Source organism: Coptis chinensis, chromosome 8 (genome assembly GCF_015680905.1).
Source record: "Coptis chinensis isolate HL-2020 chromosome 8, ASM1568090v1, whole genome shotgun sequence".
NCBI classification, from domain to species: Eukaryota; Viridiplantae; Streptophyta; class Magnoliopsida; order Ranunculales; family Ranunculaceae; genus Coptis; species Coptis chinensis.
Genome location: NC_141463.1, coordinates 14554543 through 14615254, shown reverse-complemented (window position 1 = coordinate 14615254; position 60712 = coordinate 14554543). Strand labels below are relative to the sequence as shown.

Here is a 60712-nt window from a genome sequence, read left to right as displayed (position 1 = left end):
GTCACAAGCAAGAAGCTACTGTGACACTAATGTCTTGGACTGTTCTCCACTTTTCAATGATGTTATCAATGGAAGATCGAGCTCCTGCTTGCAACTTTGTGTTGAATGGTCATGCGTATCACATGGGATATGATATTACCTATCAGACGATATATATCCTGAATATGCAACATTGATCCAAAGCATATCCCAACAAGTTGGGAATAAACGAAAATATTTTGTAAAAAAGCAAGAGGCTATTTGAAAGGATGTTGAGTAAGCTTTCGGGGTGCTTCAATCTCGTTAGGCAATTATCAGAAATCCAGTGCGCTTATGGAGTAAAGAAGGCCTGGCTTTGATCATGAAAACTTGCATTATCTTGCATAATATGATCATTGAATATCAACGTGAAATATGAGGTTTGTTATGGACTCACGTGACTACACTAGTCTCAATCAACTTGAGGGCTTTGGGCAAAACCGAGAGCTTGTTTTGGGTCGAATCTTATCACGTATGCAGCAAATTCACAACAGGGCAACACATGAACAATTAAAGAGACCTTATTGAGCATTTATGGCAGAGGAGGGGTGACATTTCTAATGATGATGATGAAGGACGATATTTGATTGTAGAGGGAATAATATCTGCATATTTTAACTGCCAATTATCTTGCTCCTCTGAAGCGATCCCTCAATTGTTCCTCTGAAGTGAACTTATGCTCCACCTCAGCAAGTACACAATAACCAAGATAAAAATTTTGACTTTATGATAAAGATTTTGTAGTTCTTAGTACCGCTTATGATATTAGGCTTAGCCTTTGTTGTCCGACGACACATCACCAAAAAAGAGGATTAGCGAAAGGGTTGTCAGAAGATGCACAAGTAAATCAATAGCTTGTGTTGTCATAGTTGCTCCAAAACAATATATTAGTCGCTTATTACATATTCCAAATCCTCCATCATGTTGTATGTCTAGTATAATTTCAATCTATTAAGTATTTTGCTTAGAGTCCATTGGAGTCGATGTGTTTCTATTAGCTTCAACAAATATTTATGTATCCTTGAACACACTAATTAATAATTATGTTTGATAATGAAAAATACCTCGAACAATTCATGCCTTAATTAAAATGTTTTACTTTTAGCAGGAAGGATAACTTTAAGTAACTATTTGGGTTTTTTACTGTGATTTTATGCAGGTCACATGGATTGACATTTATATGAAGATAATTTCAAAATTTGTTTTGAATTAGCTTATAGCAGTTAGCATAGAACATTGGGCTTTGGCATAGTGAAGCTATCCTGTAAGACATAATGGTAAAGAAACACAAGTAAGCTGTTGCAGTGTTGCTTCAGTTCATCAAAACCAAAGGTCGACAGGAAAGGAAACAAACATAGAAATGCATAGGCTGCTGTGGCCATAGGCGTAGTGGCGGTGAAATGAGTGATTGTGAAGCAAGTGGTGAAGGTTCAGAAGGTGGTGGAGAAAGTTCAAAATATATCCGTTGGGATTTTGCAAAACAAAAAAAATGAATCGTTGGAGAGAAGTGAGGTCACTGCACGTTTTTTGGTCACGGCGAACAGACTTGGACTTCGGGTCCTCCAAAAACATGGTTTTAGACTTTGGTCCTAACAATAGTTGGTTTATTAGGGTTTGGTCCAGAAAAGCTTGAATATTAGGGTTTAGTCCTAGTTTTGGTTGTTGACTGTCAGTCAACTACATTGACTATAGTCAATTTGCTTGTATTTTTGAAATGACAATAATAGCCCTCGTGTACAACATCATGTGAATATATAAGTTAGACTTTGATACAATAAATAAGCTAGGTCATCTTCTATGACTTGGTCCCTACTGTTATTTGACAAATTAGAGTTTAGTCCTACCTGTCAACCATTAGAATTTCCTTCTAAGTGAGATTTGCAAAGGATGAATGGTTTGTTTGATTTCTCGTTTGTATGATTTTCGAATTGCAAAGGATGATTGGTTTATCTTATACAAAACATCACCAACGGATCTATTTGAATATTCTGTTTTATCTTTACTTCGCTTATGCTTAGTCAAGTGGTGCCTCTGTTTGCTCATCCCCCCTTGTGCCCATTGGGCCTACTTGGATAGTGAGTTACGTCAGTGTAGTCAAGGTATGGAAGTAGTTGTGCTAAACTTGCAACAAAGAGATGAAACAAACAGAAGCTAAAGTAACGGATATGAAGACAAAGATACTTGACTTAGCCTAAGGTTAAGGAGCGAAAGGAGAAGAGAGGCACGAAAGTGTGTAGTTTCATTATGTTCTAGCCGAAGACTTTCTAGGTTTCGTGCTTTCCAGTCAGTAGGTGAGGATGAGGATAGCTCGATCAATCAGTTCAATAGCCAGAGGACGAACGAAGGAGATTTGGTGGAAACATTTTGTTATGGTGGAAAATGGGGAGTGAAAACACCAATGAAGCAGAGAACGACCGCATGAATCGGAATCCACTAAATTAACTTATTAAGACAGACGACCGAGCAAGAAAGGCTCCGCGTTCTCCAAGTGGTTGATCTTAGCATGCTAGACTTTGATTGACAAGCAGTAGAACTAAACTCTAATTTGTCAAATAACAGTAGGGACCAAGTCCTAGAAGATGGCTTTATTTTTTGTATCAAAGTCTAACTTATATATTCACGTGATGTTGCACGTGAAGGGTATTATTGTCATTTCAAAAATACAATCAGATTGACCACAGTCAACTCAGTTGACTGACAGTCAACAACTAGAACTAGAACTAAACCCTAATATTCAAGCTTTTCTGGACCAAACCCTAATAAACTCACTATTGTTAGGACCAAATAAAGTCTAAATAACCCTAAAAACATCGATAAAAATGGAGAGAGATATCCTCATATCCAGGATTATAAGTTAGGGGCCCATTTAGGGGCAGGGCCGGCCCTGAGATTTGAGAGGCCCTAAGCGAGCTCTCAAAGCGTGGCCTTAAGCTTTAACAAAAGAAAGAAAGAAAAAAAATTATATAGGCAAATTTCTTTTTTTGTTATTTATTTTGAAAGTAGGGGAAATGAAATCTAACCCCACCAAGTCACGAACTAATTACATCAAGTAAAAGTATCATCGAAAATTTCCTCGTCTCACAGTTTTAGCTGTAAAATCAATTATTACATTTGCATAGTCAAGCTCCTTTGCCAAAGTTTTTTCAATAGATAGCATAGCTAATCCATTTAATCTATCTTGCGACATGGTCGATCGAAGGTAAGACTTAATCATCTTCAAGTTTGAAAAACTCCTCTCCTTGAGAAGCAACCTATAATCTGTATAGTTAATAATATTCTAAAGCAATCCACGCATTTGGAAAGCAACTAGCCCTTAAGTTCAAATGGTTTAGCACTTCAATTGCCTTCTTTGCGTCATCTAGTAAAACTTCTTTCAAAAGTTGCAATTCCAAAAATAACTCTGTCCCGTCAATATCAAAAATGTTGTCATGTTTCAGAAACTCTGCTAAGTTACCACAAGAAGCCTTTAAACTATCTCTGTCTATAAACTTCAACTTCTCCAAATTAAACAAGAACCCAAAATGTTTCTCATATACTTGAAACTGTTCAAACCTACTCTTAAGAGAAGAAACTAACAGCTTGGTCAACAATAAAAATGAAATAGTTGGCTCTAAATGATTCTTCAGCTGACAGTGGCACCTATTTATCCATGTTTTCATCAAATTGTCTCTTTCTACGAATGATATGTTTTTCACAAAAAATAGGCTCAATTTGCATAGCACTTGCAACTTCTTTAACTTCTATCATTGCTTCTTCAAATCCGATTTCTCTATACTTTTTAAAAAATAAAATCAACATTTGCAATTCACTAATAGCGACATCAATCTGCATATCTTCAGTTTGTAAGAGTTTGCTAACAATATTAACACCATTCAATATCGTGTGCCAAACAATCATACCAATCAAGAACTCAAAATTCTCAATATCATGTGTGGCTAGAGACTTAGCTTCACTCTTAGTCTTTAGATCATCACTAGTATCCCTTAATTCAACTAAAGCATCTCTTATCTGTGGAGCTTGACTTTTAATTGCTTTAACACTTTCCACATGACTTTTCCAACGTACAAAACATGTATATTGGGAGCACCTCTAGTAGCGTAGCAGTCTTGTTTGCAACTCCTCAAAACTAGTGGTTCTCTCTTCTATTTATTTTTTTAGTTTTTCTGTTTCTTTTAATTAAACTAACCTTAAATAGTTAAACCTTTCGATTTTTTTGAAATAGAAAAGACGGAAAGAGAAAACCTCTAGGAGACCGAATAGAACCGTATTGTTTGGTTTTGTTTTTTGTTGGTTGAGCTTAAATCAGTTGGGTCAATTTAATGTTTGGATATGGAATTTATTAGATAGTGGGTGGAGAATATGGGGGGCCTTTTTTTTGTCAACAAGTGGGGGCCTAGGCGGTCGCCTAGTTGGCCTTGCTCCAGAGCCGGCCCTCTGTTTATTAGGGGGTGTATTGTAGGCCGTTTTTTGGATTGGATTTTCAAATTTAAAGATAACGGCTCGGATACAGGCCCGTTGGTGATGCCCTAATACAACATATCTAGGGCCGCTGAACTGTTCATGGACTCAGGCCTCTACAAGACTACAACCACCGTTCTACTACAGTACTACAAAAACTGGAAGAAGTACATGGAATTAAACAAAGTTTTGATACTTTTCAATTGACCAGCAGCAATCTGCTACCCACTTTGCATATTCGCTTGGGTTTAACACGTGACATAGACATTGATCTAATATTTCGTTGTTCATAGAAAATTACATTTGTTCTTTTTGAAACCAACTCAAGCTTTCTGATTTTTTGAAATATTTATTTCACTTCAATTGCTATTAAGCAGTTGAGCACTGAAAAGAGTAAATGTTGATGAGTTAGTTGTCTCATTTGTCTGGCGTGTTATCCATTTTGAAACCAACTTAATCTTTCTGATTTTTCCTGCCCATACTACCCATTCACATTTGTTGGTACGTAAATGCAATTCAAAGGGCAACAAAACTGCCAATGTTTGATGAATATATACTGAACTACATGAGACTTATAAACCAAGCTGGTGGAGTAATTAAAGATGATGGGAATCTGTAAAGAACAATGGAGGTTTAAACACTCTTCTCAGCTTTGGGAATCTGTAAATAACAGACTGATCAATGAAGTCAAAGTGTACCTACAGGGCCTGTGAGGAAGAAGAAGTTTCGGTCTTTCACTTTTTCCCAATCTAGTGATGAACCAAGGTTATTCCTGTCTCTTGACCTTTTGGAAGTGTCAAAAAGGAGTGTGGAAAAATGCAGTCCCATTACTAAATACAAGTTCATGGCACGTGCTCCGCACGATTTGTGATTAAAGCTATTTTCCTGTTTTGTATAAGGTAGTAACTATTAAGTACTGACCAACGCATTAATACACTTAAATCCCAAATTTTGGCTTCAGTTTACTTGTCAGTCCAATAATATTAAAGCAACGCCAACGATTACAAATTATAGGCGTTCATGCACAAAATTGTTAAATTGTTTATAATATTAATAAGTCAAACACTATTAATAAGTCGTACTGTAGTGAGAATTGGCTATTTCAAAATGGATTAAAGAATTGTTAAATTGTTTACACTATTATGAGCATATACTCATGTTCATGAATCCTATAGGTTTTGTTTTCAAAACTTCAAATTATACCAAAAGCAAGAAAATTCCAAAGAAAAAACCACTGGAAAAATTTAGACCTAGTTATGGATAGTAAAAAAAATACATATCACCATATAAATCAATGAATAATGTTTGTGATAACGGATAACCTAGTATTGAGTATTAATTAACTCTTTAGCTTGTAAAGAAAAACCTAATAGATGAATCACATACCGAAGTAAACTGTTTCTTATTAAATAAATGGAGTTGTAGGGTGACAACTATCTACTTCTCAAGCTTTTCTTTAACCATTGGTAAATCACAAATGTTCTCTGAAATGGTTGTAAGAAACACGCCTCCCTACATGCAATTCATTTCTTACATTAAAAATTGCACCCAATTTGAAGTTTGTGACCATAGATTATCATTGAGAGAGGATGATTTCAAAAGTTAAGAGGCAAAAAAATATTATGTCATTCTGCCATAAATCTATTTTTTCAAAAAGTCGTATTCACACAATTGAGAAATGACTTTCAAGTACATCCATCATAAAGCACTTCCGCAAGAATCATAAGCAGAGTCTAATGTTTTAGTCTCTGGGGTTGAACTCTCATATCATCATATTGTTACTCACAATAGTACCATTTTGTTATTCCAACTCATATTGCACCCATAATAGTCTGAACTCTGAAATCAAGTGAGACCTGAAAACCATCAATTAAAAGGAAAGAAGCATCGAGGCATCTGCCTAAGCATTTGCTCAGTGTCACTTTCACCCAGAAAAATATAATACAGCTAGTAGTCGCACAAATTTCAATGGAGTGTGGTGTATACTTGTATAGAAAATGACCTCTGAATTTGGACTTTTGGACTTGCATCCTCTGCAATCATTGGAAGTGCAAAACGGCATCGCCAATCCATTCAATATTTACTTGAATTTCTTGTCTTATTGATACCACCCTACAATGTCCGACATTCAAAAAATATAAAAGAGATTTCAGAAATATTTTAAGTACATAATTTAGCTTCAAAGCTAATTAGAAAAAATCGTCAATGAGAAGAAAGTCTCGATGAGACTAATTTTGGGGGAGTAAATATGGAAGATGGTGATAAATACGTTAAGTGCATCCTAAATTTGTTGATCAACTTATTACTTGAAAAGGGTCATGACATGTAGAAGGTAATGAAGGATGTATATGACATCACACCTAATAAGAAACTCTGTATAAGCAGCACTTACCTTGTCCCTTTATCAAGCAGGATACCCATGTAAGTTTTAGAAGACAACATGCATCCCAAGAAGATCTTTGTTCAATTGTACCACCAAAGCTTCCATAGAAATCGCTGGACACCTTAACGAACTCCTCACTATAATAGCTTACATAAAGTGAACTCACATTCTTCTTGGCAAGCATATCCTATGGGAAACCAATCAACTACAGCCCACATTCTAGGTCCAAGTTTGTATATCTCCTTGTAAAATGTTTCTGCACGGCGAAAGAGAAGTTTTTAAATTTTCAGACGGTATACTCAAACGGCCTAGCAAAATGAAAAGGATGTTAAGGTTGGTGCAAATTCAATTGGCTATGTAAGGCAAACAAAATATCAGCATTCTTTCTTATTTAGCGGCAGTCTCAAATACAACAGTGGGAGTTTTACAGAATTCATTCTTAATTAGTAAACCCTCCAAGTTTAGTGCAGTCTAATAATAATAACACTTGAGAATGAGTTTCGACAAACCTATTAGTCTAGTCATAACTAAGAACCAAGACCTTAAGATTTGTTTTTAAGAAGAAAGGCAGCCATAGTTCAATCGCTTACAATCTGACTATTGAGTTTATCTTATATCTCAACTCTATAGGAAACTAAAGCTAAAACTAAATAAAGGTGTCTGGTATTAAATATGGATAAAGAGAAGCTATGATGGAAAAAATACATCGTTGATAGAATGAAGTTTTGTAGAGAGCTAAAGCAACTCGGCTACCATAAAAATCCAGGAAAAAAATTATAGCACTACCAAGAACGCAATGTACCTCTTATTCATGATGACAATCTCTCGTAAAGTTCACTCCAATTCTTTTAGTAATATTGCCAATTCTCTTCAACATACAAATTACATCTGTCGTTGGAGTTTGAAAATTTGTGATAAATTAAATCAATCCATAACTGACAAAAAAATATTAGAGAGGTGTTCGAGTATTAATAACTTAAATTACCTGTAAGGTGAGTTTTGCTCTAACTTTAGTTGGAATGGTGTCAAACTTCGAAGAAGTTGAATTTGTGTCTTGGGATGTCAAGCCCGTCTTCATCGGTTTTCTTGATCACAGTTTCCGTTGTAAGATAAATCTTGTAATCACGCTGCAGAGGCCGATATTCTGTTGCTAATGACACGTCAAACCTCTCCATGGTGCAAATATTTCCTTCCTTCAAAATGTTGTTATTCAATACACTTCTGAATTCTAAAAATATTTATCTAGTAAAACTCCATATGGACATGAGTACCCTATCCGTGATGAAGATTTCAAATTTATATTAGCTGCTCGTAACAGGAAAAATAAAGTAGTCATGCAATACAAACTTAAAAATACCAATAAGTATGAAGCCTGAATAGTGCTTAGCTTGAAATCCCAGAGCAGAAATTACATACCAGGAGCTATTTTCTATCTTTAAAATTAGTGGAGTCCCACAATCTTGTAATGCCTCCCCTTACTTTCCATCGGTCCGTTCCGTAGGCTATCAAGGAAAACTTGGATAGGAAACAAAAATTATCACAATGCACCTATATGGCCAACATTTATTGGAGTGAGAAAAGAAGCAGTGCAAATGAGGAAAAGAAAAAGAATCGGAAGCTAAGCGCCCGTAAAAATTATTGGGTGCTTCTTTATAGTGATTATTCCTAACCTACATAAGAAATTTCAAGCATGATCCAGAGTGATACATTTAGTTTATCCATTTAAATGAGAAAAGCGTAAGTCAGTTCATGATAAATTGTAAGTCTAGTAACACATCTATACAATAGACTTCGAATATCAATAGTTCAAAACCCTCTAAGTTTATGGAGTTTGCTAACACAACAAAACTATCAAATCATAGAGCAATTAAAACTTTGTATTCAGTTATCGTGAATTCAGACAAATGAGCAATTAAAAATTTGAATTCAGACAAATGCTCATAGAACTTTGTACACTGTATACGGAAAGTTTGCTTACTAATTTAAAATTGTAGCAAGCGATTACAGACAACTTACTAATGAAAGAGTTCGTTAAAGTAAATTCACAGTTTCATCAAAGGTTACAAATTACAGTGGATAGTAACCAAAACCGAAATTAGGCACTGAAGATTGCTTACCGATAACTAACTTTGCCATTTATCTCCAAAGCTTTGTCGTTTCCAAGAATTGAAATCTCCATTGTCAATCTATCTGATCATTGTAAATCCCATTGAGAGAAACAATTTATTGCCGTGAATAGGAAAATAAAAAATCACAATTATGAATAACTACTATCTTCAATACTTTATACCTTCACCATATGTTCCATAACAAAATCGCCCAGCTAAAACCAAACAAAATTGCGAGAGATATCCACAATCAAAAAATATAAATGCTAAAGGTACCCATATTATTCCAATTTGCAGCTGAGATTGTTGTTTGATAAAATAAAATAAATTCAATGTAGATAAGCAACTATATTAAAAGTAAAAGAAATACCTTGGCTTTGCGAAGGTTTTACTGAATTGTATGTCAATGGTGAGAGCGTAATAGTACCCATTGAAAGATGGAGAAGTGGAGTTTTGTGCGAGAAGGAGCAATAAAGTTTCGAAGAAGGTGGAGTGCTTGAAACGTACAAAAGAAAACCCTGATGAAGCAAACAAAAGTTTTAACAACAGGAAGCTGAAGAGGCATGATCAACCGAAAAAAATAACCCAGCCAATGATGTTAAGAAAAACGAAATGAACCATAGCTTAATCTCAAGAGACATCCTACTGGGGAATATTCATTTATAGACATCAGCAAAAGTGGGACGTTAATATCAATTTCAAGGGGTTTTCCACAATGGTTAGTCGGTAGATAGTAAAAAAATAAACAATAGGTTCAAATAAGAAGAAGATTGATTGGCGTTAATTTGGGGACCCAATTTCATAGAGTGCTGAAAAGCACTTTGGGTCTTTGAAAAATATATCATTCCAATTGACAAACAGCTCAGGGAGAGAAAGAGAAGGTATATTCTTATTAGTGGGATCTTTTAAAAGAGGGTGAATGTCAAACTAAGCATGAGGGTTAAAATAGAGAAAATAACATGAATAACAAAAAAGTAAACTAACAAATGCAACAAATCAATTAAACTGAGACTGTAGGCATGACAGGGCACAATATAAAAAGCAGTTACCTACAATGACTTCAACTATTCAACCCCACGGACATCGAAATAGAACTGAAATTCAAAGAGAAAATAACACAAAGGACATGCTAACAAATCCATAGCAATTGTTAGCAGTTTCGTAGGATAGGAAAACTTTATGAAGTGCATTTGGATTCAGCTAACTATTTATAAGGCTACACTAACAAATAAATATTTCGCGAGTTTATAAGAAGTTGGGTTGCGAGTTTTATTTTGTGACAAAACATCATAACTAAACTTTATCAAAGCTGCTTCAAAATGCCATACATCAAACACGATTTTAAGCATACTTTGGTACAAAACATCGTAACTAAACTTTATCCAAAAATTTAACTTATCAAAAAAAAAAAAAAAACTAAACTTTATCAAAGTTGTTTAAAAACGCTTATAGACCATACACGATTATTAGCATCAAAGTAACCAAGTCTAAAAGTTGTCAGGAGGAACTAACACAAACAAAGGAACAAACCAAGACAGGGGAATATGAGTGCAACTGTGAGGGTGTTATAATTAGAACACACAGCGTCTCTGCTAAGCATTAAGAATCATGCTAGCCAGGTCTTATTTCATAGAACCTAAATCATTAGAATGTCTATAAGAGACATTGAAATAATTTATCAAAAAAGAATTTCAATATAATATGGGAATATTGATACCATATATACATTGAGCATTTAAAAAAAAAATTTGAAATCTTTCGGTTTTGGTTTATCGATGTGGTAAGAAGAAAAACCAAGTTAGAACGAATTTTTTTGGTGGAACAAAAGAATAATCAACAACAACTAATTTAACAGTAACAACAATAGTAAAAGAAGAAAATAACCAATCTTGTTACCTGTAGCTGTCGGTAATTGATTTTTGCTTATCTGGATTGAGTTGTTTGGAGCTGTTGAGCAGACAACAATAGCTAACTACGAATGATTATTTTCCATATGGAATTTCGGTTTTGGTTTTTTGATCAGGAGAGGAGTGGATGTTTGTTGATCAGTTTTTGCTGGTGGTTTCTCTGTAGAGCGTTGGTTCATGGGTATTTGGTTTTTGGTTGAGAAGATTTGTGATTTGTCGATTTTTTTGTTAAGTTGGCGAGGTCGGCTCGGCGTTGAGCAGCGTGTAGAAAGGAGGTGTTGCAGTGGGATTGGAGAAAAAGCCCGGACGGACGCCGGATAGGCTTACGAGGCTAAAAAGGACAGATGGTGAATCGGGTTTGGATAAAAGCGCGGTGCACGGCTAGCTCGCCCACGCCTCTATGTGATGGCGGCTCAAGCTACATCGGCTAACTCGGTACGCTCTATTAAAGGTGTTTAGATATATTTTAGAAGTTGAAAATTGGAGGAAACCAAAATTAAAGAAGGGTTTCATAAAGGCACCACTTACTATACCAAAAGCTGCTCACACCCAAAACAGAACCAAACGGATCCTAAAACCAAATAGACACCACTTAAAAATTGATGAAATAGACACCACTAAGAATTTTATCTTTTATATAAAAAAAAAAAATTAGTTTTGATTAGTTTGGTTTTATTTTATGTTCCATTGAATCAATGTTGACAAAATTCAAAAGTTTAATCGTCTTCTATAAAATCAAATGAATGGGTATATTCAAATGTACAATTGAATAATTTAATTAAAAGTTTAAGTTTTATTTTGATTTCCACTGTAATAATGTGAAGAAAATATTATGGATTTGATTCGGGTTCTTCCAAACTTTGATAAATTTTATAATTTAACCATTTTTTTAAAAATAAATAAATCAGTGGGTTCAATTAGTGATAAATTTTATAAATCTTTCTTATTTGATTTTAAATATTAGAAAATTTCGTAAAAGAAAAATTGTGTTTTGATTATTAATAAACTATTTTAAAAAATTATTCTTTTCAATCCTAATTCTAGGATCCGTTTGTTTTGTATTTAGTGTGGTGCCCTTGGTAAAATCAGTAGTGTCTATATAAAACCCTTAAAGAATACATGCACCTTCTAATTATACTTTCAATCTGAACAAGAGAAATCTGAACCAGTATATAGTCATATTACAACTGGTCATACTAATTTCCATTTATCCTATTTAGACCATAGAAAAGTGTTTTTGCTATTTTTGAAACTTAGACAGTATTTTCCGGAAATATTTGGCAAATAACGATAGTCATGTGTATAAGACGTGTAGACGTGTGTTCATAGCGAAAAAAAAAATGTATAAGACGTGTAGGCGGTGTAGCCGAATCCCTGATTTGAAAGTTTTCGATGATAACTGATATATCAAGATTTTGTAGGCAGTCTGAAGTTTGATGCGGCCTACGGTTAATTTAGAGTTTGGGCTATATATTTTGGTGGTTGAGTGAGTTTATCATTTGACCATACCATTTACATCCTAAACCATGTTAAATTGCACAAATACTCATATACTGAATGATTTGGACAAATCAACAATTTTCTAACCCTGGCACAAGAGTAATTATAATCGTCATGTAATCCAGACACTGCATACTCTTTTGTAATATTGATAGTGCGTGCATGGGGTGGAATATAGTGATAGTGCAACTAAAGGTTTGAAAAATTGAAACTCAACGACTCCATGCAACCTCTCTAGTTCTTACTCAACTAAAGATATCTAATCATACAGTTCCAGATATGGATATAGCACTCTTGCTGCTAAATCTTGTGATTTATGTCCAAAACCGTTATAAGATGAAAGCATGTAGAAGAGTGGTGGCGTGCATTGGCTGAAGAAGGTGTATAGAATCTCTTTGGGACAAACGCTTAGGCGAAAAGGAATAGAAAAGAAGGTTTCTCTTGGTAAAGGAGAGTTGTATGAAGAGAGTAAGTTGGAGGGAGCAGGAGAGAATGGAGCTGCTTTCCTTGTTAGGAAATTGAGGATTGGTCACATCACACTATCTCTCCAGTCCCACTCTATAAGTATACTATTGATAGTGACTTTTGATTTTAGCACTAGTCCTTTTCCAATTCTCCATTGATTTCAGTTTTTGGTTACTTTGAGTTTGTGAAGATCTCTCCTCTCAATTTCTCATCATGATTTTGGAGCAAAGTTTCTCTTTTTTGTCAAGAATTTGGATATCCTCTTTTGTGATGAATTTGGAATTTGATTGATGATTACATGAAAATATATTCACAAACACAAACACAATCACAATAATGTTGTAAAAGGGTTACTATATATCTATGAATATTCAAAATGAAACGAAAAACTTACGAGTTGTTGGTATTTTGTCCGACAACCAAAGCACAGTGCTGGGCGCGAGCGAAAGCGGAGCGTGAGCGGTCAAAGCGGCCAAACATCAAAATTCTCAATATCTATAGCGTCCCAAGAGCGCATAACACACATTTATTTTTGACAATTTTATTTTATTCTCACTTATTTTTAAGCGCAATTTTTATTTAAAATGCAAAAGATTTGTGCACGTGGCAAACCACGTTTTTCTTTCTTTTTTCAAAAAGAAGACTTAAAATTTTGCCCCTGTAATATTGATGATATTAAAGTGCCACCGACGGCAAACTTTTCTCCCGACACAGGAGCCACACGCGACACGTTTGATAACAAAACAAATTTTTAAACTTGCCAAATTACATTTTTGCTCTTCAAAAAGCCAAAAAAACAAAAAACAAACAAAAGAAACTGTAAAAATTACCATTATGCCACCGTGACAGACAATTTACTTGCTTTCAATTTACTGGATTCAGGACTCTTAAGTCAAAACTTTGTGGGACCGTATATGCGTACCTTTTGCTGATAGGAGAGCCCAGATTCGAAAATACAATACTTTAGATTTTGCAAATTTTTTATATAGTTTTTTTTTTTTTGCTACCAAAATTTTCTATATAGTAAAGATGGGTAGAAATAAACTTTTTGTAACTAAAGTTTGTAGCTAAGGAATGAGAAGGAAAGCAGGAAACGAATGGCGGCTCCTTGAATATATACCCAAGAATAAATGTGCTCCTTGATATTTCTCACATGATAATTAGGATACGTGTAACCATTTAAAATTGGTGAAAAATATCATAGAAACACCTTAGCGAACCGTGCTTCCAATCCACTAACTCCACTTTGTAGGGGATATGCAATATCACACACGCGTGAAGCATAAGCGAGCTCCAATATCGACTTCCAAGACCGATCTATGAGCAACTCCCTTCATATAGGTAGTACGTTTAAGCTCAATCAAGGGTGTCTCAGTACGAACAAATGGCCAGAGACAGAACGCCTCAGATAAAGTCACCACTAGGAGTAATCATTACCAAAATCTTACTTGTACTTCCCCCCACCGGGAAATAGGGACTACCGCGCCAACCTCCAATCAACACACGACTTATATTAAAACCAACCCAACACTCATTCCCAATCTCCACCTTACACGTGTGCAAGAAGCACACGTGCCTGTAGAATTGTAACTTCACAAGCCTATAAATACCACCTATTTGAACTACGTGAGACCTGATTCCTCTCCCCGGAAAACCAAGGGGAGGATACGTGAGGCATTTCGCTCATCAAATAAACTTCGGTCTTTCCAAAAACCTCAACCCATTCCCCTCTCTTCACTACTCCTAAAGGAAAACCAAAACACCCTTTACATTGGCGCCGTCTGTGGTTTCAATTACTTGAGAAATGTTGGAAAACAATCTGCAAAAACAGGATTAACAATGAAATTGGAAGCCGAGGCGCCGGACTAGGTCGCTCTCTTTAAGGTATTGCGGTCTCCGTTCCTCACGGCGCGACGGACCGCGGAACCTCCGGGATACAAATGCCCTCTGTAAAAGTCTTGATGATCACCGCAAAGAAACCAAAACTGGAAGAGGATACGGCCTCGTAATAGTCTCTTGCCATTATCGTGGGAGAAAAGTTTTTCTTAAAGAGAGGAAAGATATGAAAAACTGGTGTATTTGGTCTGGCCAGAAAGCCTTGTTTTATAGGATTGAGAGAGTGTAACGTTTATCAACTCTCAACGTTATTGTCAAAAATAACGTTCCAAACTAAAGGTCGGTTCTGGACTTACAAAAAAAAAAACGTTTTTCCTTTTTGTTTGTAAACATACCAAAAAGCGATTAAAATAACCAACAATCCCCACTTATTTTAATAATTGTAAATCAAAATAAAAGAAATATGGCGGTCACTATTAGTTCCAATATATCAAGCATAGATAAAGGTGTTCAAGACTTAAACCTTTACGTAGTGAAGACTACTCAAAGTATAAGATCCATAAGTGACGAAGTCTTGAACTTAGGTCTTGTATATACAATGAGTTATCATCACGCATAACATACTCATTGTTCTCTTTCCAAACTTCGCACATTAAAGGCCCCGTGCTTCCATCACGGATTAAGTGAATGATCTAAAGAATCAGCCTTCATTCTCATAGAAAAGCGCCTATACTTTCACATTCACTAGGTGAGTTCTATCAAGAGTGCTCTCAGTAGCTTAGGCACTCCGTCCATAAGGACCATAGAACTTCATTAAGAGTTTTCCCAAAAACTACAACCTCTAATCGCCGGGGATCACATACAATTTACTTATCTAAAATTCGGGACGATAAGTATCATTGTATGTCTTATACTCAAACATTCTATGACTTGTTCTTCCCTTTGAACCTAGTTCTTGGGATCTCCAATCCCCTAGGTTGGGTTACCGTCATATACATTTATCTTACAATAGGCTTCAGATCCCATACTTACGGCAAGAGTCCACACTTTTTTCTCGGCGAGCTTTTAGTAAATGGATCGCAAGATTATCACCGGATCTCACAAAATCAATAGTCAATTGCGCCCTTGGATATGTAATCCCGATCGATTACTATGCTTACGGACGATATCTGTCGTGATTTACCATTATAAAACTTGTTGTGGACTCTCCCGATAGCAGCGGTGCTATCACAATGTATCAAGGTAGGTGGTACCGTCTATGCCAAACGGTATGTGAGTGAGTAGGTCCCGTAACCAACTAGCCTCCTCACTTGCACTAGCCAAAGCAATCAACTCGGACTCCATAGTAGATTGTGCTATAATGGTCTGTTTTCTTGGACTTCCAAGATACAAAGACCTCCACCAATGCAAACACATATCCACTAGTAGCCTTAGAGTCTTACGAAGAGTATTCCAATCAACATCGATTGTACCGCTTCAAGAATAGCAGGAAATCTCTGATAGTGAATACCCAAATTGATTGTTCTCTTTAGGTATCTCATTAACCTGCCTATTGCTTGTCAATGTTCAACACTAGGGTTACTAGTTACTAGTGTACCTGCACAAAACACCTACTGCATAGGCAATGTCAGGTCTTGTACAATCAGTAGCATATCTTAAACTACCAATGATACTAGCATATTCCTTCTGATTCACAGGTTCACCATTATTAATAAACAATTTAACACTTGAATCAAAAGGTGAGCAAACAGGCTTACAATCGAAATAGTTATACTTCTTTAACACTTTCTCAACGTAGTGTGGCTGATCTAACCATATGCCATCTAATGATCTTCTAATTTTAATCCCTAAAATTACTTCTGCTTCTCCTAAGTCTTTCATATCAAAGTTAGAAGACAATAAGTCTTTGGTCTCTTTTACCGCTTGCAAATTAGACCCAAAAATAAGTAGATCATCAACATATAACCATATTATAACACATATTCCATCATGGTACTTATAGTATATGCATTTGTCACTTTCGTTTATGTAGAAACCATTAGCAATCATAAAATTATCAAATTTTTCATGTCATTGTTTCGGTGCCTGTTTTAAACCATAAAGTGACTTCGCTAACTTGCATACCTTTTTACTATTACCTTGTTCCACATAACCCTATTTGGTTGTTCCATGTAAATCTCCTCTTCTAAATCCCGTTTAGAAAGGTCGTCTTAACATCCATCGATGAACAACTAGATTATGAACAAAGAAGCAATAGATAATAATACTCGATTGAAGTTATCCTAGTAACGGTGAATATGTATCAAAGAAGTCAAAGTTCTCCTTTTTTGTCGAAAACCTTTGACAAACTAGTCCGGCTTTTGAACTTTTCTATTGAACCATCGGTTTTAAACTTTCTTTTTAAAACCCATTTGCTTCCTATAGTTTTACAACCAGGAGGCAAATCCACTAACTCCCAAGTCTTGTTTTCCATGAGAGAATCTATCTCACTTTGAATAGCTTCTCTCCAAAACTCAGAGTCAGAAGAGGCAAGAGCTTCTTCTATGGAGGAGGGATCTCCATCCAAAGAAAACGTCACAAAATCAGATCCTAGATCTTTAGCGACCCTAGCTCTTTTACTCCTTCTTGGTTCAGTTACAGTGCCTGTGTCCCTATCATGCAATCTAGATACATCAGAAGCAGAAACATCTTTGGTAGGGTCTTAGAGGAAGATGCACCCCCACTATTTCTAGATAAATAAGGAAAACTATCTTCTAAAAACTCGGCATCGGATGATTCAATAATAACATTACTCTTCATATCCGAAATCTATAGGCCTTACTATTCATAGCATAGCCTAAAAAGACACACTCATAGGCCTTACTATCAAGCTTAGAGATTTTGGGGTCATGCTTCCTTACAAAGGCGGACAACCCCATGTCCCCGAAATAACTCAAATTGGGCTTTCTATTTTTCCATAGCTCATAAGGTGTAACCTTAGTCTTAGAACTAGCAATTCTATTCAAAACATAGCATACAGTTAAAAAACGAGCTTCACCCCATAAACTTGAGGATGCTCCAGAGCTAAGCAACATAGCAACAGTTAATTCTTTAAGTGTTCTATTCTTCACGTTCACTACTCCATTCATTTCAGTGAATAAGGAGTCATCTCGTGAATTATACCATGTGATTGTAAGAAAAGATTAAAATCGGTAGAATCATACTCGGTTACCTCTATCACTTGAATTACTTTTATGTTTCTATCATGCTGATTTTGAACCTCAATCACATAAGCTTTAAAAGCATTTAAAGCATCACTCTTATTCTTCAATAAATAAACATAGGTAAATTTTGAGAAATCATCAATGAAGGTAATAAAATATCTTTTACCACCTCTAGTTAGAACACCTTCAAGTTCACAAATATCGAAATGTACTAATGCTAGCAGATTTGTACTTCTCTCAACCGACTTGTGAGGTTTCTTAGTGATTTTGGCCTTGGTGCATGATTCACGATTACAAAAACATCATTCTTCAAGATAGGAATTAAACCCAATGTGCTCATGTTCTTAACATACTTCCTATTAATATGACATAATCTACCATGCCAAACATTATGAATAAGCAATCATGTAGCGAGTAGAAGTTTTATTCATGTCGGCAACATTCAACTTAAACATCCCATTACATGCATATCCCTTGCCAAAAAATTTCGGACTTAGTGATCACATCTTGATCACTACCTATCACTTGCTGAAAACCGGCCTTGTTTAAAATAAAACCGAAACTAAATTCTTCCTAATATCGGGTGTATGAAGAACATCCTTCAAAACCGCTTTCTTCCCGTAAGTAAACACCAACTCCACATCACGGAACCTACAACCTTGATAGTATGGTTGTCGCCTAATAGAACTTCCCGGTTCCAAATAGTATAACTCTTGAACCGGTTTCTATCAAAAACAGACATGCCTAGAAGCACCGATGTCAGCCCACCATCCCTCGAGACATTGACAGAATTGACTTCGTTATCATTGCCACAAAGGTGTCCTCGGTGACATTAGCCTCATTTTGGTACTTGCGATTCTGAGCATAATGTCCTTTTTTGCATGTATAACATACAACTTCATCATGTCTACTGGTAACCTTTGGTTCATATTAACCCGGTTCGGTTTTATGTGGAGCTTTCTTGTTATTATTAGGTTTGTTCTTCATTGCCTTTTATTAGGTTTCAGATTAGAATTGGTTTTATTAGCATCTTGATTTATAATATTAACTTTAGCCTTGGCGGATGACATAGCCACTTCCTCATTGTGATCCCGTTTTGGATTCTTATTCAATCCGAGTCTCATAATGAGACTCTCCATCGAAAACTCCTTGGATTTATGTCTAAGAATGTTCCTAAAATCCTTCCATGAGGGAGGAAGCTTATCAATGACGACCGCAACTTGAAATTGCTTTCGTCAATCTTCATTCCCTCGAAAAGTATTTCATGAACAATTATTTGTAGGTCGTGACACCGAGTCACAACCGACTTGTCATCTTCCATCCGAATTTAAGGTAACGACTTACAAAGCGTACTTTTTTTTGAGCGGCCTCCCGATTGTCATATTTCTTCGCAGGGCATCCCACACATCGAAGCGGTTGGAAGATAGCGATGCAAATCGGTACAAGTCATCGATAAAGTGCATTCAGGATATAGTTCTTGCACTTGAAATCCTCAGCATTCCATTTGTGTCAGCAACAGTAAGAGCAGGTTCCAACAGATCTTCCACCGTAGGTCGTTTCTCTGTCAGAACATTATCAACCTTCACCAAGGTCAGATAAAATGTCATCTTTGCTTTCCACCGTTTGAAGTTTTGACCGGCAAACTTGAAAGGGCGATTATTGTTGTTGTCGTTTTTGAACTGGCTTCCTTCCTCGTGTTCCATTGTTAAACAGACAAGAGACCTGACATTAGGTCTTTTGTGCAGGTACACTAGTAACCCTAGTGTTGAACATTGGCAAGCAATAGGCAGGTTAATGAGATACCTAAAGAGAACAATCAATTTGGGTATTCACTATCAGAGATTTCCCCGCTATTCTTGAAGGGTACACCGATCTTTGATTGGAATACTCTTTCGTAAGACTCTAAGGCTACTAGTGGATATGTGTTCTCGCATTGGTGGAGGTCTTTGTATCTTGGAAGTCCAAGAAACGGACCATTATAGCACAATCTACTATGGAGTCTGAGTTGATTGCTTTGGCTAGTGCAAGTGAGGAGGCTGGTTGGTTCTGGGACCTACTCACTCACATACCGGTTTGGCATAGACCGGTACCGGCCTACCTTAAAATTGTTGGAAAACAATATGCAAAAACAGGATTAACAATGAAATTGGAAGGTCGAAAGCCGACTAGGTCGCTCTTTTAAGGTATTATGGGTCCGTTCCTCCCGTGCGCATTTGACATACCGCGAACCTCCGTGATACAACGACCTCTGTAAAAGTCTTGATGATCACCGCACGGCAAAAACCAAAACCGGAAGAGAGAACAAGAACTAATAGTCTCATCACGCCATTATCGGGGAGAAAAGTTTTTCTTAAAGAGAGGAAAGATATGAAAAACTGGTGTATTTGGTCTGCTGTAAAGCCTTGTTTTTATAGGATTGAGAGAGTGTAACGTTTGGTCAACTCTCAACGTTATTGTCAAAAAATAACGTTCCAAACTAAAGGTCGGTTTCTGGACTTAAAAAAAAAAACGTTTTCCTTTTTTGTTTGTAAACATACCAAAAACGATTAAAATAACCAACAAGAAATCACCTTAACCCAACTCAAAAACCTACAATTCTCAAGCCCACGAAGCATGGTCAGCCTCGAAGCTCAAGTTCAAAACCTCGCAAACCAGCTGGGTTTAACAAATGAAAGCATTTCCTTGCTCAGGTAAGAAAATGCTGCTTTTACAAACACAATAGACGCTTACCAACAAAGAAACCAAAGGTAACGTTATGCCGAGAATGGCATCAACGAGGTTAATTAGCAGATTAACGAATTATCACACAGGATAGACCAGAGTGCGGTCAGAAAGGATGCGACCCGGATTGTTCAAAAGATTCTTAAGACATACCGCACGTCTCCGTTCAATGCTGAGGTCCTCACTAAACCCTCTCCTCAGGATTTTATCCAACCACGTTTCCCAATGTATGATGGCAGCACATGCCCCGGTCAACATGTGGCTCGATACATTCAAAGTCTGGCCCTCTACAATTCTCCTGAGTTTGATCATCTTCACTGTCGACTATTTCCAGCCAGTCTCAAGGATGGCGCACTTGATTGGTTCTTCTCTCTCGAACCTGATTCTATTAAAACTTTCGAACGGCTTACTGATCTGTTTGCCAGCCAATATGTGCACAACATATGAAAGAAGGCGGATCTTGATTCGTTGTTCCAGCTCTCACTACAAGAGATGGGACCTTTTGCGACCATATTATTACCGACGCTTTCAAACTGTTGTTGATATACAACATCTGCGACGAATTTAAGGGTAGCAAATAAATTTTGGTAGTGTACATTGTGGGGCACTAATTGCTACGCTTTTAACAGTTGGTAAAGATATTCCATGTTTTATTTTCTAAAGAAAATAGTTTATATTTTGTTAAAGTTCAATAGCTACGTTTTTAAGCGTCGATAATGATAATATTTATCAGCAACCCTATAAAGGGTAGCAACAACTATAACATCGGCTACGCTTTCTATTATATCGGCCACGCTTCCATATACGTCGCTGGTATTCTTTAGGGTAAGTGGGTGCTGATAAATGTTGTCGTTCCCACATTTTAGTTATTTGGCCAAAATTTTCACTAAATGCGCCAAAATTTTCAGATATTTCGCGGGCTTATGTTTTAAGGTAAGTTGAAAAATAAATCAACACAAAACCAAAACTTCATCAGTTTGTCTAACGCCGCCGATACAAAAACTAAAAGCAAAAAAAAAGGTTGCAACTTGCGATTTCCTGTCTGTCTCAGACCACCAGTAAGTATCTCTCTCTCTCGCTCTATATATATATCTCTCCTCTCTCTCTCTCTCTCCAATTGAGAATATTTATTCTCATCTTCCTGTTGGCAGGTATCCAAATTTCCATATTGTTGCTCGGGCATCTCACAATTTCTTAAGTTTTTATCTCGGAATTCCTATTGGCAGGTATTTTAATTATTTGATTATGACTTAAATTGTTACTAATTTTGGGTTTTGTTATAGTGCAAATTATGACTACTGGGGTTTGGTATAGTGCAAATTATGCTTCGTGTGTTTTCAGTTTTGGGGTTTGGGGTTTGGGGTTTGGGGTGTTTAAATTTTTGATTTTTTTTTGTTCTCTTAGTGTTGGTTATATGATCTATGAAGGGTAGTGAAAATTTAGACCTTTCTAATGTGAATAGTTTGCTTCATTTTGCTATAATGTGGGGGTTTGTTTTAATGGAGTTTGTTTAGATGGGGTTTGGTTAATTTTGGGTTTTTTCTTCTTCAATACTCTAAAAATCAAAACTTTCAAGTTTATACTTCAATTGCTCTCTTTGTCTACTGAATACTACTTTGTTTAGATACTTTAGGTAGAAAAGTTAAGGCTTTGTTGCAACCGAAAAATTCATTGAAACAGTTCTTTAGCGGAAAAGCTAAGGTATTTTTGGGGTTTTTGTTCTAATCACGCTAGAATTTATTTTTTGGGTTTTAAAAAATCCAGAGTAAAAAGTTGCTTTTTGTGGAGGATAAATCCAGATAATTGGCCTCAACTGGACACTTATCTTTGTACCTATGAAGTGTATATTAGTTTGCACTTTGCTCATACTTTAAACGTTGATGTCTAATGAGTCGATGAAAGGTACCAACACCGGTTGATTCCGACTGAAGTTAGTAAAATACATATAGCTAATGAATAAATCTTTATGAAAGTGGCTTTCACTAACTATGAGTGGTTTATCGATCATAACTAGAAGTCATGTAGCCTTTGCCCGCGCAGGTTTGAATCCTGCCGTCCACGACCCTCACGTAGAGTCAATTGTTCTTTCCTTTTATTTAAAGTATAAGTGGTGTAGTACAGAGCTTCAGAAATCCCATGCCCATATTTTATTTGATAAGGAATTGTTCTTATATTTTTTTCAATTTTTTTCTGTGTCCATGGATATATATGGTTAGACCATTCACACATATATTGATGTATTGGTAACACATTGCAATATCAAGTCTCAAGAGTGGAAGATTTGATATTTTAAGCCTTAAGATGTTTACAAAACCGAAAATTCAATTCATGATACCTCAAATCTTCTAACAATCTAATGCGCGCGTGGCTGTCTCTGTCTCGTTCTAATTAATATGCCATTATCAGTCATCTAATCTGTATTTTGAGATAAAGACAGATAAGCATCATTAGATTTATGCTTGTAATCCCAGAATCATTAAAAGAACTTGTTAATATATGTTCCTTTGTCAAATTCTGCACATGCCCACTTTCTATCACACTCTCTTTTGTTCCATTATTACTTCTCCCACTTCTCCCCCTATCATTTACATTCTTCTCCTTATTCCTATCAACAAAACTACTATTTGGACTATTTACTTCTCTAGATAAATTCCCTTGATAAGTTTTATCCACAACCATTACTTGTTATATTTTTCTCATTTCCAGTAAAATTCTCACTCTGGGACTTGTTTGAAACTAAATTCCCATCATTAAAAGCAAGAAAGCTAGAATTTTTACTCACTTCTTTGAAAATTCCTTCTTGGGCAGTTTATTCCTACTTGAAAACTGGAATGGCCAAGAAACAAGAGGAGATTTAGTACTACTAAAGCCTTGAACAACAGGGTATAAAAAGAGAAGCCTTTAAAGGATGGTTAAGAAACAAAAACAGTTAACAAAAAGAACGAAAGCTATAACTCCTAAACCAAAACCAGAAAACACTCTACTTTTTGTAGTTATAAACTATTCTGATAAACCAAGTGACCTTAGAAACTTTTTCAACTCCATTGTACTACACTAGTATGTATAAGCATGTATGTGTTATGTATATAACTCTTTGTATATAACAATGTAGATAAAAATACGGAGATTACTAAGTTGGGTTTGGAGTTTGAGAATAGTTAAGTGGTTGGGTTTCGAGAAAAGCAAAGAATGAGTGCGAAGAAACAGAGGTGAATGGAGAAGAAGAAGAAGGTGAAGAAAAATTCATATATCTCAGGCTTTTGAACAATTGTTATCATTAGAAAAAAAAAATGTAGTGTGGTGATTAACTTGAGTTCGTGCACCCTTGAATGTTGGTAGTAGTGTGCTGGCTTGGTCAATTAGAATGCCCAACATCTTTTCCAACTCTGTGTTTGTTCTAATTGAATATGTATGCCCTCTTTCCTGTTCATGTGTCCCTCACACCCTTATTTTAGAATTGGATTAGATACTAGAATATAAAAAGAAGAAAAAAAAAACTCATTGGGGTGATGAAATGGTCTCATGAATTTTCGACTTGGGTCTTTGTATAACTTATGTACTATATACTACAAATGGTTCAAGTAAGAGATTCTCTATAGAAAAAAAAAAGTTCAAGTAGGTGATCCAACTAGATTGCAAATAAACTTAAATTGTTTAAGCTTTGAAATCTGGATCATCGCTTTGTATTCTTCGCTTGTTACTTTAAGTGTTCAATTTTATAAATTTAGTCCGTTTTGATATATGTCAAAGGGGCTACAAGATATTTTCATTAAATTAGTAATATATACCTTTTCTGATGCACCCATTATGTATCAGGTTTCAAATATTTGATACAAATTGAGCCTTCACCTATAAGACATAGCATTCAAGATGAGCTTTAAGATACAAATTTAGAATACTAAGATTGCTCATTCTCACATGAAGCACTTTGAGATGGTAGCTTTGCATCTATTCGGCCCATGCTTTTAGTTCTCTTGTTTAACTAACATGACTAGGTGTTGAAAATGTGAAAAGTTTAAATAATTGCAGTTATGATTTTGACTAAATTTTCTATTAATTTTCTATAATTCTTAGTGTAATTATAGTTGGGTTCAGCCTGGTATTATAGAAAAATTATAGGCACTTAATCAGGAAATTTAGTGCATACTTTATTGACAACCTTTTTTGAGTGTATAATTGTATGTGCATATTGTATCGATAAATTGGAATATATAGCAATAATAAGAAGTGAATGTTAGTGTTTTCTTTTAAAATATTGTTTAAATTGGTGGACAAAAACTAGATTTGTAATTTGACATTGCTACTTTTTTTGTCCATTTTGCAAGTGTAGAAGTAATCTAAGTATTTGATTATGAACTTAAGTTTGGTCCACTTTATAATTTTTTTTCCTTTTTACCATGTTTACAATAAGACTGAGAGCATTCTTTTGCAACAAACTCATGAATGTTAATTGATCTAGGATTATTATATTCTTAGCACCATCAAACTTGATAACGCCCCGATAGTATCATCTATATGGCTAACACGCGATAATGGGATAAGCTTATAAATATTTTGTATGATTTGTTGGTCCGTTTGAACCCTTTGGCTTGTTTGGTTGAGTTTTGTTTAGCTAGTTTTGGATATGGCTAACACGTGATAATGGGATAAGCTTATAAATACTTTGTATGATTTGTTGGTCTGTTTGAACCCTTTGGCTTGTTTGGTTGAGTTTTGGTTAGCTAGTTTTGGATCACGAACACCTTTTGAATTCAAATTGATTTTGTTCAATGTGGGTCAGTGTACCTAGTGCCTTTAGAGAGCCTTTGGGGTGGCTCCCTTAGTACCTTTACAAGTAGTCTTTTTCAATTCAAGGTTCTTGAGAGAAGCCACTTACATGTGTGTATTGCTATTAACATATTGTTTTCACTTACAATGTATAGCAATTGCACGTAAATATGGACAAGAGTTGGATGAATCTGCCAGATCGGTTTGACACTCAATTTATTGAAGGCGTTGAGGCATTCATTGTGGTTGCTACTGATCATGCAGACAGCGCTGGTAGGACTCTTTGCCCTTGTAAAATCTGCAATAATAGGTACTACAAGCAAATCAGTGAAGTAAGAGATCATTTGCTTGAACATGGAATGGACAAGCATTACACTCGTTGGCTCCATCATGGTGAAGGTTATGAAGAGCACCTTGCTGATGACGATGATGATTATGATGATGTTGGTAGTGATGAAGGAGTTTGTTTTGATGGGTTGGAATACTTGCTTCACGATTTAAGAGGACCGACTCCTATGGATAATTCTGTACCAGACATGCAATATGGGGGTGGAGATAATTATACTGCCACAACACAACATGCAGATACCTCTTCTGGTCTTAATAGGGGTAATGGCGATGGGGGTAATGGTGACGATCCGAATTTGTTTGATAAACTTTTGAGTGAAGCGGACGCCTTTGTATCCAGGTTGCCAAAAGTTTTCCAAATTAGATTATCTCATGAAGTTGTTCCATCCGGGGTGATTAATCGTTGGAGTAACAAATCATTTGATATGATTCTTGAATTGATTAAAGCTGCATTGCCCTGCGGGTGAGAGGCCAAAAAGTCCTATCACGAGGCTAAGACATTAATCACGAGAACTAGGACTTAGGTATATTGCTATACATGCATGCAAATACGATTGTGCTCTTTTAAGGACAAATACAAAGATCTTCAAAGTTGTCCAAGATGTGGTGAACCAAGGTATAAAGCTTCGAAGGCAAGTGTAAGAAAATACCACATAAGGTTTTGCGCTATTTTTCCACTTAAACCAAGGCTTCAAAGGTTGTTTAAGTCAGGATGATGACTTTGTAGATATGAGGTGGCACAAAGAAAAACGAGTCCCGGAAGAGAATGTATTCAAGCACCCAGCAGATTCTAAAACATGGAAAGATTTCGACAAGGAGTATGAGTGGTTTTCCAATGATCCTCGCAATGTCCGCCTCGGCCTTGCAAGTGATAGGTTCAACCCTTTTGGTGACATGAGTACCTCTTATAGCATGTGGCCGGTAATGCTTGTGCCTTATAATTTGCCTCCTTGGAAATGTATGAAAGATCCTTTCCTTTTCATGTCGCTTCTTATTCCTGGTCCCAAATCCCCAGGAAATGACATTGATGTATATTTACAGCCTCTAGTAGATGAATTGAGAGATTTGTGGGACAATGGCGTGGAGACATACGATGTTGTGACCAAACAAACATTTAAGTTGCATCTTTGCGTTATTGTGGACCATAAATGACTTTCCCCGCATTTGGGAACTTGTGCAGTTGGAGCACCAAAGGCAAAATGGCCTGCCCAAATTGTAACAAAGACACGGTCTCTATTTTTTTTAAAAAATGGCCACAAATTATGCTATATGGCCCATCGTCGTTTCTTGCCACCACGACATTCTTGGCGAAGACGTGGTAAAAATCTGTTCGACGGGAAGGTTGAAAACAGACCAAAACCAAAGGATTTGGATGGGGCTGATGTGTTATCACAAGTTGATTTGGTCGAGGAACAAAAACTTGGAAAGAATCCGATTAACAAGAAAAGGAAGCGTACCGAGTTTGAGTTAAATTGGACAAAGAAGAGTGTATTTTTTGATTTACCATATTGGCCATCCCTTGAGTTGCGTCATAATGTTGATGTGATGCATGTTGAAAAGAACGTTTGTGAGAATGTGTTGGGAACATTGTTGAATATTGATGGTAAAACAAAAGATTCTTTTAAAGCTCGACTAGATTTGGCTGAATTGGGTATTAGAAAGGAGTTGCATCTAATTCCGAATGGTAATAAGTATATCATGCCGGCTACATCCTATACAATGTCATCTACCGATAAAAAGGCATTCTGCGAATGGCTGAAATTTCCAGATGCTTATGCATCAAATATATCTTAATGTGTGAATGCCAATGAGGGTAAAGTATCAGGAATGAAAAGCCATGACTGCCATGTGCTTTTACAACGTCTTCTTCCAGCTGCGGTACGTGGTTTCTTGTGTAGTGATGTAGCAATTGCATTGATTGAGTTGGGTGTGTTTTTCCAAGAGTTGTGTTGCAAGACACTGAGGTTAGAAGTGCTCGAGAATATGGAGAAGGATATTGCCGTGATACTTTGTAAACTCGAACAAATATTTCCACCGGCATTTTTTGATGTAATGGTTCACTTGGCTGTTCACTTACCACACGAGGCACTGCTTGGCGGACCTGTACAGTATCGGTGGATGTATCCCATTGAAAGGTAACATGTATATCATTTGTAACTTTTAATATATACTTTGTTTTGCTTTCAATTAATATAATTTGTTAAACAGGTTTTACACACTTTAAAAGCGGTATGTCCTAAAACAAAGCGTCGAAGGTTCAATTGCGGAAGCATACATCGATAACGAATGCCTCACTTTCTGTTCCATGTATCTCCAAGATATTGAAACATGCTTCAACCGTGAAGAACGGAATTTTGATGGTGGCCAAGAGAAACAACCCACGGGGCTGCTTGTTTTCTCACAGAATGTGCGACCATTAGGGGCTTTTAAAGTTATCAGCCTAAGCTTAAAAGATTATGACAAGGCCCGTTATTACGTGTTAAATAATTCTGAATAAGTATTACCATACCTTGAGTAAGTACAGCTTTTAGTAAGACACAATATATACACATTATTATCATGTTTTCTTATATATACAACATTTTCTATATGTAGTGAACATAGGGCAGAGCTTATTAGGCAAAGTCCACATAATTTGGAAGAGAGGTAGGAACTATATTTTTCTGAATGGTTTGAACGACGAGTAAGTTTTCACAGGAAATACCCCTTGCTGTTTTTCATTATTATTATATTTTCTATTGATTGTTGTTCATTTTGTTGATAGATGCATGAGTTGCGATCTCGGAATTCCCTAAAGCTCTTGATGAGTTATATTCATTAGCTTGTGGGCACGATCCTCGTGCAATTCGATATAGTGGCTGCATTGTGAATGGGATCAGATTTCACACGAAGGATAGAGAAGTAAATCTTGAACACAAAATAGTGGTGTTGTTGTCGAGGGTGTCACCAATCAAAAAGAGATTGATTTCTATGGTGTTTTAACCGATGTCATAGTCTTAAACTATTTATCTTCCAAGAAAGTTTATCTTTTCCAAAGTGATTGGTGGGATGTCGGCAATGGAAGGAGTGGAATACAAACAGATGGCCATGTTACTAGTGTCAATGTCTCACGAACTTGGTACAAAGGCGACCGATTTGTGCTAGCTACCTAAAGCAGTCAAGTCTTTTATGTGAGTGATACTAAACTAGCATGGTAGTTGGCAAGTTGTCCAGAAAAATAAAGCCTAGAAATGTGTATGACGTTGCTGAGAGAGAGGAAGAGATTGTAGCAAGGCATGGCATCACATTTCAAGAAGAGGAGCAGGATGCAGTGGATGGCATTGTCCAACACGATCAAACACTTGAAGAAAGTAACAATGATAATATTCAAACGGAAGAACTTGCACCTGTACTTTTGAATAGGGATGATTTGATCCCAACTGAAGTTGATGCGGATGTGGTCTTGACCAATATAAATGGAACCCAGATGGATGATCATTTCATTGTTGATGACCGAATCGATGAAGAAGATGATATGATAATCATAAACTATTGTAGTTACGAAGAAGAGAAAGTCATATCAAGTGATGATGATAATTGACATAGATTAAGTTTAAATGTGTTCTCTAAAGTGTTCTCTATGTGTTCTCTAAAGTGTTCTCTATGTTTTGAATTCCTTGTTAGTAATGTCGATGAGCGACTTCCTATCTACTTGTTTGTATTTGGTTTTGTTTTTTCAGTTTTAGTGTCGGGCCACACTTGGGAGAATTGAATGCAGCTATTTACACTTGAAAAATGATTTACATTAATTTTCTGCTGGTAAGTATATATTTCTTTTCAGTCATGGGCCCGTAGAAGAACTACTAGAAGCTCTAATGCACAGCCTCTCCTCTCAACCTCGATCTATGCCAAGCTCCCAATCAGCCAGATGCTTCTCTTGGTGGTATGATATCAATTTTTAGTCCATCTAAATTATAGGTTATATTGAGTTAAAGACTTCCAACTTTTCTCTCAATGTATATTTTTTGTAGTCATGGAATCGGTGGTCGTGATGCAAGTTCTAGTACAACTTGCCTCGATCCTAGGCCCAATGTTTTACGTAGGATCGTCTAGCGGGTCCGTGTTTGGTAAGACAATTTTTTCCATACAAACAACACAAATGGAAGAGATAAAGCAAATAAGAAGTAAAACTTTTAGCTTTTTGCGACCGAATTTTTTTTTTTTTTTGCTTATAAACGGCTTGACACCATTACTCCCCCCACTAAAAAAGAGGTAAAGCAATGAACACAACTCTAATCAATCATAAAGCAAGGACAGTCAGAAAAACGAGAATTGAGATTCCACCAAGGAGGTCAAAACACGTAGGGAGTTGGAGTGAACAATTTGCTTATGAAATTGGCATAATTTGCCGCAAGTATGCACCTCTAGCAGTTCAGGCGGAGAACGGTGAAGAAGGAGTTCAAGTCAAAAGTTAATACGATGCACGAACATATAATGGTAATAAAATATCATTACTAGTTATATTGTTTCTTTATTTATTTATTTTAACATTGTATTGCATGCATAACTTGTTTGCGTAAGAGCTTTGACATTGATATCCATCTGCCATGTAGAAAGGGTTGTTAATAAGTATCTAGGACAAATACCTCAAAGAGTACAGTGTAGGCTGCACAAATATTACAAGGGTCTCCCAAATGACCAACGTAGACGGAAGCCATATGAGGGGATGGTCGCAAAGGGGATTGGGAATTGCTTTGTGATTGGTTTGAAACGAAAAAATTCAAAGTAATTTATATGATTTTTGTAATTATCTTTTATTGTATTTCTAACTAAATATTTCCTATGGTACAAACTCAGCACAAAAAAAAAGGCAAATCGTGGGCGTAAGAAGGTTAATCACCGTGGTGGTTCGAGGTCCTTTCTAAATCACCGAAAGCGATAAGGTAGTATAAATTGTTTATTATTTTTTTAGTAGCCTTCTTTTCATCACATTTACTTTTTTCTACTTCAAGATTTTGTATCAACATATTGATGTATCTTTCTAAGCTTGTTCTGAGTTAATGCGAGAGACTCAACAAGAGCCCTAAGGATTGAATTTTATCGCGATGATGTACTATAACCCAGGCAAAGGCTGGTCTGGCCCTGTGGCTCAAGAAAATTATGTAATGACCAAGTTCGGTTTTTCTTATTTGTGTGCAATTCTAGTTTTATGAAGAGCATATTCATTTAATACTTGTGCCATATTTCAAATCATAGGATAAAATCTTTGGAGATCTGGACTTCGGTCCCTACAAGAAGGCTCTACCTCTATGATGAAGATGAAATTGTCGACAAAGTCTTAGGTACAAAACCTGGTTATGTCATGGGTCTTGGACCGCGGCATGGATCCACCGTCATCCTCCGATTACAATAATCCAGAGGTTGAAGACCTTAGGAGGAGAGCTGAGGCAGCTGAGAGACAGGCTGAGGAGTATGAGAGACAAGCGCAAGAGCTCACAACTTGCTTGCACGAAAATGAGGGTAGGGTTGAGGAGCTACAGAATTGGAAAACGGCTTCTGAAGCTAAATTGGAGTTTCTCATGGCGCACATTGGGGCCCGTTTTTCTGTGGTATGAATTTACATACAAGTGTGGTGATCTTTATCTTTGTCTACGCTATGAAAGTATATTAAGGTCTAATAGTGGTCCTAGCTTTTAAGAAAGCGGAGCGGGGCCAATTTCTCGTACTTGCTCAGTGTAGTGTGCCCTCCTTTTGTCGAGTGCCCCGCCCAGTTCACTAGGCTGTTGGCCTACCAAGCACTTGCCCGCTGCTCCTGCCCCGCCAAAGCGGGCGGGCTTCGTTATCCCATCGTTCTCTCTATAGCCCCCCTCCCATTGCTCTAGCCATAAGCTATGGCAGCTCCATTTCGCACCACGGGGATGCCTGCGAGGCCAGTGGGCTCAGCCCGGTCAACCCTTATTCAATTCCGTTCACGGGTCTTTCGCTTTTGCGGATCTAGAGAGATACTCACGAGTCTTCCGTCCCAGATTCCATCGCGCCGCCCATCCGGGTTCATCGGGTACTACCAAAAAGTCTCATGCTTACGTTCATTCTCGATGTAAGTATTATCTCGGACCATGAAGACCCCGGTCATGCTTCTAGTTTCCATTCCCATCATCATATTGATGATAAATCTCCGGTGCTCTGCCATAAAAATTTGGAGTCCTTATCATGGTGAAGGTTAGGTAACGCTGTGATTCTTGCTCAAAAACAGACCGAGCGCGTTCGAGTTATTGGCTCATCCGACCGGCAGCATTCATGAGTCGCTCGTTCAACCGTCCCTCGGGCCGAGGTCGAAAGTGCCATGCATGGTCCCCCGTCCTTTCTTTCTCTCGGTCCCAGCGCCAAAAAATGAAGTGCACTCCTACGCCGGGGGCGGAACAACCCCACAAACGTAGGTGCTTAGATGTTAGTTCCATCAAGGCGCCAAGAGCAAACGTAGCCCTGATGGAACTACATTCCACTATGACGGTACGGAATTCTATCTAAGTCACTACACCCAACAAGTCTTCGGCCCCCGGGTATCTTCTTCTCGGGTAGTGTACGTAGTTTGCTCCCTAAAGACTAAAGAAAGAATGGATAAAAGGGGGTAACACTTGTTAACACTTTCGGTTGGGTTCGATGAGCACCATCGCAAGAATCTACAATGTCATGATCACATTGGTTACCCTTTTTTCTTTGGTAGTTCAATGGACGGTCGCCCTTCCAACAAGAAAAGGTATAAATATGGAAACTTCTACCATTTGGATCGGAGAATTTATGGAGGAAATCGGGTTTTAAATTTCCAGAAACCGCATTATTATATAGCCAAAGGGAATACCTCTCTCTAAAATCATCCCAAGCGCCGCTAATGTGGCTACTAAGCTATTTCTTTGGGAAGCTCCTACTAAGATGAGAAATTCCCCGATAAAGCTACTAGTACCAGGTGAACTCATATTGGCCAGTGGAAAAGAAGGATATGGTAGAGAGATTCGCATGGTGCTCACCGAACCTCCGTAATATCTAGCAAGTCCAGTTTTATGTCGGTCATATATAACACCAACACATAGAAAAGTGGGCGGAGGAACTGGTCCATGACTTGACATCGGTGGAATGCCACCTCCAATTCCTGTATGTTCGATAGAGCCAAAGATTCTCCCCGATCGATTAGATCGCCGATTACCCCGAACCGTTCAAGATAGTTACCACCTATCATACGGCTTTCTAACTTCACTTCTTTTCTTTTAGCTAGGTAACACTCAGTCCCTAGCCTCTTAGCTAGGTAACACTTTCGATCTTACAGACCTCAAAGCAATTCATGAAGACACAAACTCACGAGAATTATCGTAAAAGTATATACAAAGTTCAAGAGTTTACCTGGTGCTAAGCCTCGACATATAAAATTTTAATATGCTCTTTTTCTCAAGTGCAATATGGTTGTTGCAATAGTTCCTTAGCAGTTCTAGCATTACTAGTTGGAAACTTTGAAATGCTTGGGAAAAACATTTCATGTGTGCCATGCTTTTTAATATATATGGCCTCTAGCATTCTTACTAGGTAGTAGTGCTCTTTACTTTAGTTCTTCTTTTGTAGAGTAACACCCACTCTATACTTAATTTATTATATTGTTTCAACCTAATTTTTGGTTTGATGAGTTGAGACGTTGAAGTCTCCATTGAATAGTGTCTGACATGTTTCTTTATAACATTGGCTAAGAAAGCAATCGGTTAAACTTTTAATTTGTTCTACTGCGGGATGGAACTTTTTGACCTAACTTTCCGGAGGCGGACCTACTCGAAGGAAGGACAAAGAAGGGGTTGGGGTGCTTCTATCTAATCTCTAATCCGGTCTTACCCTGCTTTGCTACAAATGGATTGGATGCCACTTATCACTATAAGGCCAAGGACGTCTTCAGTTGGGTTAACCACCCCGATGGCTTGGAGGCTTGGAAACCTCGTGGTTCGAAGCAGTTAGTTGAATAATTAAGTTTGCTGTTGCGGGACTTCCACTCGGCGTTACTGCGGTTCTCGACTGTGATGGTCGGTATATATGTCGGTTATTACGAACATCGACCCTCGAGCAAGGTTAGCTTCGGGGCTAGATGCCTTGTGTTCCAACCAAGTGCCTTCCTGGGGCGGACAAGATCCCCGGTCCTCTAGGTGAGGTTTGGTGGCCCTTCCGACGCTGGCGAAAGAAGGAACAAAGGCGATGGATGCCACCGAAGCCAATACAACACGGGATCGGTGATGAAGCTAGAAAGGCATAGCCAAAGTTCACTAGGATGAGCAGAGCGAAGTCGCGTTAATCAATGGATTTCCTTTAAGCTAGAAAAGGATGGGGGCTGTAGAATGCCTTTCCCCGTCGAGGAAAACGTGAAGAATTGCCGTTCACCCCTCCCCGAATATGGGTAATATGTTCTCATACAATGTTGCTCCAATCTGACCTAGCTGGCGAGCGATCCCAGTTCGCGGCAGAGAACCGGGAGGGGGGCTTTCGATTAGGTTGGTGTTCAGTGTCAGTGAGATTTGAACATTGGTCAGTCCAACTCAAAACCCCGTTGGGTAATTCTTCCCCAGCCCCTTCCATTAAGGGTGTTAACCGGCTTCTCTCCTTTCAGTCGAGCCTCTCCTCGATTCATTTTAGTAAATAGCGGAACCAAGAAAACTGGAAACAAGCTTTTTCTTTCAATAGCCGGCCAAATGACTACAGGATCATCGGTCTACTCTACCTCAATTCACCATAACCTTTATGTGAGATAAGGGTCTGTGGTGGTTGGTGAGTACGTAGTTGTATATGCTTGATTGATGTGTAAGTACGTAGGACTAAAAGATAATTGTGTGGATGGTGTGGTGCTGTTTTTTGGCTTTTGAAGGAAGTAATATACATACTTAGCAAATAGCGTGTCAGAGAACTCAAGAAAGAATGGTCTGCAGTGGCCTAGGACTTTTTTTTTGATAATTGGCGGTTGGGTATATTTTGCACCATTCTAGAAATATTAATTGGAACCATACAAACTTTGGAAACTTTGGAACCATACAAACTCAGGTATCACTCGACCAAGAGTGGTGATGAGTTGACTAGTTTGAAGGATTATGTGACTAGGATGAAGGAAGGCCAGAATGACATCTATTACATCACCGTGAAAGCAAGAAGGTTGTGGAGAACTCTCCTTTCCTTGAGAAGCTCTTATACATGGTTGATGCTATTGATGAGTATGTTGTCGGTCAGTTGAAGGAATTTGAAGGCAAAAAGCTTGTCTCTGCCACAAAGGAGGGTCCGAAGCTAGATGAGAGTGAGGACGAAAAAAAAAGAAAGAGGAACCAAAGGAAAAGTTTGAGGATCTCCGCAAGGTGATCAAGGATGTTCTAGGTGACAAGGTCGAGAAGGTGATTGTCTCGACCGTGTTGTGGATTCTCCCTACTTGTTTGGTCATTGGTGAGTATGGCTGGACAGCTAACATGGAGAGGATCATGAAGGCTCGTGCACTTTCGAGGGATTCAAGCATGGCTGGCTACATGTCTAGTAAGAAGACCATGGAGATCAACCCCGAAAACTCTATCATGGAAGAGTGAGGAGAGGGGTTGATCTTGATAAGAATGACAAGTCGATTAAAGATTTGGTTACATTGTTGTTTTGAAACTGCCCTTCTCATACGGGTTCAATCTTGATGAGCCCAATACTTTCGGCAACCGGATTCACAGGATGCTTAAGTTGGGTTTGAGCATTGACGAGGACAGCGCTGATGCTGAAGCTGACACTGACATGCCACCATTGGAGGATGTTGATTAAGTCTTCACCTATCTCATTCTTGTACTTGACATTTAGTATTTTTTGGATATTTGGTAGTTTTCTTTCTTTCTGTTGGAGTGTTGAAACAATAGTCTCAATGTCAGTGATTTTGGATGGTCTGCTTAGTGAAAAAAAAAAAACTTGGAAGCTAGTTTCATAGTTAGAAATCAACACAGGTTCTTAGCGAGTTTTTCTCGAAATGACTAAATAGAATATTGGTTATTAGTTATTAGTTGTGTGGAATTGAAAATCATTTTTAAGCGTATATTTTGTCACTTAAACTCTACTTGCCATTTCTTGGTGCCCTCATATATAACTAATTTTCTTTTTTGGAATTGCAGAATGGTTCAACTTCGTTGAGTACTTTGCAAAGATGGACTTGGGGTTGAAAAGGATCAAAGACGATCATAAATGCAATACTTATCCCCAGAATTTTGAATGATATATTTTTTTTTTTTTTGCAAGCTTAGGAAGGATATGTGATTATTGTAAACATACTAGCGAGGCTATGTGGAAATTATTTTGGATATTGTGACACTTTTCTACATTTGGAGCTTATGAAATTAAATATTTTGTTAGTTAAATGCTTTTGAGTGTGTAAAGTTTTCTTTAGGCCATGTATGAAAATTGTAAATTAGGAAATCATATCCGGAGAAAAGATCTCTCCAACACATGCAAATGGTTGCAAATATAAAAGTGTAATTGCTACGCTTTTGAAAAGTGTTGTAAATACATAACTCATTTTACATGCAAATGGTCCTTTTACAACCCTTACAAGCGTTGCTAATACTATCTAAAGAATAATATCAGCGTATGCAAATAGTACAAAAAATAGTTATTCACCAACGGTACTAAAGCGTAGCAAATTGGAACCCATCACCAACACTTGTAAACCGTAGCCAAAATAGACAATCAACAACAATTACAAAAACGTTGCAGATATGGAACCTTTTGCAACCCTTAAAAGCGTCGGGAAAAATTAATTAATACAAATCATCAAAATAAGAAAAGAAAATAATCAGCGACGCTTTTATTACATTAGCAACGCTTTAATACGTAGTTGAAGCATATTCTTTTTGCTACGCTTTTATTCGTCGTTGGTTATCATCTGCGTCGGCATCAATTGCAACTACACATCGACGCTTTATAAACCGTTGCTAATAAGCTTTTGCAACGCTTTGGGTTTCTATTGCTACGCTTATAAACTGTCGCAAAAAGACTCATTTGTTGTAGTGCATCTCGTTCAGGGAAGATGAAACCATTCGCCAATTCTTAGGACGGTTCAAGGCTGAATTGTTATGTATGGAAAGCGGACTGAAAGAGTCTTTTGCCATACTGGCATTTTCTAACGCCTGTCGAGTGTGTAATACCGACCTCTCCAGATCACTAATGAAATAACGCCCAGAAACGCTGTCCGAACTGTATGCTCGGGTCGACAAGTATATCAAGTTGCAAGAAAGTTTGAAGTCAAGTGGTTTAGCCGAGGTCCAAGAGGTGGCATCGATCTCTAACCATACCCCGCATGCCAAAAAGTGATCCAGGTCGCTAGCACCAAAGGCAGGCACCCGGCAAGACAATAACAGAGAGTTCACTGTCTTGACACGCTCCCCCAGTTACATACTGGACAAGATCCAGCGAGCTGAGTACTTCCGACCAGATGTGAGGCAGCCCATAGATCGACCTGACAAGCCCTACTGCGCATTCCACAAAGCAAAATGCCATGAAACCAATGCGTACTGGGGGCTTAAGCACTATCTCCAGGACCTCATAGAAGCTGGTCATATTAAACAGTACTCTAATATTCCTGTCGGTGATTTGCGCCATAAACTCATGGCTCGCCGAGTACGCAGCCAATCTCCGCCTCGCCGTAACCACCAAGCGTTGCAAGCTCGCCCTCATAGCAAAGGACGTCCTAGAGACCGTTCTCGCCACGAGCGAAGACAACATTCGTCAGATCGTGACAATGCTAGAACCATTCACATGATTACCTTCCCCGATGATTCCGTAACCTCCTCTAGAGAGAAAAGATGCCGTGTCGGTGCTCTTCAGGAAGTGTATCATTTTACTTCCTAGGCAGCACATGCTCTGCGCGCATCTCAGGTCGCAGTTCAGGAGATCATTTTCACAGAGGCCGACCTCAACAAGGTCTGCCTCCCTCACAACGACGCCCTGGTCGTCCACGTCAAGATTAGTGACTGGACAGTAAAGCGCGTCTTGATTGACCCGGGGAGTTCGTGCGACATTTTATTTTATCACACCGTTCAAGAGATGAGTTTACCCAAATCAGTTCTTATCGATCCAATCGCTCCCCTTTATGGGTTCAATGGCTCCAGGGCCGACCCTATTGGTGACATCATACTCCCAGTATCAGTCGGGTCTAAAGATGACAAAGTCAGCTGCAATACACGCTTCAGATTCTGGATATCCAGTCGTCCTATAATGCCATACTAGGTCGACGATGGATCCATCAAATGCAAGCTATCCCGTCAACATTGCATCAAGTTCTCCGTTTCCCAGGCCCCAGAGGCATGATGGAGTTGCGCAGTAATCAACTGGAAGCATATCATTGTAACAAAATCCTGTCAGCTTCGAGCTTCCTCTTGTCAGCCCCACACGCAGCTCGCATACACCCCAGCTCGACGTGAGGGTTATCAGCACTCTCGGTACTCTGCACAACATCTTTCAACTTATCATACCCTGCAAGAAACTGCATGAACAAAGTTAAAGAACCAGACTGCCCTGGAAACAAGCATAACAACTTAGTGTGTCATGAACTCACCAAACAAGCGGCCATATCCATCGTCCCCAACAGCGTCTCCATGTCCTCATCTTTAACCTCTGCCTTGTCACCATCCAACACGATCCCCTTCAGAACGCTAGTCGCTATGGGTGCCGAGTGGAAGCTATAGTCCGAGCGTTTCACCATACGCTTCTTCCCCGTCTTCCCCATGTAGTAGAATTTGCTCCCCACATCCCCACATCGCGGGGACGAACTCTCACCAGCGACTTGGCGACCTTGCCCCAAGTCGCTTCGCTCTACAGCGTGACGAGCAGTTTCGCCTACCCACTGTGGTGACCTAAACACAATGCCGCCAGCTGAACGACCAGCTCTTCTAGATCGTTTGTGACCCTTGCCTCCTACAGCAGCAGCCTTCCTCTTACCTCGATCACCATGCACATGAGCATCGAATTCCATCTCCTCCATGATCAGAGGCGACATTTCCCTCATACTCCCTTCTCCTCTCACATATGGGCGACACCTTGCCATGGTCAAACCTATGAACAGAGATGCTATTGCATGAGTTACAGTTATACACCAAATCCTTCTCAACGGAGTAGCACTCACAAAGGAAAATAAACGTACCTGTAGAAGCATCGACGAAGGTAAGGTAGTGCAATGATAGGGCGAGATAGAGCTAAGAAGAGAAAGACAACCAAATGCCTTTTGGTATTCTGCGAACAGTTGATTTAATAGATAAACGTTTTTCCCTAAAGCGCTTCATTATTACCTTGAGACGCCAAACGCCATCTGCCCGCCATCATTATGTTCCCTGAACCACTCGCTTTCCTACACGTGTCACGCACATAAGGGATTACTGTCGTTCGTGACACTGAACACAACACAATTCGTCCTGCTCCATGTACAAGAGATCGGCGATCTGGTGGCATCATTCCGAGCGTCACCAAACAGATGAAGACAAAATAACAACAGGACACTCATGCAAGCTTACCAGTTATTGGCAAAGCAGTTATTACAGTAGCGCAGCCGCCACGCATTGTAATAGCAGTATCATCATTTGAAAACACAATCAAGCAAGCGACACACTCACAGTTCATAAACAAACAATAAACATAGCATATAAGCATACCACAACCCTGAGCTACCATTCGTTCTTTAGCCGAGTTGCTGAGATTACTCAGGAAATCCAACCCGGCTAAACAATGTTCGTCATAACATGGTTACCCCAAACCAGTACGGGGTACCAATTCGTTTGCAGTAATAACACATAAAACACAAGAAGACGAACTGCCCATGTTACTCCAGGAAACCAGCTCTATTGTATCACAGCTTATAAGCTGACAACATAACAAAACAAATTTACAGCTCACCCTCTCCAGGCACAACAGTTAATTCTCCCGGCACGAGCGATTCATCAATTTCAGCATCCCACCCATCCACAACAACAGATATTCCATCAAAGTTCAAACTCATGAGCGCATCCGACGCAGCAGCTTCAGTTCGCGTTACCATGGCTTCTGGAATAATCACTGAAGAAGCGAGCACACTACCGACGTCTCCCTGCACCTGTTCCACCACGGTGCGAGACGTACAGCGTGCATGTTCCTCTTTCAAAGCGTTATAGTCCGCCTCCAGTTCAACAAAGTCAGCATCTAGAATGTCATAGGCCTTGGTAGCGTCCTGAGCAACCTTCTTGCAGTGTAAGGCGTACTCGTTCAGCCTACCAATCTCCACAGTCGCTGCCAGAACATTTTCTCAGCTCCCTATAGTTTTTGCCACAGCTCTTCTGCTTCGGTATCTTTCAGCATCTTGGCCAGACTCAAAGCTTGATGTGCTTTCTTCAGGTCTTCCAGTTCCTCGTGTTCCATCTTTGCGGCCTCCTGAACATTTTTCAGCTCGTCGAACAGCTTCACCACAGCTTCTCTATCTGCCTCCGCGAACTGTGCAATCTCCTTCAACTTCTGAAAACCACTTACGAGCTGCAATTACACACATATGTTAATAGCCAAATCACAACAGCGAGCATAGGAGAACAATTACATCAAAAGTAGACAAACCCACGCACCAGACATTGTGCAACTTCCATTCGCTTCAGGTTATCCGCCAGCCCTCTCTCATCCAGCTCCTTACGGTTGCCGTCCAGAGCTATTTGTTCTAACAGACAGGCCGATAACTTACTCGACCTGAAGCTACAATCACTGCGCTTCACAGTTCGTTGTGCCCCATTGTCGTCCAGATACACAAACTGTGCCTCTAGGTCATCAGAAACCACAACAGCTTTTTCCACTTTCTTTTGCGGGCGCTTTCGCCCGCCCCGGATCGGGTTCATGCCCCCATCGAGACGGACTAGATCCCGCCCCAAAAGTGGCCAAGTCCATGACCTGCTCGGTCGCCCGACTCCGGCGAACAACCGTAGCACCAGCCGGACCACCATCAGAGCCGCCCCCTACGCTGGAACTTTCCCCAAGAGCGTGCCACGCTACTTTGGCAACTCGGCCAACGTCTTGCTCAGAGGCGTCATGTCGTCTCTTCTCCGACCTGCTCCTTGCACGAGGATTGAAGACCACCGTCTCCAACTCTACAGGAGCATCGATCGACCCCCTCAGGTCGGGAGCTCGACCCACCAGCCCTAAGGCACCACCTCTAGCAGGACGTCTCGCGCCGCCACGAGCACGGTTCCTATCCTCCCGCGTCACCAACTCACTCGTATCGCGTCTCCATCACCTCTCGCCTTGTCTGACCTCGGGCTCGATCCTTTTGCGCTTTTTTTTCGGATCGCAGGTCCACCCCTTTCCACAAAGAAATGTGCAACTTCAGGCAGCTTCGCTTGTTTTTCTGCTTTCGAAATTCACCAGCGAACCTCTCTATCTCCCCGATCGGTTCGGCGTTTTCCGCGAAAAAATCTACAAACAAAGTAGAAAAATAGACCAGTTAGAACAACAGTAAATCACCAAGTAAAGCTACAAAAGAAAGACATTCCTACCCACCGGATATGTTACAAATCCTAGTTTGCAACCTACATCCATTAGCACAGTAGTTGCCAACTAGCAGCAACGGCCTCTTTGTCCAGGCCTCGTTGCTTACACCGTCGATCATAGCAGAACGCGTCGTCATTGTTTGCAAACTAAAGTTCAAGTTCCCAGATCGCCTCACAACGTAGTGCTCAACTATGTCGGCTACCCCTATGTCGTATTCCCCACTCGCATTCAACATGTCAAACACCTTAAACAATCGCCAGGTGTTCCCAACAAACTGACAAGGAGACTTCCAGCAATGAGCCAAGAAATCACACACCAGTTTCGAGAACGGTAGTTGCATATGCGCTCTCAGCTGGCCCTCACAGATGATTACCCCCCCATTCGGCGGGTTGTACTCTTCACTACGTACATTTTCACTCAACCGGGGCTCGTATATCTCCAAGTTGGGAATGTTGATCTCATAAGCTGCCCTCAGTTCGGGGAACGAGCTCGCAGCACGACGATCTACTGCTCTAAGGGGCAACTCAATTGATGACGACATCTCCCCTCGACCTGACGTACTGGCCACGGCACCTTCTGACCAAGATCGAGTATTACCCTCATCTACCCTAACTTCCTCATCCAACTCAGTCTGAAGGCCAACACTTACCGATTCTTCGTTATCATCCTCATACTCTCCACAACTTAATGAAACCTCACGAACCTCTTCCGACCGAGTGTCATCAGAGTCAAACATTATAATGTTTCCTTTTTATCAATTACTCAAGCTTAAACCCTACAACCTAACACTGGCCTACCTACTTAAGAAATCGCACTTGAACTAGAGGAAAGCAAATTGGAAATGAAAAGGTAAATAGCAGCAGAAGCACTCACCTGAGAAACCCTAGCTTGCGTTTTTGCGGAGAAGGAAACAGGAAATACCTTTTTGGTTGTCCCAAATTTGATTTTGTACAAACCGCCCGTTCAGTTACCAAGAAGTTATGATTACAGCCTATGCCCTAGCCCGCACACGTGTTCCAAGGACCTGTTTTTTCAAGAGTTCCGAATAACGCAACGCCACGTCTCTTTACCAACTGCTACGATTCTGTCACGTGCCAGTCACGAACTACCTTCCCTTTCCGCCAAATCATCATGCCACATGTTTCAAAATCTACGGCGTCCCAGTCGGATCATCCACCTCAACTCGCTCATGCTCCACACGTTCTTCCGGTTTTTCTCTCAGCAGATCGTTTCCAGGCGCATAAACAATCTACTGAGAGGGGGCTGTGTAGGGGATATGCAATATCACACACGCGTGAAGCATAAGCGAGCTCTAGACGTCGACCTCCAAGACCGATCTGTGAGCAGCTCCCTTCATATAGGTGGTACGTTTAAGCTCGATCAAGGGTGTCTCAGTACGAACAAATGGCCAGAGACAGAACGCCTCAGATAAAGTCACCACCAGGAGTAATCATTACCAAAATCTTACTTGTACTTCCCCCCACCGAGAAATAGGGACTACCGCGCCAACCTCCAATCAACACACGACTTATATTAAAACCAGCCCAACACTCATTCCCAATCTCCACCTTACACGTGTGCAAGAAGCATATGTGCCTGTAGGATTGTAACTTCACAAGCCTATAAATACCACCTATTTGAACTACGTGAGACCTGATTCCTCTCTCCCCAGAAAAACCAAGAGAGGATACGTAAGCAGCTCGCTCATCAGCGAACTCGGTCTTTCCAAAAACCTCAACCCATTCCCCTCTCTTCACTACTCCTAAAGGAAAACCAAAACACCCTTTACACACTTAACCTGCCTTTCTCAGCTTTTGGTGTATTTGGTCAACAATCAATTTGTGTCATCCTGTAACCTCAGTGAGCGCGTTTTTGCATCTGGGAAAGCGCGCTTCGGTAAAGATTTGAGACTAAAAGCGCTAAAGCGGCGAATTGAAAGCGCACGTCATACACTAGAGACGCTTTAGGTCGCTAAGTAATGAGGCTCAGACTAGGGGTGGGTAATGGGCCGGGTCGGGCTAGCCCGGCCCTAAACATTTAAAATCACTTTAGATATTAAGGTCGGGTCGGCCTAGCCCTAAAGTCAGCATAGGGTCGGGCGGGTCATAAGTCTAAATTTTAAGCCCTGACCCTACCCTAAGCCCTCTTTAAAGGCTTTAGGGTTGGGTTTTAGGGCCGGGCCTATATATTTTCTTCGTTTTACAAATGCCATTTTTCAGACAAAGGTTGTTTTTTTGGTTTCTGTGTTACAAATTTCTGCTCTGTATTTCGCTTTAATGGTGTGGACGAAAACCTTTAGTTCTAGACTTGGCTTGGATGTTAATAAAAATATAATTTATAAGAAGTAAGTGGGAAAATAAATTGAGAATAATAAGTTCTAGACTTTGATTTGATGATCAAAGGAATAAAGTCTTATTTTTTTATTAGGCTAATGCTCATCGTTCTTCATGGCTGCTAGATAGGTTGACAAGTTTTTGTTATATAAAACAAGTTATTGAAAGTACTCTTGGGTGTAAGTGATAAATTTCAAAGGACAATGTTATTTTAATTTAAAATATTTAACAAAGGGTTGGACAATTATGGTACGTGTATTTATAGTGAAAATGTGAAACTATAACTAGGGCTTGGTTAGGGGCTTTGATTTAAAGGTCGGGCCTATGTTTGAACCTTAGCCCTAGCCCTGCCCTAGAAGGCCTTAGGGTCGGGTCGGCACTACCCTAAACTCTGTGAGGGCTTTAGTTGTGAGGGCTTTATAGGGCTTAGGATCGGGTCGGTCAGGGCCGAGTTAGGGTCATTAGGGCCAAATTCCCACCCCTAGCTCAGACTCTACTTACGTAAACGGGTAAACCACTTCTTTTCACCGGTTAATTATGTGGTAGGCTGTGCAATTTAAGCGTTAAGCAAGAGTGCATAGCGATTAGGCCTAGTAATCGGAAATTAATCGGAAACTAATTGGAGTGATAATTCTGAATAAGATTTTCCATTTCCATAAGTAACCTATAACACATGCCACAAATAACTATTAGCTAAATGCATATTGAAGTGAAATAAAAATGAGAAACATATCCAACCATTACCCCAAAATGCAATCGATCATAGCCTAATTACATAGTCTACTGGTTAACATAAGTCAAATAAAAAACATATAAAATATGAAAAACACAAAAGCGTCAATGACTCCGCTAAAATTATATCATGGAAAAGTTGGTTTAAATTAGGGTTTATATATCATAGGTCTTTTGTTGTATAACTTTATATATACAAACCATGTTTTGAGAAAAGCATAAAACAATAAACCCTTAGACCTATTAATCGCCACTTTTTTAACACTTATTTGTGTTAAATAGCCCTATTAATCGGCATAAATCGGACTATTAATCGATTCCGCTTAGATCGGGATTTTTTCTGCTAATCGTATCGGCCAAGTAGCTTATAGTGCCTATGCGCCTATTAATCAGCTATTAATCGCCTATTAAACTGCACAGCTTGTAGGTATAGTTCAGGATTTTGGAATTTTAAAATTTTGGAAAATCGAAAATTGACAGTATTTCGACCCATGTCATATTTTGATTTTGACTAGTTTCATAATCATCTATATTTCTCGACCCTATGTTGTTTTTTTTGTTTTTGTGAAAAATCAAAATATCCGGTGGAATTCTGACATTTCATTCGGCAGACACTTCAATTTTGAGTTTTGGCTCTAGGAAACGGGTCAAAGGAATTGAGCAACCCCAAGCACCTTCAAATCGAATAATTTATTTTAAGAGAGTCTAATGGGGTTGTTATGCCCAAACACGTACAAGAACACGATTCCAATGAAAATGATAGATGGAGTGGGGTCTAAATTTTGTTGGTGTGTAACCCGGTTAAATTTGTAGCCTTATCTAGCAGCTCTATAATTAAGCTCACGAGCATAAACGCAATTTATGTCATTTGTGCTTAAGTTGTGTATAGATAGTAGAAATTGTGTCGTCTATATCTTTAAACATTATTTTTATGTGTATAACCTTCAATTTGGACATAAAACCCACCACCAATTAAAAAGAAATGTAATCTACAATTTTAGACAAAAACCACAAAATTTATTAAAAAAAAAATTTAGGACAAACCTAAAACAATTAGTTTGAGATATGAATCCCAAATTTCTATCCTTTACTAGCTAAAGTATTTTTTTATATATATAAATTCATAGGTCTTATTTATAGCTATATTTGGTTGCACCCATTGGAAAAGGATTTGAACCGTACCTATATCCCCTTAGACATTCCCTCCCCCCCCCCCCCGCAACCCCAAAATTTATAATTGGGAATTAGACATAACCCCCCACTCTAATTGTCTTTAGACATGCCTAGGGCTGTCAATGGATCGGTTTGGGTTGGGTTTTGGAAAATCCAAACCTGAACCGAACCGATAATATTACATCTAATCCGAAACCGAACCAAACCGATAAAATATATTGCAAACTGAACCCGAACCGAAAACTATAAAATCAATTAAATCTTAAATTAAATTTATTAATTTTAACCACTCAATTGATAAACACATACAAAATTAATCATAAATATTACTAAAATGGTATTTTATCGGTTCAGGTTCATATTAGTTCGGTGGAGGGCAAATCCAAAACCAAACCAATATCTTATCGGTTCGGTTCGGTTTCGGGTCGGTAGAGGGCAAACTAAATTATTAAAACCCAAACCATTTTTTATCGATTTGGTTCGGATCGGTTATCGAGTTATCGAAACCCATTGACAGCCCTAGACATGCCCCACACACACACACACACACATTTTAACGCTTGATGTCGGTCAACTAGGTTTAACTCTCATTGAAAGTTAGTTCAGGTTTTCTATTTTCTTATAATAAAATAATAATAATAATTTAAAACTTCTATGATGAAATGCCGAATATACCCTCAATACCCATCAAATACATGAATTAAAACATTAAACACCCGTTGAGTGTGTTCATCAGTTCATGCTTGTTAAATAGTAGAATAAAATTGCATACGAAATAGAAATCATTGAGGGCATATTCGGCATTTCATCATAGGAGTTTTAAAAAAAAATTATTGGAAGAAAATAGAAAACATTGACTAACGGTCAATGAGAGTCAAATCTAGTTGACTGGCATCAAACATTAAAAATGGGAGTGGGGGGGTTAAGAAAATTAGAGTCGGATGTTATGTCTAATTCCCAATTATAAATGAGGGGTATGCCTAGAGGTGGCAATAGGTCGTGTTGGGTCGGGTTCATGTCGTGTCATATTCGGGTCACGTGTTAGGAGAGCAAACCTAAACCCAACCCAATTACTAATCGTGTAGAGTTTGTCAAACCCAAACCCAAACCGCCTATATAACGGGTTATCCAACGGGTGACCCGCTAAGCCAGCGGGTCAATTTCAAATCAATTTCAGATCGGATTCACAGACAACTTATATACAAAATATTTAGTATTTCATGATTTTATTTATCAAAAAAATATATATAAAAAAATATGCAATAATTCTCAAAAACCATATATAATTTAATTACATATTAATAGAAATTGAATAATAAAACATATCTTTATCGAATTAATCAATATGATAGGATTGACAGCTAATCTTTCTCCTTTTAGTCGTTTATTTTAGGTAGTTGGGATGATAGATGAGATTTTAGATCAGTTTTGGATTGGATTCACAAACAACTTGTATGCAAAATATTTATTATTTCACGATTTTATTTATCAAAAAAACATATTTAAAAAAATATATATGTATTAATTTTCAAAAACCATTCATAATTTAATTACATATCAATGAAAATTAAATAACAAAATATATTTATCGAATGAATCAATATAACGGCTAATCCTTCTTCTTTAGTCCTTTATTTTAGGTTGTTAGGATAATGAAACTTATATTAAAACAAATTATACATGTCACGGGTTGATGACCCGACCTATTAGATCCAAAAACTAATCGGGTCTACTAACGGGTTACTCGGGTTAACATATGTTACTCTAATCCAACCAATTTATTTGACGGGTTTGGCAGGTCAATCCTTAAATGACCCAAAAACTTTTTTTCCAATCCAAACCCGCTAATTTCATGTCGGATTCGTGTTGGGTTTGTATGTCTTAAAAACCCTAAATTTAAAATAGATGTTGGCACGTGACCATAGTACAAAATATCGGAACGAAAAGATATGATCCAACGAATAATCATAACAAACTAACAATAACAATATAACAATCAGATCAAAACTATTGATCAGTTCCAGTGGACTTTGAACTTTACAACATTGATGGTGGTAGTACGATCACCTAATAATGGCCGTCTCATTCTGATTTTACCACATGAGATGCAAGTCAAGATGACAATCATTCTTTTGTTTTTTACACTTTCATTAATATTTGTTGCTGTTATTATTATCCATTTAATCATTTTTACTTTTGGATTGTAGGTTGCAGAAAAGATATGTTTATTAGTAACAGATTCAGAATCATAGGATAAGACGAAACTTTAATTTCACTTCGGTGAAATGTTAATATTAACATGGGGCGAAAATCGTATTGATTTGATTAAGCAATGTTTTTGGCGCTAGCTTTAGCTGAATTCAATTTTCAAATTATGTACATATCACTCACATCCCCATTTTAATTTGGTCAAGACTTTAAGGGTCAATTAGATGGAAGAAATTACCACTAGGTAGGCCTTCTTTCTCTCCACTCCACAGTCCACACTAAAAGAAAATTGCATGAAACAGTGAAACACTAGATCCACTTCATAAGACCTATAAATAAGAAAGAAGTTGGATGATTTACTGTATCCCATCACTGTGCCATAACTTTTTGTAGCATGATTGTATAGACTATATAGAGCATCCCACATTTGTTCACACACTACATGACAACTGCTCAGAAAACCAAACTCAGTAATTTTTGTGCGTCAAAATATCTTTGAGAAATTGGATCCGTACAGTTTTATGTCTGCATTTCAGCAGGATTTTTGACCACCTATAGTAACCCTAGATTTTCTTTCTGCTGTCACTCTCCACAAACTCTTTAAATTGGTGCTCACACCACTTCTTTCTGTTCACACTTCACACTAACTTTCAGAGAGTGTGACTTCCATTCCTTTGAGAGAAAAAAAAAGATGAGCATGGAATTTCCAACTTCAGAACATCTTTGCTATGTTCGCTGCAACTTCTGTAGCACTTTGCTAGCGGTAATTAACTAAGTATACTCCTGTGTTGTCAATGTTTTATGTTTCTTAATTAGCTATATTGTTTTTCCTTGTGTGTGTGTGTCTTACCTACTATATTCTTCCGTGTTTTACCAATACAAAGAAGTCCCAGTCTTAGAATCCCATTTTGCATTTGGGCTCAAATTATCCTAGGATGTAAGACTCTTTCCTATAATTATAGCAAGAACTGTCACAGTGTTCTTATTATAGCTATGATATATGCAGATGTGGTATTTCAGTAGTTTATGTAGAGAAAGCAAAACTGAGGGTGTCGTTACTCTATAAGCTCTTTTGTACCCACGTACTAAGACTAAGAAGTCCAGGCCAGTTCTTAATTCATGAAGAAATTCTGAAGAACACATCATTTTGCTTTGAAGCTCAAGTTCGCTGTATCTTGTGCTTTTGTCAACGACCTCCTACTACATGAATTGATAACGATATTTAAACTTAAATTTAAACTTGTTCATATATATTGCTTGTACCATATTTTGTTGTTACATATATTTGGTTGTTCATCTCAATATCTTGCTTTTTGGACCTGGTTTATATCCATTAGGTGTCCTTCATTCTAGCTTCCTGTGATTCGTAGCTTACTACCCTGTGGATTGATCCTACAGAAATTTTCCTTATGGTTTGGTCTGCCGCCTTAGTCTAAATTTAATGAGTAGTGGTGCCAACTGCGCTGCCAACGTATCATTGTGGCACTTTCCTACAAACTGCGCTTTCAATCATTACAAAAGATATATGATGTACATTACATACTATATAAACCATGATTGCATCATATTCAAGCTCCAGTTCAAGGCATGTTGTAGTGGTAACACATCAATGGAAGAAGTTTCATCATATTCTTACTATTGTAGGTTGAAATTCCTTTGAAACGAACTTTGGAGACTGTGACTGTCAAATGTGGTCATTGTAGCAGCCTATCCTTTCTTAGCACTAGGCCACCACTACAAGGTCAGTGTCTTGATCACCAGATGGGTGGTTTTCAGGTTAGTATCCTTACTGAGCTCATTGATATGTAAAGATGTTGTCTTCTATAGCTGGCCTGTGTCATAAAATACTTGCATATGAAAAAAACGAAGTGAAATGGCATTTATGTTTCTAATTGAAGGTGTTTTTCATTTTGATGGAGAACAGAATTTTTGCAATGAGTATCGGAAGGGACAGTCTTCAACCTCATCCTCCTCGACATCCAGCGTCCAGCCTATGAGCCCAACTGAACCTTACGTTGTCAAACGTAGATAAATTTGTTCTCTAACTTTTAATTAGCTAGACATCCATTATTTCTATCAGTACTCCATCTTACGTTATATCCTCAATACTTCTAATTTTTTTCTTGTTGGTTTTACTAACAGCACCTGAGAGGAAACACAGACTTCCATCTGCCTATAACCGTTACATGAAGTAAGCACACGAAACTATCACTTCCATTATCTTGTCTGTTGATCCAACTAACAGCTTAATTTGATTACAAGTACATAAATATACTAGTACATTGTGGTAATATTATTGACAGTTGTAATAGTAAATCCACACACATGTGATATTACTTCGTTAGTTCTTGAAGTTTTATGTAATATCACTGTATCTATGCCCCAAACCAATAAGGAAATTATGTATTTATAGTACTGGGATCATTTGGAAATTAATGCTTTCCTTTCTTGCTCCTGAAGGGAGGAGATACAGCGAATTAAATCAGCAAACCCTGAGATTCCTCATCGTGAAGCATTTAGCACTGCCGCCAAGAATGTAAGTGTGTATCCTGTATAGTTGACTCACTATTTAGCGTAGTCCCCATTATTTATCTGAATCGATGTTAATCTATTCCTGGAGTAAATTATGATATATATCCAGTACATCCTGTATTTTAATTGTGAATTCTTAATACATGGGGGCATGTCACATTTCTTCTCAAAAGACTCGTCCACATAGACAATCCTTAATCTCATTTATCAACGTACTTATTTGGTTAATGACAGTGGGCAAAGTACGTTCCACTTCCGCAGCAGGCTGGCTCGGTTTCTGGGAATAATAAGAATGTAAGACATCCATTAAAGTGTAATTTTTACCATGATATATGCCGGAAGTACTTTTGGTAGAAACTGATGGGTTTAAGGACTAACATGGTGTAGGAACGAGCTTCTTCTGGAAAGGAAAGCGTAAAGCCCTGATCAATCGCTCCTAAATGCTGGAACCTGCTTTCTTGCTTGGCGATTCTTATATCTATATATATATGTAATACTCTTTCATGAGTTATCTTATATATGTTTAATGTTGTTTGTTTCTTAATGGATTGCTAGATGTTTATCCCTCGGTAGAATACTGTAATCTTCTTCCATTGGAACCTATGAATATGCATTCTAATTTAAATGAACTGGTGTTGATTTGTACTAAAATTCAACTATATATATATATATATATATATATGAAAATAATGAGGCTGGGTTTGTGAAATGTGCAAACTGCAAATTGGCAATTCAAAAACTGAACCATATGAAAATTTGCCGTATATCTAATAGAAATTGCTAAGGTCATACAGCGAAAAAATTATGTGGTCTTCATCCCTCTTCACTTCATTGTATTTTAGAGGATGAGGAATCTAGTACACTGTAAATTCTAATGTAAGATCGTGAGTTTGTAATAGAGGTTGGGGCAGGCCGCCAGTGTAAGTGCATAACCCATTGACACTTCAAAAAAAGAATGTGTCGTTGAGTACCCACTGTCACTGTCACATGAAACATGAGGACCTAAATTTCGATAAAAAAAAAAAAAAAACGTAAATTTCATGAAATTTTTGAAAAGTTTGAAAATAGAAAGTGGTGTCAAATATGAAGTGCCGCTTTGAGGCATAGGTAAATTGGCCAGTCCTCAAACATTAAGCCTAAGATTCAAATTTTCAACAATAATACTTTTAAAAATATTCGGTCCAATAAAACCCTAACGTTAAAAATATGATATAATGCCCAATAATGCTTAAATCTTAATATATTTCTTTAAAATCCCCTATATATTTTACATTTAAAATTTTGATATATAACTTTTTATTTTTATTTTTATTTTTACAATTTTATTCATGAAAAATAATGCAAATATCATTTTTATACATTTTATTTAATAAAATAAATTTAGAAAACATTAGTTAAAAATAATTCAAAATCGAATTATTCGCACTTCGCCAAACCTTATAATTAAACCTTCAATAATTCGGTCAAACTACTAAAAAACTTCATTAAAGTTGTATTAGTCAATTAAGATCTTGAAAGGCCGGCTTTGAATTCATTTCTATAAAATTTGATTATAAAATAAATTTAAATTAAAAAATGTTAGCAAATTAAACCTAAACATAGAACTAAAAAAAACTTGTTAAAGTTTTTTTAAAATCGTTCATTTTATTATATAAATTAAACTACTAAAATTTTTTAAATTTAGATATTAATACTAAAATAAAATATATTGTGAAAAAATTTATTAAAATATATGTAATAAATGTTGAGGGCCTAATGAGGGTCGGAGGGCTTAACTTTCAAAATCTAGGCCCTTACTCTCCCCTCAAAGGCTTGAGGGCCGGGTAGGCCCAACCCACGAATGTGTGAGGGCCTCATTTTGAAGGCTTTTTCGGCCCATAGGCCGGGTCGGGACGGACGGGCTAAGGGTTTGAGGGCCATTTTGACACCTCTAGAAACAAAGTATAATCCCTAATACTGAAATTTTCAGTGCCAGCGAAAATGATTTTCACAAAAATTTTGTGAAAGTTTCAAAATTGGGTTCAAAATTTTTGTTCCTTGTTCACAAGTCACAAACCATGTTGTGGTGGTAAAATATTGTCAATTGGCATATTGCCAAGGCCACATTCCAAGTTCAAGATGGCATCTCGGCAAGAAGAAGTAACATTGAAATGGTTTTCCAAAGATGGCATCTCGGTGAGTAGAAGTAAATTGGGGTGGACATGGACAAGCGAAATTTACACATGACAAAAAATGGAAATGAGAACATGTGATCTCAGCAAGAATGAAAGTGTTGTAGCGATTTTACATGGGTTCAGATAGAATTCTTCTAAAAGAAAAACTTATTTTAGAAGAATTCTATCATATTAATTGGTAGAAATGATAACAATGCAAATGTCATATATTCTTCGCCATCTACAAATAGAATTCGAAGATAAATTTGGATTTATTTTTAAAGAGAAACATATGTATATTATTATTTGTCTTTAACGGGCTGTTTTTCAACCATTTTAAATAGAATGAATTTTGTTTGTAATATTCCATTAATCGAAGAAATATTCACCTTGAAATTTTATCTCATTCTAAAGGTGCATGCATCCTCATTACATTGATGTGCTTTTCAAGATTAGCATTTTATTTGAATCCTAATTAATTTATATAACATAAATACTAGAGGTGTTTACATTTCGGTTCGAGCGGATTATGGATGAAACCGGCCTAGGCATCTAGCTCGTAACCGAGCTGACCGGTTTTTAAAAATTAAAATAAAAACCAACCCATTACGGAATTGAAACAGAACACCGGCCAATAAATTGAAAAACAATTCGGTTTGGTTCCTTACAGTTTTGGTGTCTTACCAATAAAAAACTCGAAAACTATAAAACTATAGAAAACTAGGTTCATTCATTAAGAGCATGTCTATCTGAGGAACAATCACAAACTAGTTATTTAATTATTTCACCAAACCCAAAACTCTATAGCCTAGGGATGGCAATGGATCGAGTCAAGTACGATTATATGTAAAATTTAACAAATGTTAATCCAAAACTCGTCTCATTGCCATCCCTAGTACCTCCTTTTTGTGATATTATTGCTTATTAATCTTTTCTACTTTGTGACTAAAGTCAAGCCAAGTCTAAAATGTTTATTGCCAGTCTTTCACTTAACCAAAGCCTAAAACTGAAAACCAAATAGAGTCCCTAGGTTTTGGGTTTTAGAAATCAAGAACCGCCCATTAAAATTATCTGGTTCGGTTCAGTTCGGTTCGGTTCACAGTTTTGGGTATGTGAACACCCCCTAAATATCAAATAAATGTTGAATTTCTCACTTGAATTTTCTTACTAAAATATCTCAGGTCAGTTTTAAAAAAATTACAAACCAAAAAAAGAAAGACAATCACATATCACCACTCCAGGATCTATATAAACCCCTCCAGATTAGACTATCTCCAACCCAAACATGACTAGGAAGAAGGTAAAACTTGCATACATTGAGAAAAATGCTGCCAGAAAGGCCACCTTGAAGAAACGAATGGCGGGTCTGAAGCAGAAAGTGGGTGAGCTTACCACCCTATGTGGCGTGAAAGCTTGCGCATTGGTTTACAATCCAAATGACCGAAAACTCGATGTTTGGCCAAATCCATCTGAGGCTCATGAAGTCCTGAACAGGTTCAAGAACTTACCTAAGGTGGCAAAGACCGATAGAATGCTCGATCAAGAACGTTTCCTCACTGAGCAAACAGCCAAAATGAGGGAGCAACTGCAGAAGCAGCAGATGAAGAACCGAAGGGATGAGATGACTCTTCGCATGAACAACATTATGTTGGGTACAGCTGGTACTCATGATTTAGATATGCAAGATCTTATTGATTTGGCTCAGCTTCATGACGAGAGGACTATGGTGGTTCAGGCAGCGATCCAGTCTCACCTCAATCTGGCTGTGCCTCCCCCAATGGCCTCATCTGAATAACTGCATTACCTTTCTCGCCTTTGTCCTATCCCCTTTGTCCTAGATTTCTGGTTTATCAATAAGCATTTGTTTTTATTAATCATGAATATGAATGCTACAAATTTTGGATGAAATCTGTTTATTATTATATTGCCTTCATCTTTTTTTCTAACAGTGGACACTAAAATTTGGCTGCTCTTTAAGGACTTTCTCACCAAAAAAAATTGAACAAACAGATATAAAAGACCGGCTAACACCTAAACAAATGTTTGATGAACATATCCTCGCTAAAAGCCTAAAATTAATGATTTTCAAGAACAGGATTTACTCCGTCCATCTACAGAGAATCTGGTGCTTAAACTTCGATTGTTCTTAAATTGGAAATCCTGGCCCCTCCGTTTGTGTGAGGCTAAGTCCAATAGTGCGCCATCCCACCAAATATGACGAAAATTGTAATCTAATAGTGCGTTAAAACACTAACCCGTCAACACTATCGCTATTAATTTACCTACATACATATATAAAGCGAGTTTTAGCGGAATCGTGTATGCTAGACATGCCACTGACAATGGAGGGCAGAAAATAAAGCCCAACATAATTGATTTTCAAGAGTCTAATTTAACTAAATTTACTTTTCTATCCGTGAAGAAAAGATAAAGGGCGAGGTAAGAGAGAGCGGTAAAATGGGGAGTTGGGAATTTAATTTAGTCAAAAAGTGCCAATTTCCCCACACGCCTTTGTTGATGGCGCCTAGGGTGGTTGTTTTCTGTACATACCTAGATCAGTGGTGGGTGAGAGAAAAACCATTGGATCGAAAAACGCAAACCCAGTAACTGTATCCAATATTCTCTATTGTGATTTGGTGTTTTTGCTACCAAACCATTGGACTCAGCCTGAGGGATCAGATGATGCTGGAATCAATGGTTGCATTTACTTGACCAAGCTTTGATTGTGGAATGCTCGAAATGGAAGAAAATTATCATTCTTTTCTTTCTTTTTGAGGGACATTGAGGGGCAAAAGAGTTTGATAGGGGGCCAAGCATTTTGCCGACCTCTTTTGCTCTTTCTGACTTCTTTTACAAGGTGTGGGAGCCACAGATATTTATTGAGAAGAAGAACTGAGCCCCAATAGATATTCTCAAAACCCAACAGTGGAGGCCAGAATGCCAGACCAGCGTATCTAATTATCAAAATTCTTCTTGCAAAAACCACGTTCCTTGGAAGCACAAATCAGGAGTAACCCACCATTGGTCGTAAAATTCCATTACAGCCAGAATTTAACAATAATCAAGCTACAAATTTGTCTCCATTTAAAAGTACCACAGCTTACCAAACAGAAGACTGCATTTCACACAATTTTTTTTTTTGTCATTTAGGAAATCTGTCAACAATCAAGATAAAAACCAATTCGAAATTCAAGTCAAACGTATTTAAAAGGCAAATGAGCACAAATTTGTTTAATATCTGGTGAAAAAAATAGGACATTGTTTCTCAACACGTCATCATACTCACTTATAATCAAAAAATTCAAAACCCAAAACCCATCAATAATCTGCAAAAAAATCCTCCAAGCTTTCCATCAGAGCTTAAGGAAGGAATTGAATGGAAAGTACAAGAAGAAAGCAAATCCCAGATCCAAGATACAACCAAAACGAACCATCATAATGGCTAATCAAGGCTCTACTACTCACTACTGCCATGAGTTAGGCGGTAGTAGTTGTCGACGGGTTGAGCTCATCCCAAGCTTCAATCCATGTGACCATTGCATCTGCTAACTTGGTGAAGTATGGGTCTACCTCAGCAAGCTCAGCCCTAACCTGTTTCGAAAGCTCAATGTAGCACTCCTGGACAGTGGTGCAGGCCTTCGGAAGTTTCGCAGCCTGGAAGAAAGGAATCAGCTGTTCTTGCCAGAAGATACCCTTGTACTCCTTTCTGAGATTCACAAATGGATCGCTTGCTTTGCTGTGCCAGATGTATGGAAGACCTGTCTTCACGCCCAATCCCAAGTGGTCACAGATAACCTGAAAATTACACAAAACTATGTTTAGAGTGGAGATTCCGATGTATATCTCTACAAGCCATGCCAACTATATATAGGGTGACTGCAATAAATCATATAGCCTTTTATGGGTTGGAGATCGAAGATAAACAGAGAAATTAGACAAGGAGCACTAGTAATGGTCCCAGTTTAAATGAATAAGTAATTAGCAAACCGGTGCTTTGAGGTAATACTAAAAGTTCTGACAGAGCTTAAAGATACACAAGGTATAAAAATTCAAGACAGTAATAAAAAAATATAAACAAAACATAGGAAAAAAAAAGTGAGTGGAGGAATGTAGTTTATACCTTGGTGCACCATCCTGCCCACATATCGTCGTAGCGTCCAATTGGCTGTCCATCACCCATGAGTCCAAAGTACATTGCAGGGCCAATTAGCTCACGGTCGAATGCCAAATTCATACCACACATGGGGAATAAGGTGCCCTTTGGAATTGTCATGACTGCGTCTACATACCTGAAAGAAATAACAAAAAGATTCAAGAAAAATGTAAGAGAAATAGGAGAACACATCATCTACAACGAAGGATCGATATAAACCTTTGGTTCCTCTCACGAGGTTTGACAAGCTGTGTAGGAGCGTCATAATCTGGAATGTTGAGCCAAAGGCCATGAGAAACAGCTGTTGGAGCACCCATGCGGAGACTGAAAGGGTACCCACGGACAAAGTCTGCACCTTCTCTATATGGATCATATAGTGTGTTAAAGAAAGTTGGGGTTGACGGGCAAAGAAGATTCTTTATATGTTGCTCAAGGGCATTGATATCTTTGCCAGAGGGGTCTTTAGCAACCTGAAAATTATAGTATTATGTCCAAGACTCCAAGTTAGATAGATAAAAAGTATGACTAGTTAAATTGATATGTTAGAAGATAGCAAAAATACAAAACTTCACCAGCATTGATGGTACATACAAGACAGTAAACCATTACGGAAGCATAAAAAACCAAAAACCCAACCAATTACCAATTACCAAAATAATTATGAGAGGGGGGAGGGGGCCAGTCCAACCCAATGAACAGGCGTAAATTATATAAACATAAACTCCACTTGCAAATACATGGGATCTGACAATTAATTTGATATGCATAGCCTTCCAAGATTGGCGAAGCATACATTCAATTGTCAATATCTGGAAGCAGGCAGTGAGTCAAACAAGGAAGAAGAGCCTAATATGGTATCGGGTATGCTCTCTTAGTTCGAATATTAATGTGTAAAATTCAGATACCCATCAACAAAGATTTTCCAATTTAAACATAACTATCAAGACCTTTTTAATATACAATGTGGAAACAGACAATCAATTTGCATAGCGTAAAATGTCACCACCGTCCAAATTAAGTTACTTATTAACAGGTTCAACAATTCAAGGAAAAAAGATATGAACATGTGGTCTGATTTAAAATATAATAGTACTTTCTCCACTGAGGACTTTACATACAGAAGGCTCAAAATAAATAACATGTGAGTAGAAGAAAAATAAAGAAAAAACACAACTGAAATTGAGTCATCAGATCTAACTACAAAACAAATAATAATAAACTTTGACACATAACTAATCCAATAATTGAACCTCACCGACCCCCCATATACAATATCAAAGTCGAAAGTATACTTTAGATATTCTTATGGGTCAAAAATATCTAAACCTTTAAATCAAGTTCCTCATCATAAAGTTGCACTAAGAATAAAAAGTAGCACAGTGCAGATGCCCCTTTGTGATTTCGTACATCCTAAGCACGAAAAATCGTATAAAATTAAACCCAAGTTATCAATTAATAACAACTATATCTCACATACATGATACATCACAATAACTAATAGTCAACAAAATCACATTAAAGAACATATCTTTCTATCTCAAAAAGAGATATAATTATACTTACAAAGCAATCATCATCAATGGTGTAGATATACTTCTTCTTAGAAACCATATAACCAAAACACCTACAAGCAGAATCTTTAAAAGAAATACAAGAAGCCTTGGGGCCCAAGATTTTGTTTATATCATTACGATTATAAAGTTCATAATCAAAACCTTCAGGTACTTTAATAACTTTTGAAGGATCACCATCTTGAACAATGATAAGATGATAATGTTGAAAAAAAGGTCTCCACATCTCGAGAAAATCGAGATTTCGGATTGTTGGTATTACGATATCGAGTTCATCTTTTAGTAATGGTGTTGGAGAGATTGAATGAGAAGAAGAAGAAGAAGACATTGTTGTTGTTAAGGTTTGAGATTTGAGGAAGTGGAAAATAAAAAGAGTGTTGAAGAAAGAGGAGTGGTTTAAGTTTGGCTTTTATACAAGTCTTTGTGTTGTAACATGTGTTGGCCACGTGACTGGACAGTTGTGGTTGGGACAGGTTGGCCGATTTGTGTCGACCAGTATTTCAAACTTTGAAGAGTTCTTCTGACTTTTAAGAACACTTACTGTCTGATGGATAGTCACAAAAATCCCCTATTTTTTCCAAAAAACACGGAAAAAGTTTTGGAATTGATAAATTACCGAATTTCAAAATGAATAAATAATAAAAACGGTAAAATTCTCTTAATTCTCAATATTTACCGAATTTTTTTGTGATGGATAATTTTTTATTTTTTTATTTTAATATTTTATTTTCTAAATTATAATTATTTATAAGATATTATAATATATAACAAGGTTTTACATATATATTTACAAATTTTAAATTTGATATATGCTCGAAGTAACCCTGACATGATTCACAATCACCGAATCACGCACTGCATACTATTTTATGTTTTAATTATTTATAGGATTTTCCGATTTTTTAACAAATTTTTACGAATTAACAATTTTATTCTTGCCAAATTGATTTGATGTTGAATTCCAAATTTGTGACTATGCTCTGATGTGGTCTTTTAATCAATTAAAGTCACACTGTGGTAGAGCTCGGTCGTGTACGCATTCTTCTTTCTTTGAACGCAGGATTAGGGCTGGAAATGGAGCGGGTTTGGGTCGGATTCTCATTCAAAATTCTTTACCATATTTGGATCCATCCGGATTCGGGTCGGATTTCGAATATCCATATCTATTAAAAAACACCAAAAAATATATTATTTTAATAATTTTTCATATATAAATGTAATATATAAATTAATTTTTAGGCATCAAAATATAAATCTTATTAAAATGATTTGGGGTTTTGGATATTCGGGTCGGATTTTAGTCACAAACATAGAAACCATATCCGTTAAAATGGATTCGGATATGGTCGGATTCGGATTGCATCCGTACCCTTTCCGGCCCTACTTAGGATGGACGTTTATGCATTTGTCTTGCTTTGAACGTGTCTTACTAAAACAACACTAGTGGCGTAGGTAAAGAGCTCTATCACTTGCAGAGTTGGCATATTTGGAAGAAAATATCGGTATTTTTAACTGATATTTTGGAGAAATGAACACTGATGAGAGCGCCTAAATACCAATACATCGTGAAATTGTGGGATTCCGCCAATATTTGTACGTGGTTGATAGACTACATGTTAATCTAGACTGAATCACTAAATGTTAATCTATTTCACGTGAAGTGGACATGTAGTAGGTTTATGGTTGTGGATACTAAGATCCCGGTACAAATAAATTATGCTTATGTATATTCTTTTTATTTGAATTTTGAGTCCTGATGCAAATCAAATAACCTTTGAATCCTCATTCGAGTTGAGTTTGAATTCTAAAATCATGGTACAGTTCAAATCTTGTACGAAGTTTATTGAGTTTGAATAGTGCTGCAATGCAAAATTGCAAATAGTCTTCTTGAATTTTGAATTCTTTCTTTTTTGCTAACTGGGTGTCCCTAGCCAGCTTACGAGTACTACTGCCTTGTACTGCCTTGCCAGTGGTCTTGAGGGGTATTGAACTAGTGACCATTGGGGAGGAAACCCAAGGCTGACCAGTTGTGCTACCCCTCGAAGTTGAGTTCATTTTGAATTCATATTGAGTTTGAAACTTTAATTTCTAGAACCTAATGCAAATCAAGAAAGTTATGGCAGATTTCACAGCTAAAACGGACATGAAGAATTGCCATTTAACAGTGTTGGTTTTACTACAGTTTCCCCAATCGGGAGAAATGTGAAGACATAACCATTCAGATAATGATCCACCTTAACACTGAATAAAATTCTGCATCAAAATTCAGACAGCTGTTCAAGCAAACTTTAGGTACAGTTCGACCAACTCCCGACTTTGGACAATTTCTTGAAAAGATTTGTTTTCAGCCTCGTGTGCACTTTTACCACTTCAGAGACGAACGTAACATCAGAAACAAACTCATCTCATCCTATATGCTACATTGCTACATATATCCTAAAGAGGTTACAAAAGAAACTTCATCGCAAAACATGCTGTGCAAAATTTTCCTAAGCAGTATACTTTATATACCATCCACATGGGATGAAAGAAAGAACCAGAGGTACAGATTTTACCATTGCCCACTTCATTTAGCTTGTGCCACAACAATACCATCGAAGTTAATCCAGGTGAAAAGATGAATAAAGAGAAGCCGTATA

At 37.8% G+C, this 60712-nt stretch overlaps 3 protein-coding genes, 2 long non-coding RNA genes and 2 pseudogenes across 21 annotated transcripts in view; 3 read left to right on the top strand and 4 right to left on the bottom strand.

The window, feature by feature from the left end:
- Positions 1-6106: 6106 nt before the first annotated feature.
- On the bottom strand, positions 6107-7862 carry LOC147480138 (uncharacterized). 2 transcript variants are annotated; one of them, XR_015206601.1, is made up of 3 exons: positions 7845-7862; positions 6869-7115; positions 6107-6588 (listed from the first exon to the last, which is right to left on the bottom strand). It is a non-coding gene; the product is annotated as an uncharacterized LOC147480138 (long non-coding RNA). The 2 variants fall into 2 exon arrangements; XR_015206600.1 differs by lacking the exon at positions 7845-7862 and adding an exon at positions 7662-7690.
- A 64-nt stretch (positions 7863-7926) lies between these two features.
- LOC147480137 (uncharacterized) lies at positions 7927-11336 on the bottom strand. 13 transcript variants are annotated; one of them, XR_015206795.1, is made up of 6 exons: positions 10864-11335; positions 9338-9485; positions 9150-9182; positions 8977-9049; positions 8276-8361; positions 7927-8052 (listed from the first exon to the last, which is right to left on the bottom strand). It is a non-coding gene; the product is annotated as an uncharacterized LOC147480137 (long non-coding RNA). The 13 variants fall into 13 exon arrangements; XR_015206794.1 differs by lacking the exon at positions 7927-8052 and having other exon boundaries at positions 8185-8361; XR_015206806.1 differs by lacking the exon at positions 7927-8052 and having other exon boundaries at positions 8185-8407; positions 10864-11330.
- A 15107-nt stretch (positions 11337-26443) lies between these two features.
- On the top strand, positions 26444-35500 carry LOC147480136 (heat shock protein 81-1 pseudogene; annotated as a pseudogene).
- Positions 35501-48248: 12748 nt separating this feature from the next.
- Positions 48249-50825, top strand: CRC (Plant-specific transcription factor YABBY family protein). The gene is made up of 7 exons (XM_086578389.1): positions 48249-48427; positions 49309-49440; positions 49589-49688; positions 49807-49855; positions 50125-50200; positions 50431-50490; positions 50584-50825. The coding sequence occupies exons 1-7, from the start codon at positions 48356-48358 to the stop codon at positions 50620-50622; spliced, it is 528 nt and encodes a 175-aa protein (XP_086434515.1). The 5' UTR covers positions 48249-48355; the 3' UTR covers positions 50623-50825.
- A 2809-nt stretch (positions 50826-53634) lies between these two features.
- On the top strand, positions 53635-54144 carry LOC147480134 (agamous-like MADS-box protein AGL80 pseudogene; annotated as a pseudogene).
- A 1421-nt stretch (positions 54145-55565) lies between these two features.
- Positions 55566-58572, bottom strand: LOC147480133 (putative UDP-arabinopyranose mutase 2). Of its 2 annotated transcripts, none has more exons than XM_086575342.1 (4): positions 58066-58572; positions 56722-56972; positions 56470-56638; positions 55566-56144 (listed from the first exon to the last, which is right to left on the bottom strand). In XM_086575342.1, exons 1-4 carry the CDS (start codon positions 58399-58401, stop codon positions 55827-55829), a joined length of 1074 nt encoding a protein of 357 aa, XP_086431468.1. In that variant the 5' UTR covers positions 58402-58572; the 3' UTR covers positions 55566-55826. The 2 variants fall into 2 exon arrangements, with proteins under 2 accessions (XP_086431468.1, XP_086431469.1); XM_086575343.1 differs by lacking the exon at positions 58066-58572 and adding an exon at positions 57153-57412.
- Positions 58573-60197: 1625 nt separating this feature from the next.
- The window catches only part of LOC147480132 (uncharacterized), a 9651-nt gene continuing 9136 nt past the window's right edge, over positions 60198-60712 (bottom strand). For all 3 annotated transcript variants that reach the window (XR_015205500.1, XM_086579356.1, XM_086579357.1), the window contains one exon: positions 60198-60712. This exon is cut by the window's right edge and continues 123 nt beyond it. The gene's annotated coding sequence lies outside the window, so the exon portion shown is untranslated.

What these genes read in the sequence shown, in the direction of transcription:
- CRC (XM_086578389.1), top strand. Translation starts at nt 48,356, where the DNA reads ATGAGCATGGAATTTCCAACTTCAGAACATCTTTGCTATGTTCGCTGC. An exon ending in TCTGTAGCACTTTGCTAGCG is followed by an intron (nt 48,428 to 49,308) that starts GTAATTAACTAA and finishes TTACTATTGTAG; the next exon opens with GTTGAAATTCCTTTGAAACG. An exon ending in TTTCTGGGAATAATAAGAAT is followed by an intron (nt 50,491 to 50,583) that starts GTAAGACATCCA and finishes AACATGGTGTAG; the next exon opens with GAACGAGCTTCTTCTGGAAA.
- LOC147480133 (XM_086575342.1), bottom strand. Translation starts at nt 58,401, where the DNA reads ATGTCTTCTTCTTCTTCTTCTCATTCAATCTCTCCAACACCATTACTA. An exon ending in CCATTGATGATGATTGCTTT is followed by an intron (nt 56,973 to 58,065) that starts GTAAGTATAATT and finishes TATAATTTTCAG; the next exon opens with GTTGCTAAAGACCCCTCTGG. An exon ending in CCTCGTGAGAGGAACCAAAG is followed by an intron (nt 56,639 to 56,721) that starts GTTTATATCGAT and finishes TATTTCTTTCAG; the next exon opens with GTATGTAGACGCAGTCATGA.